Source organism: Pinus tabuliformis, chromosome Q (assembly GCF_031772625.1).
Source record: "Pinus tabuliformis cultivar Carrire ecotype Pingquan chromosome Q, CPIR1, whole genome shotgun sequence".
Lineage (NCBI taxonomy): Eukaryota > Viridiplantae > Streptophyta > Pinopsida > Pinales > Pinaceae > Pinus > Pinus tabuliformis.
This window is the reverse complement of record NC_142296.1, coordinates 455,394,252-455,466,340: the sequence shown is the minus strand read 5'-3', so window position 1 is coordinate 455,466,340 and position 72,089 is coordinate 455,394,252. Positions and strand designations below refer to the sequence as shown.

Here is a 72,089-nt window from a genome sequence, read left to right as displayed (position 1 = left end):
GAGCTAGGGGGTTGGAGCTCCCTTCCAGTAGCAGTTTGAGAACGAGTGAAGCTATTAGCTTTCTGTAGTCTGGAGCCTATGCATTGGTAAACATATCAACCAGTATAAGAGCCAGGCGGTTGTAGCTCCCTTCTAGTAGAAGCCGACGAACGAGAGAAGGTTGTAGCCTTCTGTAGGTGGGTTCCTACATACTGGTATGAGTCTACACCAGTACAAGATTGTAAACAACTTTTTACATTAAAAGAAGACATATACAACAACAATAGGTGGTTTTATCCCACAATGGGTTTCCACCTTAAATCTTGGTGTTCATGTGTGTTTCTTATGTGTGATGGTTAATTGATTACAGCACATGGTTAATAAAGCACTAATGCACTAGCTAAAGACAAAAATATTATGGATTAACTGCATTGTATGGTCACTGTATATATGCTAATTGTCCTAAGAATAGTCGCGTGCACACGCAAGTTCGATTCAATAAAGTCACATATAGAAATATGATTATGGAATGTAAAGAGTTATTGATTTTTAAATACTGATTCACCCCTCCCTCTTAGTATTTTTCCCAACATAAAATACTAATAGTTATCCTTAAATCAATCCTTAGCTTCTACCTTTGTCTTTATTTTGTACGCACACAAGATCGGTTGCCGCACCCGAAAAACACCCAGTTCCTTCTCTTTAACCATGTACACATACACATAGTGTAAATCACACACATATAACCAAACATGACATACAACAACATGAAATACATACACCTACACCAAGTGTACAACACAACACAATACACACTCCTATATCCATGTACACTAAAACACAATACATACACCTACACCCGATGTACAACACAATAAATATACGTATACATAGTAAAACACAATGAATGCACATGTCACGATACCATGACTACACAATGCACATACATAGTACCACATGCCCTCAACACAACATGTATGGAATGCACACAATACCACATGCACACTAGTACCATACGTACAACATGTACGCAGTACCACTTGTACACCACACCATTTACACAATGTGTGCACAACATCACGTGTACATGACACCACATGTACATAGAACATCATGCAAGACATGCACACAACACCACATTTATAGTCATGCACACAACACCATATGTGCATAGTACCATATGTACAATATGTACACAACACCATATGTACATAGAATTTCATATACAACATGTGCATAGTATCATATGTACACAAAACTGCATATCCAACATGCGCACAACCCCATATGCACACACCACTGCATATCCAGCATGTCCAAAGTGCGATATGTAAATGTGTTGGATATGCACTGCATATCCATCATGTACATAGCACAATCGATAACCAACACTGCATCTGTAATAAACACATGACACCATATATACAATAGGCATACCATGTCATATGTATACAATACTACATATACAACATTTCTCATCATCATAGGTACAATCACTAAATATAAAACATGCACAACAAATACACAACAATAACACCACACATTCAAAACCATACTGCCTCTATAAACTAACGTTGCTTCCAATGTCTCTCTCCCATTCATTCTTATCTTAGAATGTCGTAGATCACACTATTTTCATTTCACTGATGTATATCTCAACATAGTCTATCATAGCATAAATATAGACATAGTATAATCACATAATATCAATTCATATCCACATGATACTAACCTCAGAGATCTTTTAGGGCTACTCTTCCCACTTGACTCCTCATAAACCATGAACCTCTTCAAGCCATTCACCTGCATAAAGAATCATTCCTCCACAAGAATGATCCCTAGTGACTCTGTTAAAAAATGACATACATATATACATGTATACATATAAACATCAACATAAAACAATCATGATCCCTGATGACCTCGTCAGATAACAACGTACATACATACATGTATACACATATAAACATTAGCATAAATCAATCATGATCACAACATAATTACTAGATATCATAAGGCCAAGGTTAAGAGAACTTCCTTTATTCATGCACAATATTGAGAACAACAATTCCCAACATAGCTAAGGCATTTGAAACCTCAAATCCATTTACTTTACCATTTTTTGAGCTTTCTCATGATTTTTATATCATCGTCTATTTACCTCAATGGACCAAACCAATCCAAGTAGTTGTCATGCACTTTCCTTCCATTTCCCTTATACATGCACTAACTTCATCTGAGTCTTACATTGGCTGCTAGATTTCATTCAGATTCTCCTAAGCTTGATTAAATTTCCTCTTTCCCAACCAATTCCCAAGACTCAAAACTTAAAAGGAAATCACACGAAACAAATTAAACGAAGACCATGAAAACCAATAACAACACGACACCACAACGAAGTGGAAAGGCATTGCACGAGACATAAAAAAAATGAAAATCAATCCTAACAAATCACAAAATTCCAAATGCAAAGGAATGTAAACATAAACCATGACTCCATCCCCACGGGTTTCTAATGCTTCCAAGTAAAATCTCAACCTGAGCCTTCTTTAAGGTTTCAGCAATCTCTTTTCCCATTCAATCCCCTTAGACATACTACCATAAACACATAACTACTAGTGCATAAGTAAACATAACAACATAATAGTTACTTTGCCTTGTCATACTATTGCCATGCATGTTACCCTATAACTGCGCACACATGTTCCAAGGATCAAGGAAACATATCTACTAATTTGAAATCAACCTTTACCAAGACTAACAATCATGTCATAATTCATATTCAAATCATATTCATTAGACATAATGTTACAACTATCACGTACTTGCACTCAAGTACATATCAATTTATTACAGACACATACTAATATCATGCAATTAATCAAACATTCAAAAAAACTATAAATGTACCATGTTAGATCAATCAACTAGATGTCATAATAGTCACCAAACACTCAAACACCAAACAGACGACATAATCACACAGTCAAGCACCAAATATATGAAATAGGAAATCTCATACCCTAATGTATCTCAAGGGAGGTTATCTCTTTTGCATAATCAAGCTAGATTAGCATGATATAACTTCACAACATATCAATTCAAGCCTATATAAGGTTATGATGTCCATAACAGTAACTAGCGAACATGTTCACATCATAAAATCATAAACAATTGTCATTCATGCATAACAATAACATATGCACAATCAATCTAGATTAGTACAACACCATATCACCAATATGTCGACTCATACCCGAATGTCATAACCCTGACCATATGCATAGGCCAATCCAATTTAGCATGATACATAGAACATCAAGATCTTAGTTGAAATAACTTTTATCATCAAGTTAGCTAACATATAACAACAAAAATTGAACATATAACATACTCATCAAAAACATATAACCTAATCATCAAGTGTTCTAACATAAAACAACAATAGCAATGCATAAACCACATGTTACTATCATTCATGACTATCCGACACATTTGCATATGACTACACTAATCATCGAACATCTATCATGTATGTAACCATAACATCAATAGAATGGAAGGAATACACATAACCATTTAACAACCCTTAACCTACATACCTACATGCCTAACTACAAATCTATATGATGATATGCTCTTGCCTCGAGGTCCAATGCCGCAACTTCACTTTGATGATCTGCATATCGTAATCTATCTCAGTCAACACATTAGAATCATAACATAACAACTACATCATGATGACATAACTACATGCAATGACCTGACAATGCATATCTAACCCATTATGCATGCATAACCATAACCATAACAATGCATGCACAACAACCTATAGACATTGACATGCATAACAAATACATATACAGATGACATGCATTCATGACTAACGCATCCCAACAACAACATCATCAACTTTGACATGGCGACACAACAACAACAATTACCACCGCCATGCATACACAACAAGCACATAGTCCACAAACATAAAGAACACATATGAAACTGACATGCATGCATGACAAACACATTTCGCCCATTCAGTCCAAGGGTTGAACCATGCTCTAATACCACTATCTAACAATCTCCTCCCACATCTACCCAAGTAACCATCCAACTAGTGTAAACATGTGACGAGAAGCTACTATGATACGATTTGAATCCCTATGTGTGAGTTAAGGAAGTGGAATTGGTGGAACACATCACACGGACCTTCCATATCAGCAACAAAACTCTGAGGAGCCATCCAAACCACTCAAAAAACTAGCCCCTGAGACCAAGTGTTGTTTTAGTGCATCAAACCCCTAGATGCTCCCTTGATATGGACAAGGGTTTGTTTGGGAGGCTCCAAAATATCCCACAGCAAGGGAAAGGGAGCTTCAAGGGATTTTTTCACAAGTACTGTATCTACGACTATGGGATTTGTGCCACTTTTTCAGGCCCAGAGCCCAAGTCACTACCCAGAACTTAATGACACCTTCATAAATCAATTACACAACAAAACAACAATAGATTTGCAAAGACATTGATAAGGACTAGAATGGACCTCTACTAGCCTTGACAGGAATTTCATCAAACACGTCACAAAGATGCAATCTACAGGTTTAAATAAAAAATCTAAGCATATGAGTCTCATACTTATCTGAGAATCACTAAGAAGCATTGAAGCGTCATCACAATAATTGCATTACCGTATATTAGGCCATATATTCATTGTACATTTAGTGATTAACCAAACGATGATGAGAGTCACACATTTCGATTGTCATAAAACTCATTCATAACCATCATATACAAAAAAAAATATTAAGGATATAATATCCATATAAACCACATAAAAAAGTATATTTACCCATAACATACGAAGGGGAAAGAGAGATGTTATTGATGCTTGCATAGGTCAACCAGGTATGGGACTTCCACAAACCACCCAATTGTAGACTATGTTGAACCAAATATTTCTTTCACCCAATCACCCCCGTGTCATATTCTAAGCATGAATGTGGGATATCATGAAAATAATCAATAAAAACCAAATTAGAGATTCTATAGGTCAAGCCTCCTCAACCCTCAACCAATGAATCCACCTCATAGTGGGACATCACTAACCATCACCAGATCGGTCTCTACCCAAGCTGTCTAGGGCTCCAGATCATTTGTTCCAACCCGACTTCTAGGAATATTAACTCAATCCACAACTGCCATCAGGATTCTAGAGAATTTATCCAACCAAAGCTTTCGGGACTAGTAACTCAACCCACAACTTCCATCGAGCTTCCAAAGAATTTTTCGAGCCAAGGCTTCCAGACTAGTAACTCAGCCCACAAAGGGCTTCTAGAGAATTTGTCTAACCAAGGATTCCAGGGCTAGTAACTCAACCCAAGGTGTTACAAGGATTCCAAAGCATTTGTCTAACCAAGGCTTTGAGGACTAGTAACTCAACTCAAGATATTATAGGGCTTCAAGAGTGTTTTTCCAACCAAGGCTTCGAGCAACTAGTAACTCAACCCTAGCTAAAGGAAACATGAGAACCAACTAAATAAATAAATAAATGAACCCATAACACCATTACTATCCTTTAATTGGAAATCCTAGGAAATTCTACTGTCAGTACACGAAATCCTCCATGACAATGACAAATCATCAACAATAAACCACATGCATATGCCATGCATACAAAACCTAGTGAGGAAAACATACATGTAGCTTGGTACTTGCAAGAAAAACCCGTTGTAGATGTTGATCCCAATGTACTCTTGCACTTTCCTACTCTTCCTTTTACTTATTGCTCCAAGCATCCAATTATGCCACACTCTCTAAGAGTGCACCAATAAAATTTGAAGTGTCCAAGAGTATGACAGAGAGAGGATAGAGTGAGAGCTCCAAAATTGAATTGACAAAAGGTAACACTCAGTAAGCCTGAGAAAAATCTTGCCAACTGATCCTCAAAAGTATTTTTATCAATGAAGCCTATATTTTCTTCAGTTTCCATTATTTTCCTTCATTTTCCTCCTCACATGAAACAGGTGACCTTTCACCTTCATTTTCTCCTAATTTTCATAAATAAATGTGTCAATTAACGCCTCTTGCCTTTCCAAATCCTTGGCCAATTTTCTTAACCATAATAAATCGAAATAAACACCTACTAGGATGTTTTTTCCTACCATTTAGCTTGGAATACGTGTCCCATGACCTTGGTTTTATATTTTTTACATGGATTTTTAACCAAAATTGTTACAAAAAGCATGTGAACAACATTGTCACATCAGATTAAGCAAACCTTATTTTTCATGGGTAGATCACATGCTTTACGTATCAATTAAAATTGGTAGATGTTTACTATTAGGGTGGTCTATTCCAGAAAATTGTAGACGAGAACTTGTTTTTTTCTTCATTTAAGAATATGTAATTTAAGTGATTGGTTTTTTTTTTTCTCATTCTCTAAAATTCAATCCATCGAGTAATTCTCTGGTGTTTCATACATATCTATGTTAATCAAGTTATTTTTATTTACTTGGTATGGATTCGCCTTCATTGTTTTTGAGTAGGTAAACAATGAAAATATCTAAGAAAAATTCTTGGGAAGTATGCAACATTTTTTCATGTATACAAAGTTAAAGTCCTTCCTTACCTTTTGCCTTCAACTTACTTGATTTGATTTATTTTAATTGTTTACAGGATTTATTTCTCACGAACGTTCTATTATTTTTGTTGATAAGTTCGAATGTGATGGATAGTCTAGAAATTTTTGTATGAAAACTTTGAGTGGGAAATTGCAAAATATGGAACGAAATGCATGAAAAATAGTAACAACAAAATAAATATGACAAATAGTGAACTTTATTTTTAGCATAAGAAGATTATGTATAGGAAGAAAATGATCTCATTAAATATCTCAGAAGTAAATCGAGACCATTTGAATTTATTTAACTATGTAATTTTTCATGGTTGGAGATTTGTCTTGAAATATGAAAAACTAAATTCGTACTTGGGAAAATACATTTCAGAATTCTTTAGAGAGGGAAAGTCTCTATCGTATTCTATAATGTATTATTGTATTCTAAATAATGTAATGTATAGTATAATGTATCGTATAATAATAATGTGTTTTACAAAGATGGAAAGTATTTATTTTAAAGTGGAAGGATTTTTAGATTCTCAGTGAATGTCTTCTTAAATTGTTTTTTGTCATGAGGATAATTTGGGAACCAACATAAACCCAATTATTTACAAGTTTAGAATTTCCATGGTAATGTGTGGGTAGATCTCGATGGTTAAAAATATTGTTCCATATTTTTCAAAATTATACATTTTTAACTCATATATTATTTCATTTTATAATCAATAATAATAATAATAATAATTTAAAATAAAATTATAATTTGGTTTTTAATTTAGGACATGTGATATTTATCATGGGATAAATATTTTGTTTCTTATCATGAATTTATGGTTATTCATATTTACTAATCATTTAGTTTATATGGTTGCGGTGGTTGATAATTAAATTAAAATCCTAGAAGCCTTATTCTAAAAAAACATGGTTGTCATTCTAATTATGATAGATTTTTACAACACAAGTTTAAAATTTCATTTAAAATAATTATTAAAAATGAAACATATGATATATTAATGTGAATTTACATGTGGTTTTGTCATTGCAATGAATTATTTTTATGTTAACGTGGTTATATAGTTGAATCCGAAAGAGGTATAGGATATATACATCCACATACTTTATCATCCTTATAGTCAATTCATTGCATAGAGGTGGATCCCTTGTCCCACATACAAGGGAGTCTCAAACACCAATTTATTGTCTCACTTAGCTATAACCTCCAAATTAAATTATTATTATTTTATTTTATTATTAAGAAAAATAATTCATGAAACTTTTCCTCATATTTCACTTTTAAAATAATTTATGTTTTATTTTCATCATTTATATTAAAAACCAAAAAATAATCTTAACATGATCCTGCCTATGACTTAGATAAAAATAAATAAATAATAAGAATTTTAAATTTAATGTTATATATATTATTTCATTGATATTTATCTGAATTGGGTCAAATTTAATATTTTTATTTTTTTTAGTTAACAACATTTTTGGTTAATTTCCATTTTATAAGTCTTTTAGTTTGTTGCCCATATTCCACATGAAAGATGTAAAGTCTAGTCATTTTCCAATTTATTGTCTATGCCTGGTAACAAACTCTTTTCTCATCTCCGTTTTTTAATATTATTAGAAGATGATAATGCTAACAAACTCTTTTCTCATCTCCGTTTTTTAATATGATTAGAAGATGATAATGCTAGAAAACCAACATCGATATCTTACCAAATTAATTGTTGTAAATATTTTGTTGATTTAATTAAAATGCTAAAGATGAATAAGGATGACAAGTCTATATGAAAATAGAAGGATACCTTGAGTAGGAAGTCTTAAAAAGAGATTGGGAGTTCCCTATCTTCCGTAAATTTAATGCTATGACCCTTGATATTTTTTGTTGAACTACCAACTTTCCAAGTAGTTATGTTAGGATAGGGAAGGAGGTATTGATTTTCCAAAGCATGGGCTATGTACCTCAAAATAAATTTCTCGCCGATTATATATTTCTTATGTAAATTGAAATTCCTACCAATGAAATCATATTCTGTCGTCATTATATGCTAAATTGTTGACTTTTGAAGAATTTAAAGATAGTAAAATGATTTTTGAAGAATATCATTGAGGGACATCTGTCTAGACAAACATCAAATGTAAGTGTGGGATGAAGAAGATAGCATGGTGGGTGAAGGTAGTGAAATAATTTGATGGAAACTACTATGTAGATAACCATCGGATGCAAGTCTGTATTAAGGATGATAGCATGGTGGATGTAACTGAAGAACAACATAAATATGAAGACTTATCCTTATGGATGAAAATAAAGAACACTATAAATGATGTTATTATGAGGGGAAGGGAAATGTAATATCTCAATTTTAACTCCTAAATTATAATGTAGCACATTATGTATTATTTATATGACATGGTTTATGATATAGGAGTCAAAACATGTGGCTTAAGTTATAATAACCTTAGTAGATAAATGTCTTTTGGATTAATCACATCATTAGGATTTGGTCAATGTTTCGAACCAACTAATGTGGTTCATCCTCAGGACAAGGTGAAAAAATCATACAATCTTTAAGAATAAATAGTAGAGGTGCATCATTGCCCAAGGCTAGCCATTTGAAAATTAGCCATTAGAGATTAGTTAAATAGGTAAAAAAAAGTTAGAATGGAATTATTTGCTATTCTAATTTTAGTTATAAATTATTTAATATTTCAGTTATTCTAAATTTAGTTATAAATTAGTTGCTATGATAAATAATAGTAATAAGTTGTTAAGAAAGTTTGAATAAGTTCTTAATAAAAAGAGGATAGGATATTATATAATAATCAAATAAAAATAGTTGTTATATAATTTTAAATAATAATCAAGATATAAGGTTAAGAGTGGTTAAGAGTAGTATTTAAAATATTCTAAAAGGGATAGGAATTATTTATTGTTATAAATTTAGTTATAAATTAGTATGGTTAAGAATAATCCAAAAATTAATAAGATGATTAAGAATAACCTATAAATATCACTAACAATAGTTGTTAGGAGATTAAAAATAATATTAAATACTAATGAGGTTTAGATCTAAAATATTATATACTATAAATAATAAGGTAAAGAGAAGTTAAGGTTCAAAATATTATATGTTAATGAAGCAATTAAGAGTTCAATAGTATATATTAATTATGTTACTAAAGAAATTAAGAGTTCGAAAGTATATATTTATTATGTTAAAATAGGGTCAGGAAATGAATAAAGATAAGGAATAATATATGCTAACAACATATAAAGAAAAAGAGAGGAGGGAAATTACTTTAATATAAAGAACATAGGAGCGTGAGAATAATTATAATTATGTTAAATAATAATAAGATAAAATATATAAAGAAAAAAGGCACGGGGGGGGGGGGGCAAAAAATATACAAGGAGGAAAAAGACAAGAGAATCATAAGTAGAGGGTTGGAATCCAACTCTTACTCAATTTCCAACCATCATCTATGTTGAGATTTCTGGCATGCCACTCAATTTTTATCACCTCCCTAAGCTTCCTATGGTGGAAATGATCAACTCTACTAATGACTCTGGAATCCTAAATACATACATGGTGTTTGGATTTTTCCACATGCTTAGCTAGAGCCGAATAGTGGGAACAATTGTGCCTTATGTCTGCAGTGTGCTCATGGACCCTCTGGTTAATTGATTGACCTATTTCTCCAATATAAGGAATACCGCAGGAGCATAGAACCAAGGAAATGCCTTTCATGCCCTTTAGGTCGATAGGTTCCTTAACCAAACCAAGAGAATTTCTAATGGTCCTCAGAGGTTTGAACGTAGAGGAAACATTATTCTTTCTAAGGATATGGGAAATCCTATATGTGTTCCCTTGAATAAATGAGAGATGAACCTTCGAGATAGGATTAACACAAGTAGTTTCAACTCTATATCCTTTACAGGCCTTGCGGTTTTGAGTTTTGTTGTACCCATTATTTTTAAAAACTTCAAGGAGATGAGATTTCTCCTCCTCTAGGTGGTTTTCATCATAAATTCTCAGAGCCTGGGTAGCCAAGGTGCTAAGAACACCAAACTTTTAAACAGGAAAATGATGAGAGCTAGCATGAACACATTGTTATGTGTGAGTTTATTTGCGAAAAACTTCGGAAGAAACAAACCATCATTCACTTTCTAGGATGCATTCTATGAGAAAACATGCGATGTTGCGATGGGTTCCCCTCTTTCCCCTATTGTTGCTAACTTATTTATGAAATATTTTGCGTCAAAGGCCTTAGCCTCAACTCAATTTCTCCCTAAGAAGTGGAAGAGGTTTGTTGATGACACTTGTGCCATCTGGCCCCATGGTCGTGGGAAATTGGATCTATTTCTGAACCACCTTAATTCCCAATCTGAATCCATCAAATTCACAATGGAGGTTAAGGTGGATGGATGCCTTCCTTTCCTTGACATTCTCCTCTCTCTAATGAATGATGGTTCTGTTTCTCACCAAATTTTTCACAAAAAAACTCACACAGAATAATAGCTTCATGCTAACTCTCATCATTGTCCCGCTAAAAAATTTGGTGTTTTGAGTACCTTCGCTACCTGGGCTATGAGAATCTTTGATGAGAACCACTTATAACAGGAGAAATCTCATCTCCTTGAAGTTTTTAAAAATAATGGGTTCAACAAAACTCAGAGTCTCAAGGCCTTTGAAAGGGCCGGTAAAGGATATACAGATAAAACTACTTGTGTTGATCCTATCTCAAAGGTCCATCTCTTGTTTATTCAAGGGACCAAAGATAGGATTTCTCATATCCTTAGAAGGAATAATGTTTCCTCTTCATTCAAGCCTTTGAGGACCATTGTAAATTCTCTTGGCTTGGTTAAGGACCCTATCGACCCAAAGGACTTGGAAGGTGTTTACCTAGTTCCATTGTCCTGCAATATTACTTATATTGAAGAAACAGGTCGATCAATTCACCAGAGGATACATGATCACACTACAGACATAAGGCACAATCGTTCCCGCTCTTCGTCTCTGACTGAGCATGCGGAGAAATCCAAACACCATAGGAAGCTTAGGGAGGTAATCGACATTGAGAGGCATGCGAAAAATCTCAATAGAGACAATGGTTGGAAATTGAGTAAGAGTTGGATTCTAGCCCTCTCCTTATGATCCTCTCATCTCTGTCCTCCTTGTATATTAAAGTAAATTCCCTCCCCTCCATTTCTTTATATATTGTTAGCATATATTATCCCTTAACTTTATTCATTTTCTGATCCTATTTTAAGATAATTTATATATACTTTTGAACTCTTAATCTCTTCAGTAACATAATTAATATATACTATTAAACTCTTAATTGCTTCGTTAACATATAATATTTTGAACCTTAACTTCTCTTTACCTTATTCTTTATAATATATAATATTTTAGATCTAAACCTCAATAGTATTTAATATTATTTTTAATCTCCTAACAGCTGTTGTTAGTGATATTTATAGGTTATTCTTAACCATCTTATTATTTTTTGGAGTATTCTTAATAGCTTGAGTGAGCCTAATGGTTAAGAGCATGTGTTTCCTCCTAAAAAGTCATAGGTTCAAAACCAGAGGGGGGTAGAGTATGTATGCCTTTGTAGACTTAGCAGTCAAATCGCTGCGCAGAGGTGGGTCCCTTGTCCCACAAACAAGGGGGTCTCATACACCAATTTGGTGTCTGGCTTGGTTGTGACCTTAAAAATGGTTATTTATATTATTATTATTAACAATACTAATTTATAACTAAATTTAGAATAACTAAAATATTAAATAATTTATAACTAAAATTAGAATATCAAATAAATCCATTCAGACTTTTTTTTACCTATTTAACTAATCTCCAACTGCTAGTTTTTCAATCACTAACCTTGGGCAATGATACATCCCTGTTATTTATTCTTAAAAATTGTACGATTTTTTCACCTTATCGTGAAGATGAATCACATTAGTTGGTTGGAAAGGTCGACCAAATCCTAATGATGTGATTAATCCCAAAGATATTTATTTACAATATAGATCACAAAAGTCTCAAATCTAAAGACTTTATTTTCATTTTATACATTTCTAAAAAAACAAAAAAAAATAAATAGATAAGAGTTGAAAAAATTAATATATAAAATATATATATGTATATAAAACAATGTGGGGATATTTATTTACAATATAGATCACAAAAGTCTCAAATCTAAAGACCTTATTTTCATTTTATACATTTCTAAAAAAATAAATAAATAATAAATAAATAAGAATTGAAAAAATTAATATATAAAATATATATATGTATATAAAACAATGTGTGAGGAAAAATATATAATATTAAAATATGTTTGGAAAAATTTGCCCGTGTTCGTAACAACGCAGACATTATCAACTTACATCCCCATATTAATATGGGGTTTGAAGACTTAACGCAATGTATTCGAAATCAAACAAGTGCAAAACGGCTACATTTGAAATCAAACAAGTGCAAAACGGCGACAGCCATGATATTGATCCAAGATGGGAGCAACATGTCGAGTAAATAATCTTCACGAGAATCAGCCCAGAAAATAGGTTCACGAGGGATTGGACCATCATTACTATTTTAACTAATTCAGAGATGGAGGAAGGCAGCATAGCTAAAACCATTGCAATTCAAAAATAAGAAATATACTACCAAAACAAAAGTAACGTAACGTTATAGTGATTTTTATAATAATAATTAAAATAATGATGTTATAGGCATATTTATATTAATAATTATTATTTTAATAATAAATGTTCAGAATATTTGTGATGTCATAGTGATATTGATAATAATAATTGTTATTTTAATAGTAAGTTTTAAGATTTTTTTTTTTGTAAGCTTCGGTAGGGCTTTTTCTCATTTTCGACTTTTTACAACTTCCGCAAGATTCGAACATAATTGGAGGGCGTGAAAGCCATCCGCCCCAGCCATTACATCATACACGTTATATGCAATGGTAAGTTTTAAGATTATTACTAAAAAAATTAAATAAAAATAAAATAAAATTAAATAAAAATGTGATTAATTTTTTAATCCCATTACTATTTATCCCATTCCAAAATATCCTCGACATTAAAAGTTAAATTCAATTGTGTAATACAGTGCGGGTAATTTTTCACATAAAATCTGAATATTAAATGGATTTTTTGGGAACATAAAATGATAACGGTAGGAACAGATATTTTGGAGGCATACAATTTGTTAGGGTGGAAATGCGGGATTTTAGAGAGGTGGGGTGATTTTTTTGATATTTATTTTCAAAAGTAGGTAGGGGATATTTTGGAGGCATAAAATTTGTTAGGGTGGTAATTAGGTAGTTTGTGTGGTGATTCTTTTTATGCTCATTTTCAAAAGTAGTTAGGGGAATCTATGATCCTGAGTCCAAGCTTTTTCTCACATAAAATCTGTACATTAAATGGATTTTTTGGGAACATAAAATGATAAGGGTAGGAACAGATATTTTGGAGGTATAAATTTGCTAGGGTGGAAATTACTGATGTTATAGAGGTGTGGTGATTTTTTCAATACTCATTCTCAAAAGTAGTTAGGGGAATGGATTTGATACCATAAAGCTCTGATATCATGAAGAGATTTTCTATTGCACTAAAATTCACAAATTTACACTAAAATCCACATGTACTAATAAACTTTCCAAACCAGTAACTAAGATACTTCTAATGAAAATTACAAATTTATATATTGGCGTGATTCCTCTAAAACATATCAAAGAACCCGATTCAGGATCAGCGGGGTGCTGGCCGACAGCGACGTTCAAAAGACCGATCTACAATAACTGAATTCTCCCACCAATATACACACAGACAAGCAGTGAAGATGAGGGCAAAGCGGGGAAGTGGGGAGCTTTATTGCAGGGAAATGCAGATGGCAAATGTAGCAGCAATGCGAGAAGCACTTGGGAGATACTGTTTATGCGATGGAGGGATTGATAGGAAGGTTGAAGTGATTGGCGGACTGGAAACGTAACTGGTGGCGGATGCGTAAAGAGATATGAAAATAGAGCAAATTGTAGGTAAATGTAAGCATTCAAGCTTTTAATTCTGATATGGATGCATCACCGAAATACCAATGTTTTTGGTGATGAAAATGTTATTGCATTTAATAAAATAAATAACATTTAATTTAATTGAAAAATCTATGTAATTATGCATTTCGAATTTTATCTGATTATATGTTCTCTCATTCAATTCGTTATAAAGTAAAAGTTATACAATTTTAACCCCAGACAGAAAAAGTATGTTACTATTTCCTCCATGTCAATTGAAATATTGAGTTTCATTGTTATCCATAGTTTAGTTTAATAAATGAGTTAAAATTTAAAAAATAATTTAAGTATTATTATATCCTACATAAACTATCAAATACCTAAACACATACTTAAAATAAATTATATTTAAAGTTATGATTTATTCTGTTTAAAAACTATAAATTATTTCCCTGATTGATACCAGTTTGGATATTAACTATTTTTAATGAAGAAAATACATGTTATATTTAAATTTATAAATTTATATCCATAGTCAATAGCAAAAATATAATTTATTTCTGTACTTTGATGTTATTATTTGTTTTTATTTCACTTTTATATACAATTTTATTTATTGAATAAGAAAAAAATTAAATATATAAAAAAAATTAAATATATACATGAAGTTTTAAATAAAAAATTAAATTCTAATATTATTTTTATAATTTTTGTTTAATTATTAAAAAAATAGTTTATTTAATTAAATTAATATCAAATTTTAACTCTATTAAAAGATTAAATTGAATTTTTAATTTTATAATTTCACATTCTTAAGGTTAATTAGATTTATCTTAAGTGATTTGTAAAAATGATTGCTATTCTTTGTTTTATTTAAATTGGATCTATTAATAATGCACGAGCATCTTGTAATTAAATCATTTTGATTTTTTAGGTCAAGAATATTTACAAAAGAGAGTTACTTTTCTTATTTTTTCTTTAATGTGTAATATTTTCTAAATGTTGTCTAGAAGACATATGTGTTGTTTGGAAGTTAGGATGAAGTGTTATTTAGTAGATTTTAAATATAATTTGGATGAGAATAAGTGAAGAAAATGAGTGCGGTGGAGAATATTTAGAAGTCAAATCAAGAGAGGGGAGCCCTCTCTCCCTTATTGTGGAAAAATTTTTCATCGAAGATTTTGAGTATAAAGCCCTTGTTTTTCTCCTTCCCATCCTAAGCTTTCGAAAAGATATGTTGATGATGCCTTTATCATTTGGCTTCGTGGTTGGGAAAAGCTCAAAATATTTAAGCAATATCTTAATAACCAATCTGATTTTATTAAATTCACTATGGTGATTGCAGTTGATAGTAACATTCCCTTTCTTGATGTACTTACTACCAAAAGAGAGGATGACTCCATTTCCCATCATGTTTTCTGCAAGAAGACTCATACTGAACAATATCTCAATGTATCTTCCCATCATCACCTAGTGCACAAATTCAGTGTTTTGAATACCCTTTCCACCAGAGCCCTTAGGATTTTTGATGATCTTCATATCGATGAGGATAAAGTTCATCTTTTAGAAGTTTCCAAGAGAAATAGTTATAGTAAGCCCTTAGGCTTAAAAGCCTTCCAAAAAGAAGAAAAGGTAGCCATAAGACCCATAGTTAGAAGTGATTCCCAAAATCCCATTGTCACAGTCCATATTCCTTTTATTCAAGGAACCACTGTTAAGTTGGCTTAGATTTTTAAGAAAAATAATATTTATGCTTCCTTGAAGCTGTGTACAATTATTCAGTCTTCCCTAAGATTTGTTAAATACTAGATTAACCCTTTTAACTCTAAATATGTTTACATGATTCCATGTTCCTATGTGAAACCTTATATAGGTGAAATTGGTCATTCCATGAAGTGAAAAATTCAGGAGCATGTTGTGAACATCAAGCGTAATCACTCCTGATCATCAACTCTTCTTTAGCATTATGTTAATTGTAAGCATCAAATATGTATAGAGGATGTTTGTGTCCTAACTAAGGTGTCTCATTACCATCACAAAATGTTCAAGGAAGTCATCGAGATAGAGAAACAAGTGGCTAACAATCTTAACAGGGACACGGTTTGACGAAATAGTAAAAATTGAATCCCCTCTCTCCTTGAGGTATTCTGCATGATTCGTCTCCCTCGAACTTTATTTTTTCACCTCGAATGTCTTCCCTCTTTTCTTTTCATTCTTGGTTTCTATTTTCTTTGTTATTTATTTATTATTGTTCAATCTTACATTATCTCCTATCATCTTTCCTTTTTAACACCATCCTTACTTATCCTAGTCTTAGGTTTATTTATTATTGGAAATTTTTTTTCCCTTTTTTTTTTTTTAGTTTTATTTTTATAATAATATTCATTTATAATAATTTAATTTATTTATTTTTGAACCCTTAATCCCTAATCCCTTTAGGTATATAATTTATATAATTATATATCTATTTAATTCATAATTTGATTTTGAAATATTATGAATATTGTATATATAATTTTTATCCTATAATTCCCCATAGTTTTATTCTATTTTATTTATAATAAAGTTCTATTATTATTTTTTTGTAATGCTTGGCAGGACCATCCATTTTCTATTATATATATAAGGAAAATTTACACCAAACATTTTTACGAGGTGGCCACCAGTCAACATTATATGCCATCCAAAAATAAAAATGCTTCAACCTTTCTAACAAGGCTAGGTAAGTCTCAGTCTCATGTCCAAATACTATATAACATCTGACATAAACAATAGGAAATTTAAATGCTATCCCCATAAACAAAAACTAAGCATAGAGGAACAAATCCTTCTCGACATTATGTTCCTCGGAGTCTGAGGCAATAGGGGAGGGATCTTTAGTAGTTTCCTCTGGCATTCCATATAGTTCTACAATGCAAGGGATGTGACGGTCGATACGATCCATCCTGATATCATGTTTGTGCAACTGAAATAGGATTTTCTCCATGTATTTTTTGTAATTGGGCAGGCCCTGCAGTGTGACTGCCATCCCCACAGAAATTTGTTCCATTGCTTTACCAAGTAGACTTTTCATCAAGAAGTACAGGTACAAGGTGTATTTGAACTGTGTAATTCTACCTCGTGTAATCCCTGTGTTAGGAACCATTATCCTCCAGAGTTCTATCTCGTCGTCTGCTACCTGTTTTATCTCGACTTCCCAGTCATCGATCAACTTTCGGATACCTTCATCAGTTTCATCCACATATGTCGTGGCTACCTCTACTATGAGGTGTTGGGCAGGCTTGCGGCCCCTGCAGCCTTCCATCAGGTTGGGTCTCTTGGCTTCTTGGGGGGGCAGACCCTTGCTTCCCGACCACGTCCTCTTTTTGCTAGATCCATGCCCTGTAGAAATTCAAACACCATTAGATTCCTCATGTCGTTCACATCAACCCTTCGCAACTGGTCATGTCGTGCTTCTCTACCCTACCTGGCCTACGATGGGTTAAGGTATCCCTGTGACCATAAGTGGTCAGGGAATTGGGTTCCCAACTTGGGTCCTAAGTCTCTTCATCATGCCTCTCACCCTTACCATGGTGCCTTTGCTAGTCATCCCCTTGCAGTTGGAGCCAGCCTTTTAAGCCCGTTTGGAACCGGACTTTGCAATTTCTGTCATACCCGCATGCCCCTCCCTGAACTAACAGTTTCCTACCAACGGTGTGGTTTCCCCTCTGTCACTTATGCCACCCGGGGTCCCTAGATACGTTCTTTTTGCCATGCATAAGCAAATGCCAGGGTTTTCTCAGCGAATTGCTAGCATTGCTAGTGTCCTGTCCCCCTTCCCATGGCTCTTGCTTTCCTCTCTCGTCATCACTCGCCCCCCTCGAACATGACGTGCCCGTTATCCCCAATTTCTTGGGTCTGAGCAAATAGGTAGGGCTCTGTATCTTGTCTTGGCCCCTTATTGTCCATGCCATTGCCTAAAGTTTGGTTTAAAAACAAAATGAATGACACGCAGAGCCGGGCCATGGCCCTCCATTTCCTCGCCTGGTTTCTCCTTGACTATGCTATGCCCCATTGGGACGACCCCTTGCCTCTCCCTCTCCCCCAATGGAACCCCCACCAGCTCTTGTAATTTCCATAGGAACATGCCTAGAGCATAGAAATTAAACAGGGGAAACACCAAACTACATACCAAAAAGTCGTTGCTAGCCTGTAGACGAAGTTCCTCCTCCTCTCTTCCACTTTGATATCCTTCCTTCTCCACTGCGAAATTCACTTGCCCGACATGTCGAATACCATTCCCGTCTCTACCACCGTTCCTTATTCCTCCCTCTACCACGTTGTCAATTGACCTCCCATGCATTCATGGCTAAGGACACGACACCCTCTGCATTAAGCATGTGGGGGGCGGTTGCAATAAAATCCCTAGTACTAACCATGTCAACTCGAGGCCTGTCACCTCTGGCACCCTCTTTCATCCCGATCGGGAGATAATAAACTTCTATTATTATTATTATTATTATTGAATGTTTTCTTTGTTTGACTTTTAATTCTTGTTATATAATTATTTATTTATAATTTATATAATTATACCACTTAATTATTTATTATTTTTATTTATTTCTTATCTTTTAGCTCTTATTATTTAGATAATTGGAATTATGAGTTTTTATTATTTTTATTTATTATGTATTCATTTTTTGATTAATTTTTCATTTATATTTTAGTCTTTAATTATCTTATTACCTAAACTTTTTATTTATTTTCTTATTCCATTGTTTTTAATGATTTTATTATTATTTTTATTTGTTCATTTTGTCATTATTATTTTCTTGTGATTAGTTTCTAACGGCTAATTTCTAATGGATAGTCTCTTCAACTTTTGATCTTACTTTTTCCCCTTTCTTTTTATACTTTTTGAGTTTTCTCTTTATCTAAATTGTCTTGACAATGGACCACATTGGTTAGATCGAAACACGTCGATAATTTATTCAGTTATGTGATGGATCTAGAAGACTTCTCTATATATAGTTAATTTAATTAAAAACTAAAATTCTATATAGTTAAACATTTAAAATTCTATGTAAGTATAAATTCTATTATTCTATTCATTAAATGAAAAAATTTTGCACATTTTTATCAATAAAAATATAATTTTTGCATGTCACTTAAAAGACTTTGTTTTCTCATAGGAGTGTTCAAAACAAAATGAATTTCTGACTAATCTTTGAGTCTTACATCCATCACACGGATTTGGTTTCTAGATTTGGTTTGGACTTTTCTCTCATGCTAATTTGATTTGAAAATCAGATGAATATATACAAGGAAAAAGAAGAATTAAAACATAAATTAATTAACCTTTGTTTAAAACAATATTAGTGTTGTATAATAATATAGCATTAAGCGTTAATTTACATTAAAATTTATAATAATACCGTGTGTATATATATATATATATATATATATATATATATATATATATATATATATATAGAAGATTGATATGGATTGTGTTCCCTCCCTCCCCCTTCTCTTCACATTCCAAAACCATTAAGGGCGGGTCTATATTCCACTCTTTTCAAACACATTGTTTCGAAATATATTTTGGAAAAATGTGTTTGAAAAGAGTGGAATGCAGACCCCTATTAGTGGTTTTTAAATGAGAATAAGGGGGGTGGAGGGAGGGGCACAACCCATATTCCTCTTAAATATTGAATGGTTACATGGGCTCAGCTCTTCATCGTAGACCACCTCGCCCGTTCCCCCACCATTAAATATCAAACAACCAAGGGGTCTACATTTGTTGTGAACCGTTGGATATTTAATGCTCTATAATTTCAATACATGTTGATCTCTTCTTTTTGTCAAAGCTAACATCATAAATTTCTTTACATAATACTTGAATCGATTAGGTAAAATAGTATTATATCTTTTTATTCAACCTAAGCCTGCAAATTGTAAATAGAGTCACCCAACATCATTCTACATACACACCTCAATATTTATACTTTCCTTCTTGCTTTAATACCATGAAAAAATTCCATTCTTGATGGATCTACACTAGTCTCTACAATTATTTTCTAGTATAATAAGATTTGTTAATCATGGTGTCATTTTAAGAACTAACCTACTCTCAAGTCATCGAGGATCATTTCTTTTTATTATTACAAATCAAATTTATAACCACAATTATTCCTCTTCCAATGAAGGAGGAAGAGGAAGAGAGTTTGTATTAATGTGGATGGTGTGCTTTTCCAGTGTGCTATCCCTATTGGAATCATCTCTATCCATTCCTGAGCACGATGAATTAGACCTTTCTAGCAGCTTACTTGTTGTTTCTAGCCTAGAGTGGAAACTTTTCTTTGGGGTGTCTAAAGGAACATACTTAACTCTGTAGTTCTGAATGTGAAACAATTTATCATTGAGGGATAGTGAGAAATAAAAAATTTTGTTACAAAACCTGGGTCCATAGGGGATAGAATTTCCATGTGGAATTCTAAGAATTTTAGACCATTTTCATTATATGTTGGCATATGGTGTCAAATCTCTAAATTATTTTCAACCATCCTTGAGAGCTTGTGAATTTTGAACATGGAAAACTGAGAGAAACTTCTTCTTGAAATATTTCTCCTAGATTCCTACTCACTCTAATCCAAATGCTCTAACACTAAGCTTATTTATGTACAATTAGCCCTACTCTAAATAACTTAACTTATTAAAATTCAACTGAAATCAAACTTATAATGATACAACAACAATGTTTGATTGTTGGATTTCAAACCATCCTTCCTTTTAACCTTGAAAATAAAATTAAGAAACACTAAAATAAATTCATAATGAAGTTTTGATGCATACCCACAAAATGATGTTAATTGCATACTATTTAATTTTTTCATGTACTCTTCCACCATCTATTTAAAAACATTAGAGAGGATAATATTGTCTTTATTTCTTGTCTGAAATAGTTTCATTCTCAGAAATAGCATTTATATCTTCTAGAAAATTGTAACACTGCCTATCAACCCTTAAATATTTTGGGTTATGAAGGGAAATCACATGTTCCAAGTATTAATTTTGATCCTTATATAACGCACACTTATCAAAATTATCATAAAGGTTATGTTTTATAAGTGTTTTGAAACATTATTCTTATATCCTTCTCATGGTGTTCTCACACCTTAGAATAAATTACAGTTTCATTAAAAAAATTCATCACAAATTTATCCAAATATTGGCTAAATGTATTTCATTAGACACATACAGGTGGTTGGAGCATTTGTGAGTCCAAATGGGAGCATTGTTAACTTGTAATGGCCATATCTAGTTCTAAATTTTTTTCTATAGGTATCCTCATCCTTAATATTCAATTGATAATAACCATACCTTAAATATATTTTAGAAAAGGAAGTGGTTCCTCTTACCAGATCAAACTAGTCATCTATTCTAGGTAGTGGATATTTTTTTTAATTGCTAGCTTATTTAATTACCTATAATCAACGCACATTATAATAGTACCATATTTCTTCTTCACAAACAACACTGATGCTCCTCATGGTGAAACACTTGGTCTAGTGTATCCTTTACCCAATTGTTCTTTAAGTTGCATTTTTAGTTCCATTAATTCCAGTACACTCATTCTATAGGGTGCCTTGGACATTGGTGTTCCTCCAAGTATCAACTTTCTACATAAATCGATATTGTAATCGAGAAATTTCATCTGGAAACACATCCTTAAACTCTCGTACTACCCTTAGGTCAACTATAGTTCTTGCTTTAGTTTCTTGTGAAAAATACTCTACATGTACAACAAAAAATTGACAACCTTTTCTACAACATCTTTTTAGTTATAATGCTAATATTTTCCTCATAGAAATTGGTATGGGATTAACCTTAATAGTTTGTACCTCCCCTTCATCCAATTGAAAATTTTAACTAGTGTTGGTATTCATAATTTTATTTTGGTCATGATGTAATATATTTATCAAAAGAAAGAGAAATAAAATTTTATTGTAAAATAAATTGAGTTATTAAATAATGAATTTCATGATTGGTTCAATGGTAAATAGGTCAAAGAACCCATTGAGTGCTCTAGGATCTTTGTTGAGTCAAAGTCAAATTTATTATGTAAGAAACCCTTCTCAGGTTCATAGTGTCAAAGAAATAAATTTATTTTATCTTGTCAAACCCTCCTCCATCAAGTCACCTTGCAAGTTGGCCTCAAAATTGATCTTCTACAAGTCGGCTTCTACCATTACTTATGTCAGCTCAATTATAGGCAGGAACAACTATATATACCTAAGTGACCTTGACCCTACAAGAACAAAAAAAAGAATTCAAATAAGAATTGAAGGACCGAAATATGACTACAAAAGCGTCAAAAGGTGACCACAAGATCAAAGTATGACTATAAGTCTGAAGCTTCAGGAAGTGACTACAAAATGAAGTATGAGGTACAAAACTGAAGTACAAGACTACACGAGTGAGACTGTACATGATTACTGTTAGAGAATCTAGGGAAAAGTAGTGTTGTGATGATTATTCAAGACTTGATAACAATTTGTGAAGTCTTTTTACTCTTCTTGTTAGCTTATTCTTCTTATTCTTATTATTAGTGCATATTTGTGTGCTTCATCAAACTGCTACCAAAATCAAAATAACAAGAACAAAAAATTTGGCTCTCTGCCAGGGACAAAGCCTCTCCACTGTTGAGAGAAGAAACCTTTGTAAGATTTCCCTTATTGAAGCTTCTTATTTGAACAATTGCCGAACCCTAGACCCTTGACTAGGATATCCTCCAAGCATAAGTCAAATCCTTCCTCCTTCTGCATTGTCACTTCCGACACTTCTTTTGGCACTTTTTCTTCCAACACTTTGTCTTCTAGGTTGGGAAACCCTACAATATTAGGGATTCTTTACTTATTTATATATAAAGGATTATTAGCTTTTCTTTGGATACCTTGTAGGCCTAGGTATACACCTGAATGAGGATAGTCATGCTTCTACCTTAAACTGCTACCAAACCCTTCCTGCACCTCGCACATGTGACTGTTTCTAGCCCTAGAAACAGTCCTATCTTCCTCGGTTTTGTCTCTCCTTCCTTCGTTTGTGAGGTTACCTTCAACACTGGAGTAGGAGGCCTTTGTAGGCCTAGTTACTAGCCCAAACCCTAAATAATATATTACTGCAACTTCACTGTTGATCTGGCTGCAGACTTATCCCTTATTCCTTCGCACGTGTGGCTGTAGTTGTTTCTTATCTTCGTTGTTCTATCTCCTTAACTTGCTGCCCTTGTAGCCTTCTTCCTCGTCTTATCTTCATCCACCTTTTTCTTCCTTTTTCCTTGCATATTTTAGAGATGAATTGATGTCCTTTTGAGGAGTGGACAACCTTTATAAATAGATTTTTGTCCCTCCTATTCAAGCCGACATGACTATCCTTAAAGCTGACATGATAGTTTTCCTTTAAAATCAATTTTTATTCATTATTTTGCTACTTGTAGACTTAGCTGCTGCTAGGAGAGGATTTTACCATGATTGGAGGTGTTCCCATGACCTTGTATGATCTCATTCATGATGTAACATTCCCTCAAAGGGTTTCATCATAATTACCTTTTCACTTTGACTCTTTAGAAGCACTTCAAAATGTTCTTGTCTTATTTTCAGTGAGCAAGAAACTCATTCAAACATAATATCAAATTAAATTCTCTTTTCTTGAATAAGTACAAATATCAAAATTAAATTTATGAAGACTAAACCTAGTTATATTTTCCCAACACTCCCTCTTAACTAGGGAGGTATTCATACAACATTACAAGGGGTTTTCCAATTTTCAATCTTGAATAATTCACATAAGAGAAACTAGATTAGAAATCCATCAGTTATAGAATCATATCCATGAGCATTGTCATAGTGCAAGGCCTTGACTAAAAGCTCCATCTCTTTATGAGACCATGAGCTAAAATGTTGGTGAGACCAATGATTTATAAACACCTTTATCATTGTCTCTCAAGGTACATACCAACCCCGATTGTTCACCGAGTATAACCTTCTAGGACAATTCTCATCTTAGGTTTCCATCCATTAAAGAATATCAATCCTCTTGTATACTCTTGTCTTGGATGCCCTACACATCCTCAAAGAGTATCAGATGCCAAATGATTACCTAATTCTCCTATTCTTTCTTCCCAAGTGAATACAAGAATGTTGTGTCAATCTTGTGTTTACAATTCCATTCATGGCCTTCATCTCGACTTACAGTTGTTAGTCCTGGCCTAGTGCATGACCCATGAAATGGAAAACATAATTGTCACTCCTTTGTAATCAGGGGTGACCCAAAAACTCTCTATTGATCAAGGACCTTTTAGAGCTCTATCTTAACTGGGGACTCTTTCCTTCATCATAATCTTCTTCTCTGTGGGTCCTTCAGCTGCTTGATATTCTTCCTTTCTTGATGTCATGAAGTCTTCAATTAAACTTCTTCTCAGTAGGGCACCATCCATCGATCACTTTCCTTCTTCATTTGTTATGTCATTACTTTGTGGAAAGTGACTATCAGGTTCTTCTTATCATCTTTGGCTACTAATTTGTCATATTGTCCATGCTTCAAAATGCTATCCTCATGTATGCTTCATTGTACTTGCTAGGTTATATGCTTTGACCTAGTAGCCCATCATGAATTCATCCTGATATTGCTTCAACATTACTTTTCCTTTTGTTGGTTGGCTTCTTCATCATGATATCTTCATAGAGTAGAATCAATTATTTGCACCTTTTGTGGAAGAATTCCTTCATTTTATGCTTTCTTGACTTTTCATCACTTCTTATTGCTTCTTAGTCAACAATATTATGCTCCTTATGTGAGCATGTTATTTTGTTGGCCTTCATTGCATTATGGTACATTCCTTCGAGCATGTTCTTGGTGAAAGAGATTATTTCATGATTGATCATGTTATAGAACTATACCCATGAATAATAATATAAAAATGATAACATGACTTTATGCATACATGCCTTATCTTGATTCTCCTTTGATCATCGTTTGGTGTGGCCTTTTTTGCTTCATCTTAGCTTTCCTGCATATAATCCTTTTCTTGAAACCCATGAATGGGATTCCCAATGAGACATCTGCCTTGGTTCATGAACCTTCCTTTCAAGATTCCATAATAGGATCTTAAAGATCCTAGCCTTGCACATGTTTCCTTTATTTTGACGATGTACGTCTTCTAAGATTCTTATCATGAAAAATTTTCTTTCATCATATATTTGGTCATATACTAGGCATGTTTCTTCTATATGAATATCTTGAGCTATATTTGTCATTCTCCTATATTATAGAAGATATCTCTACTTATGTATTTTTGTTCTTATCATAAATTCTACACCTACATGAGTGTCTATAACTCTATGTACATTATGCTGCTAGATTCTAGAGGATGATTCTAGCCATGCAATTTAATTTATTCCTATATTATCCTATTCTACTCAAAACTTTGAAAGAAGTCTAGAAGTAAACAGTTTGACCTAGTCATAATAGAGATCCGAAGGATCTTCCTTCTTTTTCTTATTTCCTTCTTCTTTCACCTCTTGAGTTATGTGAGCTACTTTCCTTTATTCTGCATAGAGACCACATTTCACTGAGAGTGGCTGCTTCCTTCGTGGAATATATGTTTTATGTGAAATTTCCCCACTGCTGAGGTAGAGCATTGAGTACAACAATTGTCATTTCTCTATCAAATATGACTTTCCCAAGGTCTTGAAGTTGATCTCTCATTTCATATATTTTCATGAAGTAGGGAGATATTCTTTCCTCTGTTATCTTCATCTTGTATAATTCATTCCTCATAGATATTACTTCTCTGGTTATGGATACTGAGAATAGCTCTACTAGTTTATCATAAATTTCTTTTGATGTCTCAAACTTGGAGACATAAGGAATGAGAGAGTCCTTGATTGATTCTACCAGAATCCTTTGAGGTCTTATCTCATCCTTATTGTACTTGGCTAAGGCTTGAGCCTGTTCCTTAGTAGGGATAGTGATATTCCCTTTGACATGCTCTAAGAGTTCATTCTCCTTGAGAAGTAGATCAGTCCTATTCTTCCATGAAAGAAAGTTATTTATGCCTACCAATTTATTGCTTTCCTTGCAAAAAGACATTGATGTATATTCAGAAGGGGGCGTGACTTACATGATGGATTTTGAGATTTGATGGATTTTATTCCTCCTTGAAAGCTTAATGGCTTGTAGACTTCTAAGATTGATTCTTCAACTTTGTAGATGCCTGAGTGTTCTTGAATTTCCATTTCCTTGAAGTGTCACCTACCCTATGATACCATGTTAGAGAATCTATGGCAAAGTAGTGTTGCGATGATTCTCCGAGACTTGATAACAATTTTTGAAGTCTTTTTACATTTCTTGTTAGCTTATTCTTCTTCTTCTTATTATTAGTGCATATGTGTGTGCTTCATCAAACTGCTACCAAAATCAAAATAACAAGAAGACAGAATTTGGCTCTCTGCCAGGGACAAACCCTCTCCACTCTTGAGAGGAAAACCCTTTGTAAGATTTCTCTTATCAAATATTCTTATTTTAACAACTACCAAACCCTAGACCCTTGACTAGGATATCCTCTAATCGTAAGTCAAACCATTCCTCCTTCTGCGCTGTCACTTATGGCATATCTTCAAGCACTTTGTCTTCGAGTGATTTGTCTTCTAGGTTAGGAATCCCTAGAATATTATGGCTTCTTTACTTCTTTATAGATAGAGGCTTCTTCACTTTTCATTGGATACCTTGTAGGCCTAGCTATACATCTCAATGAGGATATTCATGCTACTGCCTTAAAATACTACCAAACCCTTCCTGCACCTCACACATGTGACAGTTTCTAGCCCTAGAAACAACCTTATCTTCCTAGGTTTTGCCTCTCCTTCCTTTGTTTGTGAGGTTACCCTCAACCCTCAAGTAGGAGGCCTTTGTAGGCCTAGTTAATAGCCCAAAACCTAAAGAATATGTTACTGCAACTTCACTGCCAAAATGGCCGCAGACCAATCTCTTATTCCTTCACACGTGTTGTTGTTGTTGCTTCTTATCTTCATTTTTCTATCTCCCTAACTTGTTGCCCTTGTAGCCCTCTTCCTCGTCTTATCTTCATCCACCTTTTTCTTCCTTTTTCCTTGAGGATTTCATAGATGAATTGATGTCCTTTTGAGGAGTGGACAAGCTCTATAAATAGATGTATGTCCCTCCTGTTCAAGCCGACATGATTTTCCTTAATTGCGACTTGACAGTTTGCTCTTAAATTCATTATTATTCACTATTTTGCTACTTGTAGACATCGTTGCTGCTAGGAGAGGATTTGACCATGCTCGGAGGTGTTCCCATGACCTTGTATGATGTCATGCATGATGTAACATTCCCTCAAAGGGTCTCATCATAATTAACTTTTGACTTTGACTCTCTATAAGCACTTCAAAATGTGTTTGTCCTATTTTCAATGAGTAAGAAACTCATTGAAAAATAATATCAAATTAAATTCTCTTTTCTTGAATAAGTACAAATATCAAAACTACATTTATGAAGACCGAACATAGTTACATTTTCTCCAACAATTACATGATTAAAAAATTATGTGTTTATGAAATTGAGGCTCCATGTCAGTAGAGAATTATGCCTTCGTGAGACTACATGATGGAAGGATAAGGTAACTACTAGATCGAGGTTTCATATTATTGTACAACCAAAAGGAAGCTAAAGTTAAATGTGTACACATCATGATGAACTACTTGAACTAGCAGATGTGATTGTTTCTGAGCAAGGTTAACCTGATGGATGGAAGGTGTTCTTGGTCTACGTGTCAAGGGTCTTGGTCTATCTCATCTTGATTTACTAGTGAATATTTTGGATTGGGTTTTCCCCTATATATGGTTTTGGACCTGGTTATGTGCCTACATCTGGTGTTCCTCTTTTGTGTCTGTGATCTTCAATTTTTTTTGCCATTTGTCTTGATGATGGAAAGAACGACAATAAAATAATATTACAAGAATTTGTCAATATAAGAGAAACCATTTAATAAAATCTAACCTAATTACTTCCCTATATTTCTCAACACATCTATGGTACACATGGAAATATTGCCTAAATTGTTAATAATTGATCTGTGTCTTTCTAACAAGTCCATTCCCACCAATACATCATAAGATGGTAAAGGTAAATCGTTGAGGTTTACTATTATTTTACATCCATTTAAATTAATAGAAAAGTCTTTAATCCAACTGGTAGCTTTCCTTTTGGTACGAGTGGTAAGTTGGATTAGCCAAGATTTTTTATATTTTCTACAATTAGTTTCCACTTGTGGACTAATATAACTCAAATTGGCCCATGGATCGATTTGAATGGACACAGGTTGGCTTAAGAGACCACCTTATATCTCAATCATGGTGGACTGATGCTTAGCTTTATGCTCTTCTAGAGATGCATTAATTGTAGGGAAGATTCTAGCCACACTAGTTATGGTGGAGGCTTCTTGAACATTTTGTAGGGCTTGAATTAATTTTACATTATAGGGGAAATTTCATAGAAGATGAGGTTATCTGCAACCCCAAAATTTTAGTGGTTCCATTTCTTTATCATTGACTCTATTAATATTCAAATCTATAGGTCTAGATCCAATCTGAGATTGAGATCTTTATTGTTGATTATTTTCTTTATTAAAAAAAATCCTAGTATGTCTTACTAGAATTTTTAGAATAGAAAAAAATATCCCCTTTATTCCCTTGCATATATATATCCTTTTTACTGCTTGGCTAATATTTTCAATTTTCACTCCTCTATTTAGATTCCCAATAATAGATTATAGCCTTCTGAATGGATTCATCCATAGTTTTAGGATTACCATATTCATTTTTTTCCTTAAATGAGAGGAGAAGAAAAATAATAAGTCACTACAATTTAGCTTTTCCTCGTGAATGTAGGGTACATATTATAAAAGGTGGGTGAATTTTGCAACTAGTTCATATGTGCTCATGTGACCAAGCCTTAATTCATAAAATTTATTTCTTTATTATCATAGTATCTCTATGATAGGTACTTTTCTTTGAATTCCTTTTGAAATTATTCCCAACTTAGAGTCTTTTCTTCTATATTATGTACAATCGTTATCTTCTTCCACCATAAGGATGCCATACCTTGTCATTGGCTTGTGGTTAGTCTAGATTTTAAATTACTAGGATACTCATACATTTGACAATATATATTCATGTTGAGTATCCATGCCATTGTTTCTTCCTTTGACTCTCCATCAAATATTAACGGTCTAATATTCTTAAATGCCCTTTGTAGTTCTACTTTCTACTTATTTATGTGACTAGTTACTACCAGAAGCATTTTACTTGAGTTACGTTCCTCTATATCTTCAAGTCCAACATCTTTACCTTCATCCATGTTATCTATAATCTTCTATTTATAAGAATCCTCCCTATCATCCTCCTCTAAAATTGGTTCTACTATTTTTGGATTAGACCTATCAATTAAAATTTTAATGAGACTTTCTTGCTCAACACTAGATATCATCAACTTTTCATTATTTTCTCTAATACTGGCTAGCTCCAACTTCAGTCGCATAATCATATATAATAATTACAATGTATAAGGTGGTTTTTATCTTCATAATGGTACCCATATTTGTTCTTCTCCCATAGGTTATATTACAGATGGTTTTGCCATAATGTTCCTTATTCTCTTCTTTATTGTGTAAAACAAAGCATTAATTTTGTTAAATGAGAGTTATGATTGGATCGTAGGCTGTAGTGTTGTAACCGAGCTCTAATACCACACATAATGTACCCCAAAAATTCACATTGCCTAATATTTTTTATTTAACCCATATGTTTGTATAAACAATTTGCGTACATCCTTACTTTATCTAAATAACTTGAAGGCATCATACACCTGTAAATATTGTTTTCACATTATTGCCTCAATGACTCATTATTTTTATTTACCTCTAGCTATAGTAGAATACATTTGTATTTAAAGGTAATAAGGTGGCTACACCATCCCCCCTACTCATCAAGTGTAAAGGTATGGTTAGTATTCAAAAAACATGTTTCAATGTATAGGGCCTAACGAATAAAAAATTTTAATTTTTTTCTACAAATGAATAAAGTTTTTGGAGGCATTGGACTCAGTGACAATACCCATGGTGATGGATTTGATTAAAATTATGCTACACCACTAACTTATGGTCTAAATTTCACACACCTATTGCACTAAGAAATGTGACTCGATTTATGTTTCTTTCCCTCTAAGGTGACATTCGGCCCACCCACGTGATGGTCAAACTAGGGATGTTCTAAATGCATCTGAAACAATCTAATGGTGGTGATCCTTTACCAAACCATCAAGCTTACCGTCCCTTCCCTTCACCATTTACTTTGTTCTTTACAACGTTGGTTTAGGCATCTGAGAGCTCTACAAATTTTATGAGGGTTTCTTTTTTCTAATATTCATCATATCTCTTTGTATTCTGTATGGTTTTTACACTGGTGGTATGTTTACCCACCCAGCGGTTGGTTAATTCCCATAGATAAACAATAGTTTATGGTATCAAAATCCTCACTATCTAATGTTACTGTGATGTTCCATGTATTATTTATCTTTGCATTTTTGTTTGTATTGTTGGTTATTGTTCATGTTTTAGAGTTTCCTTCCTCAAGATTAAAAGGTTGTTTTGAACAAAACGACTTTGGTTCCTTTGTGAAAATTTGAGGAACTCAGATAACTTAGTTCCTTCCACTATTTGACTTAGGGTTAATCTATTTTTTGCCTCTGTCAGGGAACCCTTTCGGTTATTTAAGGAAATTTGTATAGAGAATTGTAATTTATCTTCTAGCATTATAGATAGTAACAATTTTTTGTCATGTGGGGTCATTACTAGATAATTCAACAATGGTTTTTATTTTCACTGCATTTTGTTTAAATTCATTTAGAGGTTTTTAATTTTATTATGTTTATAACACTTTCTAACTCTCTATCTTCCTCTATGGGTTATAGTGTAACTCGTATGACACTCATAACAACTTTCTCGCATGATGGCCATAGTTGCAAGGGTTTAGAGCTATCTTACAAGTAATAATGGGAATTATGGTTATCCATTCCATAGTTATTTACTTCTAAATTATTTAATAGAATTACCCTCTTAGATCATGATTAGACTAAGGTCGTACTATACGGTTTTGGGGAAACAAAACCCTTTTGTAGTTGTATTAAGGTTTGCTTTTTATTCCACTAAAGCGACTAAGCATTGACAGGTTGAGGGACATAGGTAATACCTTTTTTCTTTAACCCTCTTTCCTTAAATTACACTATACTTTCTTTTCTTAATAGGAAAATGTTTGAAAACTCTTTGTTTCTATATTAGTAATGAAAAATCGCCCCCTACAAAAATTGGAGTTCCAATGTTCTACCAGAACCCATGAGGTAAACTTTAAAAAACCTTCGACTTTTATATATATATATATATGGATAACGATTTTTCTTTTCTCTTGTTCACTCCAGGTTAACTTCTCTTCCTGAGTCGAGCCATCATCTTTGAATCTATTATTTTGGCATTTTAGGTACTGAACAAAAACTGAAATTTCTTCCCTATCCTATTGCAGGTTATATCTTGTCCTGAAGGGTTTTTCACTGGTTCTTACGGCCATAACCATGATCAACGTAGTTTTTTATTTTCATTTCTTGCATGAATACTTAGGATTTCAACTCACTTAGATACAATTAAGTTTCCGACGAGATGTATTGGGCTTTTCCCCTTAGTTTGTATAGTGAATGTATATTGATCACAATTCCTCATGTGTATAGTTTTATTAAACCTCCCGTGTTATGAATTCATTTATCAACATTGTATCATGTTTGATACTATATATTAAATGAATGCAATTGTTTTAATTGGCATAATTTCTTATGTATTCACTTACTTGCAAGAGTTTTGTCTATGAATAACGTTTTATTCACAACAATTAGTTTAGTCATACAATTCGTTGAAATGAACCCTAATGGATCATACTCAAACCTTATATTTCATTTTTCTTTTATCAAAAGAGTTCCAAGTTATTTTCATACGTGGAATTATATTATTTATTTGGCTTTTAGGTCTCATACTTCCTCATATATATATATATATATAAAGTTTTAGGGTATGTATAATTTTGTTCTTATTTTTACTTGTTTACTTAAATTTGGTTCTTAACTCTTTTCTTTTCCATGTAGCATTACCACGAAGCCCTTATGATTAACATTTATTTATATAGGTTTAACTTTTACCCCTCCATTTCCCCAATATTTTTCTAGATTAATTTTCAATATACTTTTCAAATATCCTTGGTACTGAGGAAGTTAGTGGCAAGACTCATGTATGTCGGGTTTCTACATATACTCCCCCAAGGACTTTCTTTTACACTTTTAATAATAACTTCATTAATTATGGATTAGCACAAAATTATCATTTGTACTAGCATATTACTTATGTTAATCCTACTCTTTTCCTTATTCAATGTAAACTAGAAATAGTTTGTTGCTCTATTCAAAATGTTATACATAACTAGATCTATGTCTAAGAATTAGTCACCTAGCAGGAAAACATTAAATAAGCTATTTGCTAAACTACTTTCTCTTTTGCTTATGTATACATTCACAATATTCCAACAGAGAAATTTCTAAAATATATCAAACAAAAAAATCAGTTTACTTATTTGAGTATTTGAAAACATAACATGAGAAAATACACTCCTCCGAACCAGTGAATTGCTAAATCAGTAGTTCCCCCCAAGCCTCAGGATTTCCTTCTATTAGATATCTTAATCAATAGTTTTATAATCCTCCTCCTGAGATCCTAGCAGCATTTGACTATATTAGTGTCTAAATTTCTATATATTATTTTTGGTCCAACCTTTTCTTCTTCATTGGAACCCTTTTTCTCAAATTGCCTTTCTCTCCCACAATATTGTTTTCTTTCCAACTCATGACATTTTTCTCTATCGTGATATCTCTACTTCTTAGGAATATTTTAGAAATATGGAGGTTTTAAACTGTGACAATTGTCACTTGAAAATTTGTCCTTTCTTGGATAATAACTAATTTTTAACTGATTTCCTCACAGTTGGGTAGCCTGACTACTCATGCGTTGGTTCCTCTTATATTTACAAATAAATAATAAGTGTAATATATAATATTTCATTCATGAAAATATAATAATATTTACATTCATTATCAATATGTCCATCTTTAATCTTAGCCCCATGGTAATTATTCAAACCTAAATGTTTGTGAGAAAATAATATCATAAATTTTGATAAGAAGTTAATTACATCAGGGGTATCATATTTAGTGCTTATGATGGCTTACATGCCCCTAGTTCATGATTTCACAAGCCACAAGATCATTTGTTAACAAGCTAAGAAAAAAAACTTAAATTAATTATCTTATTTAATCTCGAATAAAAACTAAAAATTAAAATCAGTTCAGTTAAAAACTTATATATATAATTGAAATTATAAAATTAATAATAGCATTTAATCTTTAAATTAAAAAATAAATTGATATTAATATAGTTAGATGAAATTCTCTTTTTTTGTAAATTAATTTTTTTATTCCCTCATGATATGATCAAGACAAAGTACATTATCCATCCAATCGAGCTTAAACATTTCCCTCCGTAGGTGGTTTCAATGTACATAGAGGGAAACTAGATATCTTTAATTATCTATGTGTAAAAGAAAAAGTATTCCAATACATATACAAGAACATTCTCATGACAGGAGGTAACTCCATGAATTGAATTGTATTTTGCATTAATATGGAACATGGATATATACATGGAGAGGGAGACTATTCCAATGTCTCTTAATCTTCCAATTCTCTTTATTTTTCTATCTTACAATAGCCAAAGTATTAGGTGTCAACATTCCCCAATCTGAAGGGATGTTGGTGAGTGAAAGAATCATTCTGAATCTTTCAAACTTTTCTCTTCCAAGTGCTTTGGTGAAGATGTTTGCAATATGCTCATTTGTGGAATAATGGTGTAAGCAGACTGTCTTGGCCTCAACATGATGTTGAATCAGATGATATTTTTTATTGATGTGCTTCGTTTGATCATGGAATTTCGGGTTCTTGGTCAAATTTATTGTAAAAGTGTTGTCAACCAAAAGAGGATTTTAATTCACTTGTTTCACTTGCAAGTCTTCCAGAATTTTCCTTATCCATACAATTTCTTTAGTTGCTTTTACATATTTTTCCTTAGGTTTGGAATCCACTGGAACTGATTGTTTGTGTGACCTCCAGGAGACAACTCCTGATCCAAGAATCATAGCATAACTTGAAGTAGATACCCCAGTTCCTTTATCTCCATTGAAGTCTGAATCAGATTATCCAAACAAGCTGAAATCACCCACCTGTGTATACTTAAGTCCAAAGTCTTGCATTCCCTTCAAGTACTTTAGAACTCTTTTTGTAGTAGACCAATGACCCTCAAAAGGATTTTGCATAAACCTAGAGAGGATTCCAACAACAAATGAAATGTTTGGTATGGTAGTAGTCAAGTAGTTGAGACTTCCTATGAGTTGTCTATACTTCGTTTCATCCTCAAATTCTTTTCCTTCAGTGGATGTGAGATTTAAGTTTTTTTTTTTATTGTAGTAGTCAAAGGATTTCACTTAGCCATGCAAAACTTTTTCAAAAGATCTCCAATGTACTTCTTCTAAGAGAGGAATATAAACTTCAGACATTGAGTTACTTCAATACCAAGATAGTAGTTAACATACCCCAAATATGTCATTTCAAAACCTTTCCTCAATTCCTTCTTTATGGATGCAATGTAGCTCTCATTGTTCCTTGTCATAAGAAGATCTTCTACATACACCATAGGATAAACAATTGTTTTTGCAACTTTCTTGAAAAATAAAGTTGCATTATCATGATCATAATTTTTGAAGTTGAGTTTCAGAAGATGCTCAGTTAACTTCTCGTACCAGGATCGGTGTGCTTTCTTGAGGTCATACAAGTATTTTACAAGCTTGCATACTTTTTGTTACTGACCCTTGACAATAAATCCTTCTAGTTGGGACATAAAAACATTATGTTTTTAGATCTCCATTCAAGAAAGCAATTTTTACATCCATTGATGGATTTTCCAACCATTATGAGTTGCCAAGGCAAAGAGTGTCTAGATGGTATCCCATTTTGTAGTGGGGGAAAAAGTATCCTCATAGTCAACCCCTTCCTTCTGTGCAAAACCTTTTCCCACAAGCATGGATTTTTTCTTTTCAAGTGAGCCATCTACTTTATACTTATTCTTGAAGAGCCATTTGCAACCAATTGACTTGGTTCCTAATGGAGGACCAACCAACTTCCAAGTGCCATTCTTAAACAAAGAATCATATTCTTTCTGCATTGCTTCTTTACATTCATCATGAGAAGCAACTTCTTAGAAGGAATTTGGTTCGAAATTTGTTGATGAATTCAATTCAAAATCATAAGAAACGTCCATATCAACAAGTGAATCAGAATCATCTACATCACCTCTATTCTATCTGGTTGAGATTCTTGTTCCTGTCTTTCCAACCTCATTAGGACGAACACTTTCAAGTGTCCTTGTCAGCTATTTTGGAGAACTTTTCTAAGATGGATCAGGTTGCTCAGTTGACTGAGATGGGTGTCAATCAAGATTTAGTCTCCCAATTTTATCAATCACATCACTCAAAGTGTCATGAGTGGCTGGAGCTTCATGTGGGGTAGAGAGTGCTTCATAATAATATTCCATAGATTGATCGAATATAGGAACCCCCCATTCAATATGTGGAATCCCATTATAATAATTCTTGAAATGACTTTGTATGTTTGAATCTATCCAAATGATCAAGTTTCCACTAAAAAACATTGTCTAACACCATCCTCCCACATCTACCCAAGAAACTACCCAGTTGGGGTAAACATGCGATGAGAGGCCACTATGATATGATTCAACCTCCTAAGTCACCTTAAGGAAGAAGAATCAATGGAAACACACCATACAGACAACCAACATCATCAACAGAACCCTCAGAATACAAGTCATCCACTCAGACAACCTGTCCCTTCGTTTCACTACTCCTTTAGGTCTCTTGGGCCATAGTTGCTCTCATGCTATGGGAAAGGGAGCGACCAGCAACCTAAAGTTGCTCTCAGAGGCCTGGCTGTGAGTAAATGTGGACCAAAATTTTCAGTGTTGTGCCATCAACTCTAGGATTTGAACCACCTTTTTAGGCCCAGAGCCCAGGACACTGCCTAGAACTGACCCATCTCTTTAAATCAGTAAAGTAACATGGAAATGAATTTCCGAAAGAAAATACTTGTTCAATACCTTGGCTTGATCCCTACTAGCTATGATAGGCATTTCGTCAAACATATCATTGACATGTAATCTACAGGTGTAAACAACAGAATTAAGTGTAGGGATCTCATATTTATCTGAGAATCGCTATGAACCATTGTTCCCTCATTTCATTTGTTGCATTATCATCTATTAGGCCATAGACACATTATCCATTCACGCACAAGTAAAAAAATGCTGAGAGCCATACATAGCTGCTTTCATAAAATGTGCATATAACCAACATAATAGGAATAGAATTACAATAAACATATCATCCATCAAATCCATAAATACATCAGTACCTTTAAAGATGAAAATCAAGAGAATGGATTTCTCATTAATGAATGCAATGGACCAACCAGAGATGGGACTACCATGTTCCATCCGACCATAGAATGCTTGAGCCAAATCTTTCTTCAGCCATTCACCCCCATGTCATATTCCAAGCATGAATGTCGGATCTCATAGAACACATCAATCAAAACTCATCTAGGGCTTCCAGAGGCCATCCACCTCAACCCATCAAAAATTGATTCCACCTCATGGTCATACATCAATAAAGCCATCACTGGATCGGTCTCCATCCTAGCCATCTAGGGCTCCAGATCATTTGTTCCAACCAAGGATCCAAGACTAGTAACTCAACCCACAGCTATCGTTAGGCTCCAGTGCGTTTGTCCAACCAAGAGGACTAGTAAATCATCCCGCCAAGGGCTCCAGAGAATTTGTCCAACCAAGACTAGTAACTCAACCCAAGTTGTTACACGACTCTAAAGTGTTTGTCCAACCAAGGCTTCAGGAACTAATAACTCAAACCAAGCGAACAAAACATGAGAAATAACCAAAAGAAAAAGTGAAAATAAAACCACAATCACCACGACTATCCAGGAAATGGAAAGGCTAGGAAATCCACTATCAATCCAGGCAATCGTCCATGCCAATGACATATCATGACCAAGAATCCCTATGTGTATGCCATGCATGTCCAAACTAGTGAAGAAATCATACATGTAACTCGGTACCTGCAAGAAAATATGATGTAGCTGATGATGTCGATACCTTCTTGTGCTTTCCTGCTCTTCCTTTTCATTATTTCTCCAAGAATCCAAGTGTCCCACACCATCCAAGAATGCTCAAAGAAAATTCTAAGTATCCAAGAGTATGAGAGAGAAAGAATAATGAGAGAGCTCCAAAGCTAAACTAACAAAAGGTTACAAACTATTCCTCGTAAGCATTTTTATGAATGAGGCATCTATTTTCTTCATTTTCCATTATTTTCCTTCATTTTCCTCCTCACATGTAATATGTGACCTTTCACCTCCTTTTTCTCATAATTTCCATTATTTTAATAAATAGATGTGCCAAAATACCTTTTAATGCCTTAGCCATTGCCTTTGCGAATTTACTTAGCCATAAACAACCAAATGAACACCCCCTAGGATGTCCTACCCAACATTCATCTTGGAATAAGTTTCCTAGTTATCCGTGGTTATTTTTTTAATATTTATTAAATGGAATTTTCACTAGGGCTATTACAGAACCCTCACCCTTGGGGGAAATTGTCCTAAGTGTTCAATCACACCTATACCTCGGCAACCTGTTGAAAAAAGACATACTTCTTATAGAGCTTTATAACACATCTCAATGCAATATTTACAATGAAGGATCTTCTCAAGACCTAACATCATGAAAACATGTCAACATACCACATAGTGGAGATTCATAACACAACTCATTACAGTATTTACAATGATCTTCCTGCTGAATTCCAACTCATATGACATCATAACATCATGATAACATAGCCACATGATAGAATAGTAACATAACACCCATACCGCATTGTGGATCTTTATAACACAACTCATTACGGTATTTACATCCATACACGGGTTTACATATAGCAACATCATCAGAATATATATACCAAAACATATGCCAAATCATTTATGAGAACATATATCAAACATATACTAACATCATATCTAAGCATATATATCAAAACAACATAAAGCATATATCAAAACATCATATAGCATGTATCAACCATCATAAAGCATATATCGATGACCATGAAGCATATACTAAACCAATAGAAAGCAAATACTAAACCACAGTAAAGAAACTACCAAACAACCATAAGCAATCACAAAACCACCATATCAAGCTACTTTTCCTCAACCGATAAACAATGAAGGATACATGGCCCAAATCTAATCCATTATCTCCCATGTAGCTTCATCAAGCTCAAAGTGCTTCCATTGCACTTTACCTTGCTCTATTGCTTGGTTCCGAATCATGAGCACCTTTTTCTACAATATACAATGAGTCTCTGGGTGGAATTCTCCATCTAGTTCCTCTTGCAATATAGACCAGTCAATTACATGATCAACATCCTTATTATGCATCTTAAGAAAAGATGCATGGAAACATCATGGAATTTCACTGTCGGAGGAAGTGCAAGTTGATAGGCTACTGGTCCAATCCTCTTAATGATATTGAAGGATCCACAAAACTATGATGCCAGCTTGGCACATGAGCCAATTTGGAAGGAGCTCTTATTTGGTTTGATGTGCAAGTACACCTGTTCCACAACCTGGAACTCCTTGAACAACCTGTTCCTATCTGCATAACTTTTCTGCCTATCCTGTGCTGCCTTGAGATACTTCTTGATCACCTACATCTCTTGTTCCATGTCTATAAGCATATCTGATTCAATCAATACTCTGCTAATTAGATCACTCTAACTAATGGGAGTGTTACAACTCAGCCCATACAATGCCTCAAAAGGACTCATCTTCAATGACTCCTGATAACCGTTGTTGTATGCAAACTAAACCAAAGGGAGATACTCTTCCCATTTGTGTTTCTTATGCATCACATACATCCTCAACATATCCTCTAAAATTATGTTGACCCTCTTTGTCTATCCATCTGTCTACGAATGATAAGTTGTGTTGAAGGCCAAATCTGTGCCTAAACCTACAAATAAATCCTTCCAAAACATGGAAGTGAACTTTGTATCCCTGTCTGACACAATCTTCTTTGGAACACCATGTAGTCTAATCATGTCTTGGATGAATACCTGTGCCACATCACTAGCTAATAATGGAGACTTTACTGGAACAAGGTTTGCAACCTTTGTTAACATGTTCACAATGACCATGATGGAATCATGTTATTTCACTGTATTTGGCAACCCTGTGATGAAATACATGGAAATTACCTACTATTTTCACTCCTGAATCACGATTGGCTGTAGTAGTACACCTAGATGTTTCCACTATGCCTTCACTCATTGGCAATCAAAACATTTAGCCACAAAATATGTTACATCCCTCTTCAGATTCAACCAATAGTAATACCTCTTCACTGTTGTGAGAGTTTTCTCATAGCCTGGATGACCTGAGTTCACTACTATCCAATACATATATGCTTTCTCGGAACGTGACCAATCCATCTGTTGTAAGATGATAATCCAACTCTTGTGCACCTGCACCTGTAGTTGTACATGTGCATGTACCTTTACTGCCGCCTGTACTTGTACCTATACCTGCACCTGTAACTATACCATGACACGTACTTGTAGTTATACTATCACTCTACTACAACCTATGTACCATCTCCATATATCTGACATCTTATTGTCCTACCTACAAGATCTTATCCTGCAAATATGTCCAATAATAGCTCATAGATGCCAAGTGATTCACCTACACCCACCTGCTAAGAGCATTTACCACTCGGTTCTCCTTGACTTTGATGTATTGGATCTCGACATCAACCATGCTGATCGTGGCCAACCATCTAGATTGCTTGTAATTCAAATTCGGATGGTCAAACAAATACCTCAACAAAATGTGATCACTCATAAGCACAAACTGCCTACCAAGAAGGCAGTTTCTCCACATATTCAATGCATGTATAATAGCTTCCAACTCGAGATCATGTGTGGGATAGTTCTTCTCGTTCTCATTTAGTTTCTGGGACTCATAACATACCACCTATGCATCTTGCATAAGGACTCCACCAAGCCCTCTCTTGAAAGCATCTATACACACTACAAACTATTTGCCTTGATCTACAATCTATAGTACTAGTGCATGTGACAACAACTGCTTAAGCTGATCAAAGCTAGTCTCACACTCTTTAGTCCATTCAAATTTCTTACCCTTTCATTGCAATGATTTAATGGGATAAGAAATCTGTGAGAAGTTCTTGATGAACCTCCTATAATAGTCTGCCATTCATGTTAGTTCCAGTCTTCGTAGCCTGTCACCAGGGATCAACATGGGCTCTTACTATGTCTGGTTTTGTTATATGTTTTGCACATGATATTTAGCGCAAACATGTCGTAAACATTTCCATCAAAAGCAGCTTGGAAATATCTTTCCAACGGTATATCACACTCCAAAAACTGGCTCCCAGATCAGAAGATATGGTCAAAAGAAGATTGTTGCTCGTTTGATGGGACAACTGCTATCCCAACCAGTTGTTGTCTTTGCAGAATTCATCCTTTGTTAGATGCTCTGTTGAGAAACCCCGTGTTCCTCTTTCGTCTAACATTGCTACTGTAGATCCATCCCCTGTTTGATGCCAGTAGGGCAGTGGGATTTCTCTCCTATTCTTCTCACATTTGCAATATTTTATCTAGCTAAACATTACACTTACTTTGCCCCAAGTTTGCCGATAGAAACGAGCCCTAAATCCATAGCTCAATAGTCCCTTTTCTTGTTGTCTTCGACCCAAAAACCTTTTAAACAAATCCCCACACTCCATAGCTAGCCTAAAATTCATTTATTTGCAGCCACATCTTGTTGGCAAAGAGAGAGCCCTCTCTGGTTTGGCAGGGCTAGATGCCAGATCGAAAGCTTGGTCTATGGTTACCTCAGAATTGCCTCTTCTCAGCCTTGAGGTTCATTCTGAGTGCTAATATTTTGGCACCGTTGCCAGGGAATGAGGTGACAGAGCTTCTCCGAGAAAGATCATTCAAGTTGTAGATCTGGTTGCTGATGGTGGACAACAGTGAGACACATATGAAGGCTGAAATCATCTACCTGACGACTCCATTAGTCAAGATCCCAAGCTTCAAAGTTTCAAAGTGACTTCACTGCCAAATTAATCCAGAATCCATATTTCAGAATGTTGATGGTAATCACCGATGATAGGGTATGTGGCAAATCTGTTATCTAGTGAAATGTTATTCACTTTAAGGGATGAGTTAGCAAAATTTCAGATTGATCAAACTTTTTCAACATCAGTGTTTCTTAGTTTGAAATCTAGCTGACTGACACCTGAAAGTAAATAGGTTTTCTTGGTTTAGTTGCTGAAAGATTAGAAAAGGAAATTGAACTATTGAATGTTTGAATTAAATCACATGAATTCTGAGATCCCAAAAAGTTCTTGGAAACTCTCCCTCCTTCAAAACAAGAAACAATAGGGCTGCCCGTGGATGTTTGCATTGACAATTTGCAGTTGGAGGTCTGTGTTGAGGAGTTAGGGCAGCAAACAGAGTCTGGTTTCTTTGATCCTATTGTTGCATATATGGAGTATTTTTTTAGTTTGAATGATAATTCAAATTTTCTCTCACACAACCAGACTCATTATGTTCATGTATGGCTGTCAAACTTTCTAGTTGTGTCCTGTTTGAAGCACTTCCAAGCAGCATCCTTGTCACAGTTACTTTATTGGTTTATCTGGCATTACAACATCACTTGATCTATTGTTTTTTCTCCAAAGTAGAGTAGTTTTGTGTATAAATAAGCTACCTAAAGCAGCATTTTAGTTTCTAGTATTTGTTTATGTATAGGTTGCAGTATGTGTATGTTTTATGAATTGGTATAAGCTATTTTGAGTTTACAAATGTTTGACCGTATTGCCCAATGGATGAGGTACTAATCTACATGTTCCTAGAGATCTATGGTTCTTGGCACCTCCAAGGAGATGCCATCCCCAATAAGGATGATGTTAGTTCCAGTCTTCACAGCCTGTCACCAGGGATCAACATGGGCTCTTACTATGTCTGGCTTTGTTAGACGTTTTGCAAATGATCTTTAGTGAAAAACATGTCATAAAAATGTCCATCAAAAGTAGCTCGGAAAGAGCTTTCCAACAGTATATCACACTCCCAAAACTAGCTCCTGGATCAGAAGATATGGTCAAAAGAAGATTGTTGCTCATTTGATGGGATGACTGTTGTCCCAACCAGCTGTTGTTTAAATTGGGCAACAACAAAGTACTTGTCTGTAGTGATAACATCTCGCCTAGAAATTCTTTTGAAACTGTATACAGAAGGGCTTGCGGTGCAAATAATATGATCAAGATTGTTTCAGATGATGCAGAGTGGAGCCTAATTGTAAACAAAATGTGGTTATCAGTTCACATCAAAATTAGAAGGTATGTTCACAGATATGAAGACTTTTCGTGACACGATGCAAGGGTTTACTGCAATGAAGGCCCTACTCTGGCTGTCCAAGTTCTCATGATAAGTTTGTCAAAGTCATTCATTTTTGAAAGAAATAAAAAGATGTTTGAGTTTGCAGAATCAAAGTATCTTTATCGAATGGATGGAGGTCACAATCTCATTGGACTGCATCCCTTTCATGAAGAAGGATTACAAAGGGTGGAATTGGATCACTTGTTACATGTCTCTGGTATTAAGAATGGTGACCTGCTTATTATGTCAGATGTTGATGAGATACCCAGTGCACATACTATAAACCTTCTTAGGTGGTGTGATGGTATACCACCAATCATGCATCTACAAATGCGCGATTATTTGTACTCTTTTGAGTTTTTTTCAAGGTTACAGTGATTGGCGCTCATCAGTTCACATTTATCAATTTGGGAAAACATGCTATGGACATTTCCGTCAATCTGATGAGTTTTTCGCTGATGCAGGCTGGCACTGCAGCTTTTGCTTTCGCCACATAAGTGAATTTATTTCTAAGATGAAAGCATACAGTCATTCTGATCGTGTCAAGTTCTCTCATTATTTGAATCCTATGAGAATACAGGATGTGATTTGTCATGGAGCTGACCTTTTTGACATGCTACCAGAGGAGTATTCTTTTCAACAAATAATAGCGAAATTGGGGTCTATACCGCACTCATTTTCTGTTGTACATCTTCCATCTTATTTGATCCAGAATGCTAAAAAATTTAGATTTCTTTTGCCAGGCAACTGTCAGCGTGAAATCTGGCTAGAAAATCAATATCCAAAAATGGAGCATTAGTTGTTGCAGGCTTTTCTGATTCATCTTTGAAGGTGTGGAACATGGCCAAGATCGATGAAGAACACAATTCTTTTGAAAATGGCAATACAGGTGAAGTTGGTCAAACTGAGCAGTTAGTAGGTTTGGATATGGGGAAAAGGTCATACACATTATTACAAGGTCATGCAGGACCTGTTTATGCTGCAAATTTCAGCCCAGAAGGGGATTTCATTTTATCTGCATCAGAAGATTGTACAGTCCGATTATGGAGTTCAAAGATGAATGCAAATCTTGTTTGCTACAAAGGGCACAATTATCCTGTGTGGGATGTTCAGTTTAGCCCTGTGGGACACTTTTTTGTCAGTTCTTCACATGATCGAACAGCTAGAGTTTGGTCAATGGAGAGAATTCAACCTTTACGGATCATGGCAGGACATATATTTGATGTTGATTGTGTACAGTGGCATGTCAATTGCAACTATATTGTTACCGAATCAAGTGACAAGACTGTCAGATTATGGGATGTGCAAAGTGGTGAATGTGTGCGCATGTTTGTTGGACACATAGGTATGGTTTTATCAATAGCCATGTCTCCAGATGGGCATTATATGGCATATGGAGATGAAGATGGTGCTATAATGATGTGGGATCTATCAACAGGTCGATGTGTAACTCCTCTAATGGGGCACACATCCTGCATATGGACACTTGCTTTCAGTTGTGAAGGTTCAGTATTAGCATCTGGCTCTGCACACTGCACTTGTATTGGATGTCAAAACAGGATACCTTGGTTTGATTCCTGGGACACCACTATTCGACATCCTGTCACAGGAAGGGGCTAATGGTTTCAAAATTTCTGAGATTGCAAAACGCGTGCTTTCCCCATTTGAGGATTTTCCTCCACCTGTCATTCCCCATTAGAGGATTTCCTCCACTTGTCAAATTAGCTCAAGCACGTAAAATCAAGGGTTCTAAAGGAGATTGGCAGGAATTTTTAAATTCCAATAATAATAAATTTGGTTCATCACTTTGTGATCCCGGAAAGAAATCATGGGATGTTTTGGCAGCTTTTGTGAAGACATTTACTGCCAAGGAAGACCTTAAGTTGGTTACCAGAATCATGAGGTGGAAGAAGCGCAAACTTCAGTGATCACATATGGAGTCTTTAGACATGTCTCCTGAGCAGGAGTTGGTACGTCTAACTTATAAACACCCAAAATCTGAAAGGGCTATACTCATTTCCTTCCTATCATGAGGGATGGCTGGTAACAAAATTGAGGAAGTTACCAAATTCAAGCACTTCAGAAAGGTTGATATCTATAGATTGTGAGATGGTCCGATGTGAAGATGGATCAGAGGAAGTTGTGAAAGTTTGTGTGGTTGATCAAAATTTAGAGACTCTGATGGATCTGCTTGTGAAACCATCAAAACCTGTAATTAACTATCTGACGGAAATAACAGGAGTTACTACTGAGGATCTTGAGGGTGTAATCTGTAATTTGAAAGATGTTCAGAAGAAACTCAAGAATTTACTCGCGCCAAGCACAATTGTAATAGGACATAGTGTGCATCATGACCTAAGAGTATTGAAGGTAGACCATGCTAGAGTTATTGACACAACATTCATATTCCAATATCAGAATAAGCCTAGCTGTTACACCCCTAGTTTAAGTAAATTGTGCAAGGTTGTGCTAGGATATGAATTACGTGAGGAAGGCAAGCCACACATTTGTTTGGATGATGCAATTGCTGCAATAAAATTGACCCTTGCCAAACTAGATCGTGGACTTAATGATCCTCTTGACATGGGGGATCTTGAAGTAAATGAAGCAGACTTCTCAAAACTTTATATTCATAAGATACCCATTGGTACCTCTCAGGATAAACTACAGAATCTTTTTCCAAAGAAATATTCAGTTGAATTTCAGGCATTCTCTCCTGTGAAGAACAAATATTGTACAACATTTGTTGTTTTCAAGACTGTGGAAGATTTGGTAACAAGTGAGATATTTTATGAATAAAACCATTGAATAATTAAGTCCCAGATTTGAGGAAATGGAGTAAAAGAGGAAAATTTGTGGTGAAAACTGAAGTATCAGAGTTTCAGTATAAATCCAGCAGTAGTTCAGGAAAATCTTAGATTTTAGGGCTTAATATCAGCATTCAAAGGGTAAAATAGCAGTAAAAAGGTAGATTTTGTGGAATATGGTTCCACACTTAAAGGAGCAGATACAGTGATGTTAATCCACTTGGAAAACCTTCACTTAATTTGGGTTTTAAAAAACTATTTCTCATGGTTCTCGATATATTCTGGAGATTTAGTTGCAAATTAGTTTATAATATTGTTTTATGATAGGATTTTATTATTAAGTTTATTTTATTTTTTATTTTTTATTTCCTATTTCCTATGTTGAGGAAATCAAAATAGATTTGTAATCTAGTATATATAGGATTATTTTTAAAAGATAGAGGTTCGATTTTTGCAGCAGAAGGAGGCTGCTTGGGATTGTGAAATTTTTTTCCTGAATATTATTTTAATAAAGAAAATTTTGCCCTTTGGACCTAGGATCCATCACGGTGTTAATGTCTAGTATGTTTTTCCTGTAATTCACTTACATATTTTGTTTTTTTACCTTGTTACAGCATTATGTAAGAGATGTGTTAGGAATTGATCTGTACATGATGCTCCTTTCATGATGATTTTCCTGTTAGATGTAATGGTTTTCTTTGTAGAATTCATCCTTTGTTAGATGCTCTATTGAGCAACCCCGTGTTCATCTTTCGTCTAACGCTACTACTGTAGATCCATCCCCTGTTTGATGCCTGCAGGGTAGCGGGCTTTCTCTCCTATTCTTCTCACATTTTCAATATTTTATCTGGCTAAACATTGCACTTACTTTGCCCCAAGTTTGCCGGCAGAAACTAGCCCCAAATCCATAGCTCAATAGTCCCTTCTCTTGTTGTCTTCGACCCAAAAACCTTTTAAACAAATCCCTGCACTCCATAGCTAGCCTAAAATTCATTTATTTGTAGCCACATCTTGTTGGCAAAGAGAGAGCCCTCTCTGATCTGGCAGGGCTAGATGCTAGATCGAAAGCTTGGTCTATGGTTACCTCATAATTGCCTCTTCTCAGCCTTGAGGTTGATTCTGAGTGCTAACAAGACCCATGAAAGATCTTACCTCATCCACATTCTTAATAGATACCCACTCCATGATGGCCTTTATCTTATATGTATCTACTACAATGCCTTCCTTGGAGACAATATGTCCCAAGCAGTGTACCACAGTCTGAAAGAAGCTACATTTGTTGATCTTAGCATACAAGTGATGCTCTCTCAACAACCTCAACACTGTTTATAAGTTCTCAGCAGGCTCTTCCTGATTTTTAGAATATACAAGTATATCATCAATGAAGATAATAAAAAACTTATCCAAATATGGATGCAAAACACTATTCATCAAGCACATGAACGTGGATGGAGAATGTAGATGGAGAATTCATTAAGCCCATACCTGGTCCTAAACGTAATCTTGTATATATCATCCTCTTTGATGCATACCTGATGGTATCTGGATCTCAAATCAATCTTCGAGAACACAACTACTCCCTTTAGCTGATTGAACAAGTCATTAGTCCTTGACAAAGGGCATATGTTCTTGATAGTCATTTTTTTCAACTACCTGTACTCAATACATAATTTGTGGGTACCATATTTCTTGCTCAGAAACAATATCGGTGCACCCCAAGGTGATACACTTGGCCTAATGTATGCCTTGTCCAACATTTCTTTCAGCTGCAAATTTAACTAAACCAACTCAAGTGTGCTCATCCTCTAAGGTGCTTTCAATGTTGGAGATGCTCCTGGAACTAACTCAATAGAAACTTCTACCTCCCCATCAGGTGGAAAATCTGTAATGTCCTCAGGAAATACATCCATGAACTATTGTAAAACCGGGTACTTATTCAACACATCTACATCCTCAACCTCCTTACCCTTATCACTATAAATATGTACTACAAATAGGTTGCACCCTTCCCTGTGGCTATACTTTCTTTGCATAGATGTCGCCATCCTAACTGATGTGGATTTCTTCTTACCTTGTAAGACTCTTGGTTCTCCATTGTCATCCATAGATTCAATAGATTTATGATAACAATCAACCTTGGTTCTATATAGATACAACCAATCCATGCCCAATAACATATTATATGAACCCAACTGTAAAACATTCAAATGTGTTGCGGTAGGAATACCATTCAAATGAAATGAAAGTTCTCTTACCCAATGATGAACTCGCTTTTTCGTACCTGTAGTCAACTGCACTAACCAAGACTCTTCATGCAACTCCTTATTCAAACCACACTTATCCACCAAGTTAGGACTAACATAGCTATAATTGGATCTGGGATCAATCAAAATAGAAATAACTTTATCACAGATCTTACCATCCATCACAGCGATAGATGTTTTATGCTTAGCCTACCTGTTGTCCACGACTGCATAGATACGGGGAATACTCTGGCCTATATCTCAAACAATCTGCGCCTCCTCTACACTGTATATCTGAGTTCTGCAAGTCTAATAGTGCAAACAATCTCTCCTAAGGTGGTCTTTACCACAAGTCCAACAACACATGGGCTTCTTACTCTGATCTTGAGGCTAATGTCCCTGTCCTCTATTCAAGGCATTGAACTTCTTAGGTGGTGCAACCTTCTCCTTGTTATCTCTACTATGCGGCCTTGCTCACCTTTTATCCCATTTTCCTTTGTTCTTTACATCACCTCCCCAGTCTGACTTAGTCTCAGTTTTGCACTTCAATTGTTCATATAGATGTCTTAGCTTTCGAATGTCGTCCTCCAATGATCTAGATTCATCGAACTCGATCATGTCTTTGAATGCAACCAACAATCCAATAGTGAACCTCTGAATCTTGGCCCTTTCCTTAGTAAGATAAAGCACATACCTCAACAACTCCAAGAATCTGCTAGTGTACTCATCATCTGTCATGGAACCCATCTTTTGTTCATAAAATTCTTTTGCCCTATCATCAAAGTACCTTTCTCACAAGTACTTCTTCTTAAATAGCCACTCAAATTCACTCCAAGATGAATCTTCCTCATGAATACACCTAACATTCTTCACATCTTCCCACCAAATTTTCGCTTTGTCTTTGAGACTAAAGGTTTCTACTCTAGCTTTCATGTTATCTGAATAATCATCCAACTTGAAGAACTTCCTCATGCCAAGAATTCATGCCTCTGCATCTTGTGATTTCTTCATTTCCCCATAAAAAGTAGGTGGATTTTCCTTCTTAAATTCATCCGGAAAATACCTCTTATCACTCCTACTGTAAGGATGATACCGATGATGATTGTAGTGTCTATCTGAATCATAACTAGAATCATACTTGTGTCTATCCCTTCTCCTCTCCAGAGTGTCCAACAATCTTCCATCTCTAATTATATCATATCTATATGACATGTGTCTACTACAAGAACTATTGCCATATGCCTTATTAGTTTTTTCCTTCTTCTCATGACTCATCCGGAGCGGTCATCGTCACTGCAAATCTGACAAGACCTGAAGTATGACTACATTTACCTCTACTAACTATTCTTGTGACTCCATGATTATGTCATTATCCTCCTTACAACTCTTTATCTCCTCCTTTAGGCTTCTCATTGTCACTACCAAGTCGGAAGAGTTCCCAACACCACATTTCTCTTTAGATTTGTAGGGAGAATCTATGTAGTCAACCATCTTGCTATCCATTTGATATTTCTTCCTACAAGGCATATTATGTCACTTAAACCAATCACAATAAATCACGTACCTTAGCATAACTTGGGGAGGATACCTTGTCTATAAGATTACCAAATCAACGTGATACATGTATAACATAATCATAACAACATATATACAGATGCCAATAAATGTATCAACACATAAACATCACTCTAAGTAGGATCTAGTCATCAATGCAAGGCCATATCAAAAATGCATGCTATGACGTCATGCATGACAACAATCGTTATTCCATTGTACACATTGCCACATGCAACCAGCAGTATGCATAAGAAATTCCAAACCAACTACAAATACACATAACAGCATGTAGTCAAACATAATCGACCAATTCTTGTAATCAACCTACAATACTGATACATGTAATAAAATATTCAAAATGTAACCTAACATACAAGGATGTAAGTAGGTACCATGAAATCAACATGTAAGCAACATGCAATCCATACATAGTAAGTCACATACTCATTTCAAATAAAATTCATGAAATCAATAATAAATTCTCCATTGTAACCATACTACAACCTTAATCTGACATCAAGCAATTGAAATAAGTATATAAGTGTAAGAGACACACTTGTAATTGACATGCATGCATTACCAACACATAGCCCATCTGGTCTAAGGGGTGAACCATTCTCTGATACCACTTTGTCACACCCTCCTCCCACATCTAGCCAAGAAACCAACCAACCGGGGTAAACATGTGATGAGAGACCACTGCGATATGATTCGACCTCCTAAGTCACCTTAAGGAAGTGGAACCGATGAAAACACACCATACAGACATCCAACATCATCAAAAAAACCCATAGAAGACAAGTAAGCCACTCACATAGCCCATCCCTGGGTCCCACTGCTATTTTAGGTCTCTTGGGCCATAGTTGCTCTCATGCTATGGGCAAGGGAGTGACCAACAACCTAAAGTCTCTCTCACAAGCCTGCCTACCAGTGACTATGGACAAAAATTGTTAGTGTTGTGCCAACGACTCTGGGATTTTAACCGCTTTTTCAAGCCCAGAGCCCAAGACACTGCCCAGAACTGATCCATCTCTTTAAATCATTAAATTAACATGGAAATGAAAGTACTAAAGGAAATGCTTGTTCAATACCTTGACCGGATCCCTACTAGCCATGAGACGCATTTCATCAAAAATATCATTGACATGTAATCTACATGTGTAAATAACATAATTAAGTGTACAGATCTCATACTTATCTAATAATCGCTATGAACCATTTTTCCCTCATTCCCTTTGCTACATTGTCATCTATTAGCTCATAGACACATTATTCATTCACATACAAGTAAAGTCATGCTAAGAGCCACACATAACTGCTGACATAAAATATGCATATAGCCAACATAATACAAAAAAAAATACAATAAACATATCAACCATCAAATCCATAAATACATCAGTATCTTTACACATGAAAATCAAAGGAATTTATTTCTCATTAATGAATGCAATGAACCGACAGGAAATGGGACTACCACGTTACACCCGACCGTAGAATGGCTGAGCTAAATATCTCTTCATCCGTTCACCCCTGTGCCATATTCCAAGCATGAATGTGGGATCTCATAGGACACATCAATCAAAATTCATCCAGGGCTTCCATAGGTCATCCACCTCAACCCATCAAATTGTGATTCCACCTCATGTTCATACATCACCAAAACCATCACTAGATCAGTCTCCATGCTAACCATCTAGGGCTCGAGAGTGTTTTTTCCAACCAAGGATCCTCGACTTGTGACTCAACCCATAGCTGTCGTCGGGTTACAGAGAAATTGTCCAGCCAAGGCTCCCAGACTAGTAACTCAACCCACCAAGGGCTCCAAATTATTTGTCCAACCAAGGCTCCAGGACTAGTAACTCAACCGAAGTTGTTATAGGGCTCTAGAGCATTTGTCCACCCAATGCTCTAGGAAATAATAACTCAAGCCTAGCTAACGAAACATGAGAACCAACCAAAACAAAATAATGAAAATAAACCCACAATCATCGTGGCTATCTGTGAAATGGCAAGGTGAGACAATCCTCCATTCCAATGACAGATCATGACCAAGAATCCACATGCATATGCCATGCATGTCCAAACTAGTGAAGAAATCATACATGCAACTCAGTACCTGCAATAAAATCTGATGTAGCTACTGATGACGATGCCTTCTTATGCTTTATTTCTCTTCCTTTGCCTTCTTTCTCCAAGAATCCAAGTGTTCCACACCCTCAAAGAGTTCTCCAAGAAAACTCTAAGTATCCAAGAGTGTGTAAGAGAGAGAATAATGAGAGAGCTCCAAACCTAAACTGACGAAAGGTTACCAATTGTTCCTGACAAGTCCTTTTATGAATGAGGCCTCTATTTTCTTCATTTTCCATTATTTTCCTTTATTTTCCTCCTGACATGCAACCTGTGACCTTTCACCTCATTTTTCTTGTAATTTCCATTATTTTCATAAATAAATGTGCCAAAATTCCTTTTAATGCCTTACCCATTTGCTTTTCCCATTTCCTTAGCCGTAAACAACCAAATTAACACCCACTAGGATGTCCTGGCCAACATTTAGCTTGGAATAAGTGTCCCAGTCATCTGTGGTTATTGTTCTTAAAATTTATTACATGGAATTTTCACCAAGGTTGGGGGACATCCTCCTTAGTGTTCAATCACACATATAACTCAACAACCTGTTGAAAGAAGACATACTACTTATGGAGCTTTATAACACAACTCAATGCAGTATTTACAATGAAGGATCTTCTTAGGACCTAACATCATGACAACATGTCAACATACCACATAGTGGAGCTTTATATCACAACTCATTAAAATATTTATAATGATCATCCTGTTGAGTGCCAACTCATACGACATCATAATATCATGATAACATAGCCACATGATAGCATAGTAACATAACACCCATATCGCATGGTGGAGCTTTATAACATAGCTTGTTACGGTATTTACATCCATACACGAGTGTACATATAACAATGTTACCAAAATATATATACCAAAACATATGCCAAATCATATATCAAAACATATATCAAACATATACTAACATCATATCTAATAATCTATATCAAAACAACACAAAGCATATATCAAAACATCATATACCATGTATCAACCATCATAAAGCATATATCGATCACCATGAAGCACATGAAAAACCAACATAAAGAAAATACTAAACCACCATAAAGAAACTACCAAAAAAACATAAGTAATCACCAAACCACCATATCAAGTTTCTTTGCCTCAACCGGCAAACAAACGAGGGATACATGGTCTGCATCTAATCCGACATCTCCCATGTAGCTTCAACGGGCCCAAAGTGCTTCCATTGCACTATAACTTATTCTATTGCTCGGTTTGGGAGCATGAGCACATTTTTCTACAATATATAATGAGGCTGCAAGTAGAATTCTCCATTTGGTTCCACCTGCAATACAAACCATTCAATTACATGATCAACATCCTTAACACACATCTTAAGCAAAGATACATGGAAAACATAGTGGACTTTCATTGTCAGAGTTAGTGCAAATCTATAGGCTACTGGCTCAATCCTCTCAATGATACTAAAGGGTCTACAAAACCATGGTGCCATCTTGGTATATGAGTCAATCCACAAGGATCTCTTCTTCGCTTTGATGTGCAAGTACACCTGTTCCCCAACCTGGAACTCCTTTAACAACATGTTTCTATCTACATAACTTTTTTTCCTATCGTGTGCTGTCTCGAGATTCTTCTTGATCACTGTGTCTCCTATTCCATGTCTACCATCATATTTGGTCAAATAAATACTCTTCTAACTGGATCACTCCAACTAATGGGAGTGTTACAACTCTACCCATACAATGCCTCAAAAAGGACTCATCCTCAGTGACTTCTATTAACCATTATTGTATGCAAACTCTACCAAAGGGAGATACTCTTCCTATTTGCATTGTAGATGCAACATATGCATCCTCAACATGTCCTCTAAAATCATGTTAACCCTCTCTATTTGTCCATTCGTCTGCAGATGATATGATGTGCTAAAGGCAAACTTTGTGCCCAAACCTTCAAATAAATCCTTCCAAAACTTGGAAGTGAACTTCGTATCCCTGTTTGAGACAATCTTCTTCAGAACACCATGTAGCTTAACCATGCCTCGAATGAATATTGTGCCACATCACTAGCTTAGAATATAGACTTTACCAGAACAAAGTGTGCAACCATTGTTAAACTGTCCACAGTGACCATGATGGAATCATGTTGTTTCAATGTATTTGGAAACCCTATCATGAAATCCATGGAAATGACCTCACATTTGCACTCTGGAATCATGATCAACTGTAGCAATCCACCTAGATGTTTGTGCTCTACCTTTCACTCACTGACAATCGAAACATCTATCCACAAACTCTGCTACATCCCTCTTTAGATTCAACCAGTATTAATACCTCTTCATTGTTGTGAGTGTCGTCTGATAGCGTGGGTGACCTGAATATGTTATTGCATGAAACTCCCACAAGATCACCTTCTTGAGCTCATTGCTATCCAATACATATATCATGTCTTGGAGCTCGACCAATCCATCTGTTGTAAGATGATAATCAAAATTGTATGCACCTTCACTTGTACCTATACCTGTCCCTATACGTGTACTTCCACCTATACCTGTACCACTGCATGTACCTGTACCTACACCTACAGCTGTGCTTGTACCATGATCTATACCTGTACCTATACTATCACCCTGCTACAACCTATGGACCATCTATGTATATCTAACATCCTAATTTCCTACCTATAATATCCTTTCCTACAAATCTATCCCATAAGAGCTCATAGCTTCCAAGTGATTCACCTACATCCACCTATTAAGAGCATCTGCCACTCGGTTATCCTTGCCTTTGATGTATCTTCTCTCAAAGTCAAACTTGATAATCGTGGCCAACCATCTAGCCTGCTTGGAATTCATATTCGGTTGGTTAAAAAAACACAACCTAATGCGATCACCCATTAGCATAAACCGCCTTCCAAGAAGGTAGTGTCTCCACATCTTTAATGCAAGTATAATCGTTGCCAACTCAAGATCATGTGTGGGATAATTCTGTTCATTCTCATTTAGTTTCTGGGACTCATAACATACCACCTATCCATCCTGCATAAGTAATCCACCAGGCCCTCCCTTGCAAGCATCTATACACACTACGAACTCTTTTTTTGAATCTCTAATCTATAGTACTAGTGCATGTGTCAGCAACTACATAAGCTGCTCAAAAGTATTCTCACATTCTTTAGTCCATTCAAACTTCTTACCTTTTCATTGCAATGATGTAATGTGAATCAATCTGCGAGAAGTTCCCAATGAACATCCTATAATAGCCTGCCATACCCATGAAAGATCTCACTTCAGCCACACTCTTAGGAACTACACACTCCATGATGGCCCTTATCTTCTCTAGATCTACTGCAATGTCTTCTTTGGAGACAACATGTCCCAAGTAGTGTACCATAGTTTGAAAGAAACTGCATTTCTTGAGCTTAGCATACAATGGATTCTCTCTCAACAACCTCAACACTATTGCTACGTGATCGGCATGATATTCCTTGTTTTTAGAATATACCAGTATATCATCAATGAACACAATAAAAGGATTATCCAAATATGGATGCAAAACACTATTCATCAAACACATGAACGTAGCTGGACAATTTGTTAAGCCGAATGGAACAACAAGAAACTCATAATTCCCTTACCTAGTCCTGAATGCATTCTTATATATATCCTCCTCTTTGATGCGTACCTAATGGTATGCGGATCTCAAGTCGATCTACGAGAACACCGTGACTCCCTTCCGCTGATCGAACAAGTCATCAATCTTTGCAAAAGGGTATTTGTTCTTGATAGTCACCTTGTTTAACTCCCTGTAATCAATTCATAATCTAAGGGTACCATCTTTCTTCCTCACAAACAAGATCGGTGCGCCCCAAGGTGACACACTTGGCCTAATATATCCCTTGTCCAACATTTCCTTCAACTCCAACTTTAACTCAGCCAACTTAGCTGTGCTCATTTTGTAAGGTGATTTCAATGCTGGAGCTACCCCTGGAACTAAATCAATAGAAAAGTCTACCCTCCCTATGAGGTGGAAACTCTGTAATGTCCTCAGGAAATACATCCCTGGACTATTGTAAAACCGGGTACTTGTTCAACAAATCTGCATCCTCAACCTCCTTACCCTTATCACTAGAAATATGTACTGCAAATATATTGCACCCTTCATCATAATAACAACTGTATGAAAAGTTCTATGCACTAGCAGAGGTTGCTTGCAGCCTCAAAAGTCTTTCTTCTTCTAACCGCGTCATGACAAGTAAATGATCTAATGCTTTTCTGACCTGACCTTTCCATCAAATATATGAATGGTGTGTCCTTCCTAGTGGATGTGGACCAAAGAAAGAAAGTTTCTCCTCATCTCTGGGAGGTATATAACATCATGTAGAAGAAAGTTTGGAAGACTAGGTAGTTTGATCCTGATGGTGCCAAGCCCTAATGGCTTGATTTTGGACTTGTTTGCAAAGTATATTACTCCATCAACATTTTTAGTGTATGCTTCAAAGAAATCTCTCCTGAAATTCGTGTGGCAAGTTGCTCATGAATCAAGCAACCAATCATCTTTCCATGAAGTGAAGCATAATAAGTCTTCGGTTACTCCAATATTGTGATGTTCCACAACATAATGAGCGGATTCAGGTGCTTTACCTTTCCCTTTGTTAGTAGTTTTACCTTTTCCTTCATTTATTTCCTCTACTCAAATTTGTCCCAAGGCAACTTACATGTATAAGCATCACGTCCACCGCTATTGCATCATATGCAATGAAGATCAAACTTTTATGCTTGGGACTGTCTGTCCCCCATGCCTCTAAAATTCCTCCTTCCTCTTCCTCTTCAGCCACCTCTTCCTCTCAAAGAATCTTGTGCACAATTATTCTCTTTTTATGCAAGGTAGACAATTTCTTCAGAATACTCAGTTGTTTTCTTCCCAAAATCCTTCTCTCACTCAGTAAAATTATTCTTAAGGGATTCATAGGTAATCTCCTTAAGGTTACCACTTGCTTGCAATAATTCAAGATAATGTGAATAGGTAGGGAAATAGTGCCTTGACATAAGCTATGAAAGGAATATCTATTTCAACACCAGTGGCTTTTATGTCATGCATAATGGATCTTACCTTTGACACTAAGCCAAGAGGGTTCACATTTTCAGACTGAACAACTTAATCATCAATTGGACAACTTCAACTTCAGAGTTAGAGGCATACAATTCCTTCAACTTATTTAAGGCTTCAAAATTGTTTGAAAATGGAAAAATATAACGACTCACCTCTTCATTTATTGACATTGCAATAAAGGCATAGACCTTGGTTTTCTTGTTTTCCCAAATGGCAAGCTCTATGTGTGAAGTGGGATTTTTAGGTTCATTGCCTCGTTATCCTTCACAAATCCCTTTCCACAACTCATTGAAAATGATGGTTTGTTTTATCTTCTAGGACCACTCACGATAGTTCTCCTTTCTAGTGAGAACTACTCCCACTATGGATCAGTGTTGTGAAAATCGCGATAAAATGAAAAAATCGCGATTTTTTCCCTCTGCCGATAAAATCGCGATAATTAAACGAAAAAATCGCCAATTTTTTTTTTTTCCGATTTTTATTGAAAAAATCGCGATTTTATGAAAAATTTGCGATAAAAACTTAAAAAATCGCCGGGGGTCGCGACAGCATAGTTTTATAACGTTTTTTTGGGTTTTTTCATGCAATTTTTTTTGAAAGAAACAAATAATTTTTGAGTGGGGTAGCTTAATTTTTAACATTACCATGAAATGACTCAGGATGTTTGAGAGTGGTTCCAACCTCATTGAATTTCATATGGAGAAAGTAGAATTTTAGATTTCATTTAAAATCCAGCAAACTTATCAGTTTTTCAGGATTTCAGGATTGGGAGATTGTAATGTTTCCAGGTGACACCACCTGCTCGGGCTACCCCTGCCACCAGTAGAGGACGTGGTCTACCTCCTATAGCTCCTACTTCTAGTTCTTCAGCTTCTAGAGCACATCAGACTCCACTGCCATCTCCACCAGCACAGGCACCAACGTCTACATCTAGAGGGAAGGGGAAAGCTGTGGCATTTTCTTGCAAGAGGGGCAGAAGAAATCAATAGGATTAGACTTTCATTTTATTGTATATGACATTATGACATGATGAGATACATTATCATATTTTTTGTTGATATTTTGAAGCTGAGTTGGGACTCAGGAGTCAGGACTTACTATTCACGACATGATTCAATGTTATGTGTGATTTTAGCGCTAGAAATGATATTAAACATCTTATATATTAGTTTTTTTATCATATTTATGTGTCAATGTATTTATTTTATGTTGTAGATGGTTTATATATTAAAAAAATTGAAAAAAAATGAATATTTTTGTACCAAACGACTTTTTCCCGATTTTTTCTGATTTTTTTCCTGATAATTCCGATATTTTCCGATTTGTTCCCCGCGCTGATTTAATCCCGATCACGATTTTCACAACATTTCTATGGATATTAGTGAATACATCATATAATCTAGCCTAGCCTCAAAAAAATTTAGTAGTTGCAAAAAACGTTGATGTAATAAAATATAATGGCTATATCTTCAAAACTTCATTATTATACCTCCATCAAATATATAATTCACATGACATACTCACCATTCATGCTTTCTTCGTTAAAAAAATATATACTCCTCGTATATAATATACCTCGAACTCTCTCTTTTTTTCTTTTTATTTTTTAAATTCATATATATGACATATATGAATTATATTCAAAACTCCATTAAAAAAAACATCAACTCAAACTTATAACCACCAAACAAAAATAATTAACATGCCCATAATATTTGATGCACTTATGAATTTATTTATTTCATGAACAAATACCACTACATCTCACACCACATATTCATGCTCATTGCTCCTATATTGTATTCAAATAACGCACACACAGTTCGCACATAGTCTTCAAAAGGAGCACATACAATCATTTCTTTTGGTCTTGGTCTCATTCTATTTGCATGAACTGCATACCTTAAACCATGTCGGGCAGCGTTCATCGTGTCAGGGACGAACCAATGACCACATAGAGTTAGGCTACATTTAGTCGTCAAACCGATCTTCATATAATTTAATACATATGGTATGAACCAACGTTTAGAGGAGAGAAATAAAATGCCCTCAGCATAGTCTTGAAAGCGACGCTATACCATTTACGAACCTTACATGAATGTTTGACCAAAGTCTGCAGCGTATACTCAGTTCGAGCATACCATTCAATTCAGAGTTTGCTGACTTTAATTCCGTCTGATAGCAATCCCCGTGATGAAAGCAATTGGAATTTGAGCTCCTTCATTGCACACTTCGAATTTATTCAATGCAAATAACGCTTTGTCCGAACACAAATAATGAATAACACAGAACGAATAACGCTCTGTCCAAACAGAGAGAGAAAATAATGCAGAGAACGAATAACGCTCTGTCCAATCCCAAAGAGAAAATAATTCTTTTTCCAAACGCAGAGAATGAATAATGACAAAGGAGAAAAATGACAATAGGGATAGTATAACAAAGAGTGGAAGGAGTTACAACACAAAATCTAATTGTGGGAGCCGGAGGAAGCTAAAAAGTAGTTACTTTTGATATCATGTCAAGCCAGCCTGTAATTCCACGAATTGAATTGTATTTTTCATTAAGATGAAACATCGATGTATACATGGAGAGGGAGACTATTGGGTTTCATCTCCTAATGTCTCGTCATCTTCCAATTCTCCTTATTTTTCTATATACAATATTTACATGGATTTACCTAATCCCAAAGATTAGGTGTCAACAAAAGTAAACCTAACTATTGTAATACTATAATGCATAAAATTTCCATTAAACATTGAAGCAATTCAAGAATCATAAGATGTAACACGCATGGGGCCATTGTCACTAGATCCTAGAGGCGTAGGGGGATTGGGTTCACACTGTAGATGAATTTATAGATGTGCAAGCCTTACATCCAGTCTTTCTAAGTAAAAGTGTTGATTCCTCTCAACCCATTTTATGTTTTCCAAGAAATCAAAGATGTTACATCTCTCCTCTTGCTTTCCTTTAAAGAGTGTTCCAAGTAGAGTATTCATGTGCCAATGTGGAGATGTAGAATTGAGATACTAGATTTCTCATCCCTTAGTATGAGAAATTTCAGGAACCCAATGAGAAACGTATTCCAAAATCTTTATATCAGAAAAAACTTAGCAGTCCCTAGAAACTAGAGAATCCATGTTGTGAATCTCATTGCATGTTTTGGGGGGGTAGCATAATATAATGTATTAGTGGCTTCCTGAGCTTGTTGTTGGGCCTAATTTCTGCCCAGAGGCCTTAACCACTGGTACCCCTATGACTATGTATACTTTGCCTTGGCATATCACATAGAGGACTCACTTGCTCAAGTTCCTTACAAAGAAAAATAGTGACAGGAATATAGAAGATACAACAAAGTAATTTGACAGAAAAGAATAAATGTAGCATACAAATGCCAAAAAGTAGACCCAAAACCATATAAGTGACAACTAGAAGAATGGATATTTTTGTCGTTGCGGCAAAAACCCTCCAAAATGTTTCTTACACCTGAATTTTGAAGCATACTAAGGATCTTGTGATCTGTCGTTATATGGTTACTTCATGGTCATATAATGTTTTATAAAGTGTTGATTCTTCTTCTAAGTTTCAAATTCACTTGCTCACAAATGTTTTGTCTTCGATGAATTCAGAAACACACATTTCTATCCAAGCTTAGATAGGCATTATGCATCTCTTGGAGGTAATGTTTACGCAATCATTGGTGACAATGACTATGAAATCCATAAGCATAGTGCACTCATGGGGCTTCACTAGGGTAGAAATACCATACCATGTGCATTCATATTGGGGGATTTATTTTGAGGAAAAAATTCTATAATATATTGAGCATATAATAGGGGGTAAAGGTTTTTTATATTTGTAGGTACAAAAATGGAGCTCAAAGTTGATGAAAAAATATAAAGAGGTATGAAAATTGTTAATGACAAAATGGATAGGTATAATATCTAGTGAAATCAAGGGTTTAAATTGGGAAGGTGTATTTGTTCCATAAAATGAGAACCTTAGAAGTTAGAATTCCCTAGTCAGGGCCCTTTGTCGATGAAGATATTTGACCAATTGGGTGTTACAATTAAAAACCTTGTAAGGGAACCTATTTCAAAAATTCATTAATGGTTCTTAAATTAAAAAATATTAGGAATAATAACACCAAGATATCTATTGTTGAAAACCTCTTAAGGGTCCCAGTAGACATTAACTAGGTTAAAAACCATTTATGCCAACCTAGTCAAAAAAATAAACCGAGAATAGAGAATATATATGTATGTGTGTATGTATGTATGTATATGAACACATGCACATACATATACATACATACATACATGTGTGTGTGAATAAAATAAAATTGAATAATTCAATTAGGTATGAATATTTAGCTAGGTTTACTTAAATAACCAACTTGGACCAACATTAAAGGATTATCATTTACCCTTTATAGAAAGAAAATGGAAAAGTAACAAGTCAACTAGAAGATGTGTCATATAGGGCTAACTGGTAGAGAAAATCAATGGAATTCAAAATGAAAAATAAGAAAAAAATTCAAGGACAATATTTATGACATCCTCTAAACAAGCTATGGAGGAAAATTAGAACAAGCGTGACTTAGTTAAATCAACGAAGAAATAAATTTCCAATTCAACTGAGCAACATGATGATAAAACCAACTAAGAAAACAAATTTTACCATGATGTCGACTTCCCAAAATAAACTAATCAAATATGGGGAAAATAGTGTAGAAAAATATACTAAACATGAATAATCGACCAATATTAAAGACTCAACAATAGAAAAGTAAAATGAGTTATTAGGTCAACCAATTTAGGAATTTTAAATTGACTAACGCTTATTGGACCGAATTTACCAATATACACCCATTGATTCCACAAGTCATCCACACGAACAACCATTGAACACATACAATAAATGTTGAAGTGTTGAATATCTCCAATCCCTTCCATCTACATTATAAATAGAAGGAGAAATTATATTACCACTAATAGATCTATAGATAGAATAAGAAAAGGAGGTAGAGTTGTACATTGTACACATTAGGGGCTTTTTGAGGTTAAAAATGCGCCTATAAACGAAAAAAGTTTTAACAAAGTCAATTTTAAATGAACCAATATGATACAAGATGATGATATCATCACTAGGGGTAAATATGTTTGGATGTAAAAGAAGAAAATTATTGTTTTAATCATAATTTTAACTTATTTCTTTATGGGATTGTTCAAATTTCCATTCAAGTGTCTGAAATAATTTGAAGTGGAATTATATTTCACATCTAATGAGTACTCGCTTTACATACTTTTGATAAGATTCAAACCGAGAAAATTTCAAAACACATGAAAACACATGTTTCAAACTCATTTTTCATGAATTTTGAATTTTTCTTAGTGTGTATCTCCTCAAAAGTGTCAGAGTTGGTACCCATTCTATGCATAACCTATTTCTGGATCTAACGAATGTGCATGCTTGAAATTTTAGTAAATCTACAAGGTGATAAGTCAAAAATGAAAAAATACAATAAAACGATAATTTCCTTTCTTTTCTTTTAAAAATTCATAAAAACTATTTTATCATTTTTACTATTTAGACCTCTGAAATCTCCTAATGATTTGTGTCCAATGAGGATAATCCCATTAGGTCACCTTCAATAAGCTATCCTAACAAGAAAATATAGCAACCAAATCCCACTGATCTTATCGAAGGGAAGAATCAAATGTACTTAAATGAAATCATCTCAAACTTCAAATCAATTGACCTATAATATCCAAAAATAATGAATAAGGTGCATGAGATGGCCAAGTATATATTGCATAATACATAGGAAGAGGGAAAATAATTTAGATGACAATTAACCTAGACTTCATAGCTACCGGGCTCATGCATGGTAACAACATATTCGCAAATAATGGCTCAAGAAAATTGGTCAAAAAATGATAAATAAACTTACCTAGAGAAGTAAATAACGACTTAGAAGAAAATGAAACAAAGGGCCAAAGAGGAGTAGGAATCAAGTACCTCTAGGTCCAACAAAGAGAAATCGGTTCACTAAAGTGACTAGGCACATTCCCATTCCCATTCTAAAGTGACTACTAGAATCCTAATCAAATTATACTACCACGAATTGAATTAAGTAAGGAATCCTATCCTATTCAACCCAAAAAAATAGCACAATACATTTTGTTAGGATCAGAGGAAAAGTTAACCGAATCATCCAAACATGCAATTTTAGGAAAACCACCTTCTAATAGATGAAATAATAAATATAACTTGGAATATTATAGTAGTAAGGAATTTGTCTAGTCAGAACATGGCACTCAAGGCAACAAGAAACACTCTAAAAAAGAACAATATCCAAATAAAGAAGAGAATGAGAAAAATGGTGGAGAGGAAAGTCATTGGGATACTACTCCACTAATTCAAGAATGGGAGTCAAATAAAAAAACAATATACACAACAAAAATGGTCTACCCAACTAAATGAGCACCCCATGATAGAAGCCTAGTTGAGGAAAACCACAAAAAATCATGCAAAATGATATGGATGTAAAATAGCAAATCAATTTGCAACCTAATTTGTATTTGATTGCAATATCAAAGGGGTTGATAAATTTTTTTACTAAGATAACCAAGACAAAGTAACTAACATAGAAGTTTACAAGCTAGACAATGTAACTAATATAGAAGTTTACAAGCTAGCTAACACATAGAAACTTACTCATAAGTCAAATTCATTGACTAGGATGAAGTAACCAATAGAGAATCCAACCATCACTTCAACCATAGTACCACCCCACTAATGATTTTCCTAGTAATATAATATGAAAATCACCAATTCCATTTTAGATAGCAAAAACTTCAAAAAATAAGAATGAGAAGAAGAATAAGAAATAGGTAGCAAAGAGCGAAGAACCTAAAGTCTACACTAAGAAATAGGTAGCAAAGAGCGAAGAAAATTCATTTTCACGAGGAGAGGAAATAGTTGCAACATGAAAATAAATGACTAAATATCGGCCAAACTACCACAATTTTTTTTAGAAGGAATAGGATAACTTCAAACAGTGTTACTTGGGAGCGGGAGCGAAAGCGGGGAGTGGGAGCGAAAATGGGAGCGGGAGCGACATTTTCAGAAGCTCTCTGTTTGGGAGCGAATCCGAGAGCGTTTTTTATATAATATATATTTTTTATATTTTGATACATATATGTCAACAAAAACATGTAGAATAATGAATTAGATATAAAAACATAAAAAAAACATAGACTGAACCATACAACAACAATCATCTAGAAGTTATAATCTTCATCAACCATGTCCACAAGTTAGTAACATAGTAACATACAACATATTGAGTCTCATGATTCATCAATCTTAAAGTTTCAAGCTTTCAAAATTCAATATATTAACATTTATCATCATTGATCACCAAAGTTGTACTTGTAAGCTAAGTGTAACCATTACAACAAATAATATCTAACATGAAATGAAATGTTATAAAATGAAATGAAATGAAACAACTTTCAACTTTCATGAAGCATCATATTCATAATTCATTACTAATGAGTTATAGTTGCCAACTTCAAACTTAAATTGTCATATATTGTTTAAAAAAATATCGTAATAAATATGAAAGAGTCAATAGTTATAAAAGCTACTAGAAATTAGAAAAGAGAAGTAAATCTATTATCTATTTCTTATACTTGGGCCTCTTGCCACCACGAGAAATGTCTAATGTTTTAGTCTTGTTGGAAAATCAGGATCTTTGTCATTAATATCACCCTCTAAGCATTAATATCCAGAGGTATCTTTGTCATTACCTCTGTATCTGTATAGGGATCTTTGTCATTAATATCAACCTCTAAGCATTAACATAAGATAGAACAAGCATAGTGTGTCAAGTCAAGATTTTGCTTGAGTGATGCGTACATTTTTAGGAGGGTCATGATAGAGGAGTTCGACAACCAATGTCACTAACATCAAGGTACATAGAGGGATTGGTGCTCTTCATTAAATACGAGTTCCATACCCTAATACATGACAAAATTCAATGGAAACATTGCAATCCCCTAATCCTGAAATCCTGAAAAACTGATAAGTCTGCTGGATTTTGAATGAAATCTAAAATTCTACTTTCTCCATATGAAATTCAATGAGGCTAGAACCACTCTCAAACATCCTGAGTCATTTCATGGTAATGTTAAAAATTTAAGTAAAAGGATGAAAATGAACATTACCATGAATAGCATATCAATACTAGGGCCTAGACTTGATCATTAAGTTGCCCGAGTCAAAAATTATTTGTTTCTTTTAAAAAAAAATGCATTTCAAACATTACTACAAAAAAAAAATTGCAAAAAAGGCAAAACGCTCCCAAATCGCTCGCGAAAAGGCATGGAGTGAAATTTTTTTTAGGGAGCACGCTCCCGGCCCTCTCCCGAGTCGCTCCCACCCAGAGCGTGGATTGGGAGCGGGATCGAAGAAGGGGCGCTCCCCGCAACATAGGCTTCAAATAAACCATGTTCTTTGGAAGTAGCACTAGAACATGATACAACCATGAACATAAATTTCAATAACTCACCATCCTATTTTCATTTAGTTTTAGATGACTAATGGTATGGCAAGAGCCAATAAGAGATATCACATCAAAATAAAGTACAATAGCCAATAATGATACATGTTAGGTGTCAATCCTCTATTTTTCCTAATTTTTGCTTTGACTTTTTACGATATTCCTGCCCAAAGGAAAACCATCCTATATCTCTTTTGACACATATTTATCATGTTTTGGCTAATAAAATGTTTCCCGATGTATTTTATTAGCTATTTTTAATTTTTTAAAATTAATAGAATAATGGAATTATAAAAATAATTCATACGGAAGAAAAATCTCTCATAAATTCTCATTCATGCCATACGTAAAGACCACTTGGGAAAAATACACAACATGGATTTTGTTGTCTAGTATCCCAATATGATTGAATACCTTTTTAACTCAAAAAAAAATTAACAATAAACTACCTGGTCAATCTCTGTTCCACACAGGTAGTTTAGAGGAAAAAATGCAAGACAGTTTGCTAAAATCCACCTAGATGTCATTTAAATCATTTTTTTCTATGATCTAAACATGGAAGGAGATCAATTTAATCCAAATATAATCTAAAAATAGTATATGGTTACGAGTAAAGTGCATTCTTAGAGTTAGTTTCCTTTTGTGTATAGAAGCAAGAAAATCGGGCTTGCTATGTAAACTTTTGTAATTGTAAACACTTGAGAATTATTTTGGTGATATTAGTGTTAAAATATTTCGATTCGGAAGCTTCGATTTTAGTTCCATTTCAGGTAATATATGCAATTCTCTTGATTTTCCATAGTGGTAGTCTTTGGTGTTCATCTGAAGGAGTGGAGGGTTGCTACAACTTCAGCATATACATTCATTTTACTTTCTTGTCATCTTGTGTATGCTAGTACATATTCTTTGTATTATTTTCTTTCATATTTATGCTAGACAACTCTCATTTCCATGTTTTTTCAATTATCTTGTTTATAGATGCAATTTTTTTTTATATGCTCATAACTTGTTCATAAAGTTTGTTATCTATATGTGTTTTTATATCAGTATTTATATTTCATTAATTAGTTGTTGTTTTAAAAAAGATTAATTGATGCATATGAGGAAAAACTAATTGATGAGTTAAGTATGATAGTAGGAGTGTCCATCCCTTTCATTCTGACAAGTGGAAAAGGCCTTACTACATTCTTAGCTTCTTGGCTAGTGTTGCAGTAAGGCATCATAGTTCTTATTTTCTTAGACTATTTCATGCCTTCCTAGATTAGAAAATGACATGGGATCAAACTGATTAATGAGCTAATTAAAAGACTACGAGTTTCCATCCCTTTCACTTTCATAAGTTGAAAATTCCCTAGTGCATTGTTAGCTTCTCAAATAGTGTTGGGTTGAGTAAAAGACTAAGAAAATCACCCATCCCTTTCACTCTCTTAAGTGAAAAAGTACCTAATGCATTCATAGTCCATCAAACTAAACCTACTTGAGCATTTTTTTCAATTTATGTCATTTACAAATTCCAAGCACCAAAATTTCAATGTGAATACTTGTAAATGAATTTAGCATGATAAGTAAAAGACTAAGAGTCAGCCATTGTAACTCTGGGACCCTAGAGCATGCCTAATCATCCAATATATTTTGAGTATAAGTGTGATTTACTTTAAAGGAAGTATGACTACTGTGATTAGATTATATTTCTTTTAAAATTTATGTTTCATTCGTTCTTATATTACTCTTTTAGAATTGTAGACCTTAACGTTTTCTAGTTCCCTTAGCACTTAGTATTATTTTAATGCGACAAACTAATCTAGCCTATCCCCCTACATATTGTATTATTCCTTTGAGTTTATGAACACTGAGATTGATTTAAACATTATTTCCCCAACTATGCCCATAGACTAGATGAGCATTTTTTGTGTTGTTGTCAGGGAAGCACATTTCTAGTTACAAACTAGATTTAGAAGTTTTTAAAAGTTTTTGTATTTTTTTTTTGCAATATAAAAATTTAGGATTTGGAATGGAGGAAAAAATATTAGAGGTAAGAACCTTCCCATTCACTTTTGTTGATTAGTCACAAGTCCAACTCATGATTATATTTGTAATATTATATTAGATTTATTTCTACCTATATTTGTTTATGCATTCTTACACTAGACCTAGAGACTAAATTGCATGTGTTGTCACTCACTGCATTATGAAATCCCAGTTATCCAAACTGACAAAGAGTAATAAATTTTGAAGCCGTATTCCAAGCCACAGAAGCTCTCAAAGTTAAATCATACCCTATGCGTTGCATAGTTCTCAAAACGAGCTTTCTAACGGCATATGGTAGTTTGAAAATGAATTTCTGGATCAAAAGATATGGCCTGTTGAAGTTCAAGGGTTTTGTTGCCTTTGAAATGAAAGAGAAGAGGATATCGGAGGTCCAAGAGCACATCGTAAATTGCAATTAGAGTTTTCTAAAGCAGAAGTAGGAGAGGTCAGAGAAAACTTGCGATCAACGATCGCAGATATTGGTATTCTATGGTCAGATGTTCATGGCGCATAGTATATCGGATATCGGGGGTTCCAACGAACATGCATATCGGTGATTGCACATCAAGGTCACATCACATGTCAAAGCTCCAATGTATCACAGGTCACAACAACAAAGCAATATCGATGATGGTGACCAACCATTAGTCATATCAACGAATCAGTGCGCCGGTGGGGTGACAACTCTAAAATGTTTGACATCGCGAGTTGAGATATGTTAGTGTTAAAGTGCATGGAGGGGCCAATTTCGATTAACAAAGAAATTAAACACAAAACCAATTGCAGGAAGACCTTTTCTCTCTCCTCTAGGGGGCCATGTGGTAGAATACCATTGGTCCTGATAAAGCCACATGTCGTCTAACATCATCATGACGTTGCAGTACAAAGGACACATGGCATGCAAATCTAGCATTTGCATCGGTCCTATGGGGGCATATTCGGGTGACACATGTCACCACTTAGGAAGCGATATGTGGCACTAATGACATCATCAATTGGAAATCGGTGTTTGAAGGTAGCAGTGCATTGTGCGTCACAAGGAATTTGCCAATTGCAAACTGTGATAAAGGGGCTAGCTCGTGGTCACATAAAGGACCAAAGAACGAAGGGTTGAACACAAAGGGTGGTCATCAATCGACAATCGACGAAATATGATATCGCATCACTCTAATAAAAGTCGTCGATTGCAAGCCACCCATAAGAAACCTCTAATATAAAGAATGATCCCCAGGTCACATCCCTTGGTCATATGATCCAAAAATACTAAAAGGGGATAAACCGTAGGGGGCCAAAGGAGGTCAACGTTCATATTTTATAAATCCTATTCAATTTTAAATCCCCCGATCTTTAAGCTCTGATACACTTGTATTAACTATTTCACAGGGCATGTATGACTCTGATAGTGTTCCGCAGGAAGTTAAGGAGATAGATGAGTTGGCAGTCATTCTTAGGACATGTTATGGTCATCATGGGTGAGCACTCCCGATTCCTGTGAGTGGTGAAGCCAAACAGTTAAGGTGAAAGCGACATGCGGACTGTTAGAGAATTATATATTACAGAGCTATGGAAGGCATAAAATATATTGCAAAAATATAAACGCAGAAATCACATATAACAAGAGAGACACAGATATACATTGTTCACCCAATTTGGGCTACATCCACGGGAAACAGCCAGTCATTCCTTTTATATTATCCAGAAAAATGAAGAGATACAACCTAGAGCAGATCCGCTATATTTCCCTCTTCACTCTCACACAATCTCCTCTCTCTTTCTCACTCAGAATACATATCTACATAGACACAATACAATTCCCTCATATATAGCGAGGGGTTGCCTTCTAGGGAAAAAAACCCTAAATTAAACATAACTTAAATCATTAGATCTCCGCCTAATGAACAGCTCATATTGACTATGAAATTACAACATTTTACAAGGCAATTTTACATCTATTTTTAGCTTCAGGGGCACTGCTCCCAATCCCTTGCTAGGGGGGGGGGGGGGGGGCTCCCAAAGGTCACAGCCAACCCCTCCTCGACCCCCCTTGCAATGTCAATATTACGGGTGGCGTTTCTGCCACATTATGAACTGGGGTCCAATGCAATGATACCTCTGAATAAAGAAGATAATCAAGCTCCACACCCAACACAGACTGGCCAGATCATTAAGGCAGAGGCGTAGCCTGAGCAGAGGCGATAAGAGGGGTGTCTGGGAGATATTTTGGTCCCATCATCTTTTAGTTTTCCTTTTTCCCATTATTCTGTAATTTCTGTTTATTTCCAACAAGGGAATCAAATCCTGATTTTAATAATTTGAGCAATAGGCCTTCGCACGCTGGGACAACTGAGCTATCAGATAGTTGGAGCTCGAGCTAGGATATTTTGTAACAGTTACTTCTAGCTCCCACTATTCTTATAAATAGGGGGAATAAACACTTAATAAAGGTTCCATAATTTTTCACCTATAGAGGTCAAAACTCTGAGATTCCACTTTTGGTCCTATTTGCCTGTTCATGAGGGACTTAAGGGATATCTTGTTGAATGTAATGGAATGTTATGTTGGACTCATATTAGATTAATGAAACTCTTTGGTGATTCCAATCAAAGAAATGCACAGTATATTCCCCTCCCTGTAAATCTCATTTGATATATGTTTTTCTTTCTCCAAAACTGTGTAATGAAGTTGATCGTCCTACCCTCTCATGGTTATACGTATGTTGCTAAATAGTGAACAGTACCTGTGTACAAGACAGATTTACTTGTGTTAGTCTATAACTTACAGTACTTGTGTACAAGACAAATTTACTTTTGTTATTCGATTAGCCTGCAGTACCTATATGAGCACAGATTTACTCACGTTGTTTGGTGATACAAGTACCCATGAGGTATATGGCATGAAACATTAATTTGCTCTCCACTCTTTCTGGTCTTTCATCTCCTCAGTCTTCCATACTTTTGCCTGAATATTGCTGCTTAGGATTATCTCTTGTTTATAGCCCAATGCATTGGATTCCCCTCAATGAAATCCTCCTCTTCATTTTACTACAACACCAATATTGAGGCTGCCTGCTTTTGTGTGTCGGCTACCAGAACAAGACATTTTTCTTTGAGGTTGCCTAGATTTACCCCCTACACATTTGGATCCATGTATTGGCATGAGTTTACCTTACTGAAGGGTTATTGAACCAAGCCCCTTTTATTATATTTTTAACTACGTGACAATTGGAGTGCAACAAAAACCCCAATGAAAATATTCCATGAACTCCTCTATTGAAGATGTCCTAAGAACTAGTCTACAATCAACACAAACACTGTGTCTAGGAATATTTCTATATCTCCTGAAGCACTTGTGCCGTAGGTGCTAGAAAAAGCAACAACATCTTTTTGGCATCGTTATCGGGGAATGGATTAGAATATTTTTCCCTGGGTATGACAAAGTTTCAAATTCCCTCTGTTAACTGAGCAAGGGAAGTGTGGGTTGAAGATATCTCACCTTGGAAACTCCATTGTTTGAATTTTATGGTAAACATCCTCGTAAATCCACTGTTTATATCTTTCTTTGATCATCTTGGCTTTCAAGCAGCCTCATACTCGCTTTGATACTAAATCAGCCGAAAACTTTCCCCACCTTTGAACTTGAGATCAGTCACCTAAGGGGTTTTCAAAATGGCCATTCCTGCATTCCTGACCAACCAATTTTCCCCACTATATTTTTATTTTATCATTTCATGAATGGAATACCAATTTGCATAGATTCAGTGGAAACATGGATAGAAGGCTTTACCAACACCTCAAATATTTTCATGAATGCATGGAATAACATGGTATTCTCTTGAAGATGTACAAATGAAATTGCTCATGTATTCTTTATAGGAGGATGCTACAGTTTCATACAGAACAATACCTCGTGGAAGCATATCTTCCCTAAAAAATATTCATCTTGCATCCAATCATTCTTGCAAAATATTATATCCACTGAATGCTCTGTTTGAAGATTTTTTTGCATGTTTTAATGTTGAAAATATTCCTAAGGTAAATGATCCTGCTAGAGATGTTTTTCAGAATCCATTCCAAGAAGATATCTACTCACATCAAGAATCATTGCATAGTGATCAAGAAAGCAAAGAAGGAAGCATCATCAAGCTGCAAATAAACCCTCTGAGATCTTATTCAGCCGAATTTGATGATTCTCCTTCTTATGATGAGTATGACTCTGA

At 34.8% G+C, this 72,089-nt stretch overlaps 2 protein-coding genes and 1 pseudogene across 2 annotated transcripts; all 3 read left to right on the top strand.

Annotated features, from left to right (window-relative positions):
* The first annotated feature begins 43,494 nt into the window (after window positions 1-43,494).
* Window positions 43,495-44,209, top strand: LOC149220168 (uncharacterized; annotated as a pseudogene).
* A 34-nt stretch (window positions 44,210-44,243) lies between these two features.
* LOC149220167 (uncharacterized) lies at window positions 44,244-45,069 on the top strand. The gene has a single exon (XM_089387016.1). The coding sequence runs from the start codon at window positions 44,290-44,292 to the stop codon at window positions 45,067-45,069; it is 780 nt and encodes a 259-aa protein (XP_089243142.1). The 5' UTR covers window positions 44,244-44,289.
* Window positions 45,070-45,558: 489 nt separating this feature from the next.
* LOC149220166 (small RNA degrading nuclease 1-like) lies at window positions 45,559-46,248 on the top strand. The gene has a single exon (XM_089387015.1). The coding sequence runs from the start codon at window positions 45,559-45,561 to the stop codon at window positions 46,246-46,248; it is 690 nt and encodes a 229-aa protein (XP_089243141.1).
* The last annotated feature ends 25,841 nt before the right edge of the window (window positions 46,249-72,089 follow it).

What these genes read in the sequence shown, in the direction of transcription:
- LOC149220167 (XM_089387016.1), top strand. Translation starts at nt 44,290, where the DNA reads ATGGCCAAGATCGATGAAGAACACAATTCTTTTGAAAATGGCAATACA.
- LOC149220166 (XM_089387015.1), top strand. Translation starts at nt 45,559, where the DNA reads ATGGTCCGATGTGAAGATGGATCAGAGGAAGTTGTGAAAGTTTGTGTG.